The sequence below is a fragment of the Lonchura striata genome, chromosome 22 (genome assembly GCF_046129695.1).
Source record: "Lonchura striata isolate bLonStr1 chromosome 22, bLonStr1.mat, whole genome shotgun sequence".
Classification (NCBI taxonomy): domain Eukaryota; kingdom Metazoa; phylum Chordata; class Aves; order Passeriformes; family Estrildidae; genus Lonchura; species Lonchura striata.
The window spans coordinates 8,726,513-8,795,415 of record NC_134624.1 but is presented as its reverse complement, the minus strand read 5'-3'; the positions used below and the strand labels follow the sequence as shown (position 1 = coordinate 8,795,415).

At 55.6% G+C, this 68,903-nt stretch overlaps 2 protein-coding genes and 1 long non-coding RNA gene across 3 annotated transcripts; 1 reads left to right on the top strand and 2 right to left on the bottom strand.

Annotated features, from left to right (window-relative positions):
* Window positions 1–41,159: 41,159 nt before the first annotated feature.
* LOC116184213 (uncharacterized) lies at window positions 41,160–47,208 on the bottom strand. Its single transcript, XR_004148970.2, has 3 exons — window positions 47,180–47,208; window positions 43,040–43,177; window positions 41,160–41,393 (listed from the first exon to the last, which is right to left on the bottom strand). It is a non-coding gene; the product is annotated as an uncharacterized LOC116184213 (long non-coding RNA).
* On the top strand, window positions 41,291–57,016 carry EGFL7 (EGF like domain multiple 7). Its single transcript, XM_031506302.2, has 10 exons — window positions 41,291–41,399; window positions 44,361–44,429; window positions 49,731–49,896; window positions 51,399–51,524; window positions 51,657–51,769; window positions 52,341–52,436; window positions 53,655–53,813; window positions 54,615–54,679; window positions 54,933–55,089; window positions 56,738–57,016. The coding sequence occupies exons 3-10, from the start codon at window positions 49,817–49,819 to the stop codon at window positions 56,758–56,760; spliced, it is 819 nt and encodes a 272-aa protein (XP_031362162.2). The 5' UTR covers window positions 41,291–41,399; window positions 44,361–44,429; window positions 49,731–49,816; the 3' UTR covers window positions 56,761–57,016.
* Window positions 57,017–57,564: 548 nt separating this feature from the next.
* On the bottom strand, window positions 57,565–65,822 carry AGPAT2 (1-acylglycerol-3-phosphate O-acyltransferase 2). Its single transcript, XM_021543795.3, has 6 exons — window positions 65,595–65,822; window positions 62,047–62,180; window positions 61,476–61,651; window positions 61,261–61,356; window positions 59,687–59,759; window positions 57,565–59,241 (listed from the first exon to the last, which is right to left on the bottom strand). Exons 1-6 carry the CDS (start codon window positions 65,780–65,782, stop codon window positions 59,090–59,092), a joined length of 819 nt encoding a protein of 272 aa, XP_021399470.1. The 5' UTR covers window positions 65,783–65,822; the 3' UTR covers window positions 57,565–59,089.
* Window positions 65,823–68,903: the final 3,081 nt, after the last annotated feature.

Below are 68,903 nucleotides of genomic sequence, written 5' to 3'. Positions count from 1 at the left end.
TCCTTTTTGGGGGTAACACCAGCCTGGGAAGAAGCATCCCCTCATCCATGCACAGGTCAGGCGTTGCTCCAGCAGGCTGGGGCTCTCCCTCTAATCACTGCACAAGTTCTGGTGTTAATCAGGCTAATTGATGCCAGGGTGGATGAGCTGCAGGCCGGAGGAGCTGTGGGGTGGGTGGAGGGCTGAGTGTGCTGCAGGAAGTGTGGCTGATATCTGCCCTTGGGCTCTATCTTTGTCACACTCACAGTTTCCCATGCTGGTTTGGGGTGATAGGGCTGGAGCAAAGCAGAGGGGAAACACCCCAAATCCCAGCCTGGGGCTTTGGTGTGCGTGGTGGTCCCCCCTGGACCAGGCACCTCCTGGATCCTGCACGGCCTCTGCTTCTTTGGAGCAGCCCTCTGGCTTGGCTCTACCCCACACTGGTGCCCAGGGATGAATCCTTAGGATGTAAAACTGCTCCTGCCCCCTCCAGTTATGATTTTCCCCCCCCAGATCACCCCGGGGTGTGGTGATGCCCTGTGGGAGGGCTGTGCCTGGCGCTGGGGTTTCCCACTGGAGAGGATTCATCTCCTGGTGATTCATCTGCCCTTCTGTGGGAGCTGGAGCCTTTTTGGGAACGTGCATCCCAGCTGCCCACAGCTGCACTTGGTGCTTTCCAGGGATGCAGGGTCAGGATTGGCCTCCTCCTCCATTGTCTGCCGCCTCATTTGTCAGTAACCAAAATCAGTGTTCTGAATCTGCGCTCTGGGGTGGGGAGGGAAGGTTTTTCCCAGCCCCTGGGCCAGGGCTGGCTGCCAGAATGGGAGCAGGACTGGGAGCACGGCCACAGCCTGAGCCCTGAGGCGCTGGCTGCTCCCCCAGCTGACGGGGAAACTGAGGCACGAGCTGTCCTCACTGCTGGTGGGGAGGGGAAGTCCGAGGCAGACCCCTTCAGTGTGGTTTTTCTTTACCATTTCTTTCCTCGCGTGCTCCCGAGGCCCTGCTCTTTTGCAAGCCGAGGGGTCTTTCGTAAGAGGAGGGACAGGGAAGTTTTGCAAGCGCAGGGAACCTGCACGTGCCTTCAGAAACCGAGCCTGGCCTCGGGGCCTGCTGGCTGTGCCTGTCACCACCACCTTCCCCTTTCTGCCTGGAAGGAGAGGCTGAGATGTCACTTGGGCTGGCCTGGAGGCAGGAAGGGACAACCCTGCCCATGTTGGCTTGGGCGTGGGCAAGGAGGTGAATCACTCCCACGGGGAGCAGAGCTGGGACGTGCTGGGGTGGAGGATTCAAAACCATCTTTGAGGAGCCCTGAGGGAGCCTTGGTGCTGCTGGGCTGGGCACCACTGGTGATGGACACCACGGAATCTCCCTGTCCCCCATGCCTACAGAACCACTGAGCCCGCTGGGGCTGTGTCTGGAGCTGTGGTTGGATGTAATCCCAATTTCAGAGCAGCAGGATCTGGCCGTGTCCACCACCTGCAGCAAACCTGCACCTTGTGGGTGCTGCTGTGCTGGTTCCTGCACAGAATTCCCTGTCCCACATCCCATCCTGCTCCCCCCGGCGTGTGGCACCGGGGAGCTGAGCGCTCTGGAAGGACTCAGTTGCCTAATAGGAAGGGGTGGGGGTGGGTGTGGGTGTGATAAATGCACGCAGATAATTTTACTTCATGGTAAGTCAATAAATTACTAAATAGCCTTTGATTGTGCTCTCAGTGGTGCATGTTGATTCAAAAACCTAAGACATTTAGCCTCAATTATGCCTATTTGTGTGTCTTTCCTGCCTGGCTTCTCCTCAGAGCAGGGGAAATAACCCTGCCTTGTCTGCATTCCCACACCTCTCCTGCCTCGGCCGTGCTCCAGATTTCACTCCTGTCCTGATAACCCTTCCAGGGGCGAGTGGGAGAGGAGCAGCTCTTGGCACGAACCCTCTCCATCTACCTGTGCTTGACCAAAAGGACCTGCAGCAAATTCTCCCCGGCTGTGGACAGCCCCACAGGTGCCAGCTGAGGCAGTGGGATGCTTTGAGACCAGCCAGGATTGTGGTTCCCCCCATTCCCCCTCTGGCACGGTGCTGGGATGATGCAAAACCATCCTCAGGAGAGCAAACCATGCAGTGTGGGGACACCCCGGCCCTAAAAGTGGTTCCTTTCAGTATTTCCAGCCCAAGCAGCCCCGCTCCCTGCAGGCCCTGGTGTTGGAATCTGTGGGATTGATGATTCCCAGATTGTAGAAAGTCTCTGTCTTTCTGCACCCTGCCAAAGCAGAAGCCATAATTGGTCTGTGCTGGTTTCCAGGTTGTTTATTCTGTTTATCTCTCACATGTTCTGCTGCCCTGCCCAGCTCTGTCCTGCAGGGCAGCGTGTGGGGCTCTGCCCTCAGTGGGATGTGACAAACATTAAATACCAGAAACTCCCTGGGCTGGATTTACAATAACGTGCCAATATCTGTCACCTACGTTGGACAGTGTGTCCCCAGCCTGAACCAACAGAAAAATGCCAACACCACAGTGAGACATGGAGGGCATGAAGAAGGAGAAAAAGGACAAGGCACACCCAATTTCCTCCATCTTGTCCCCTTTGGACCCCTCATCTAGAATCCTAAAATTTTACTTTTGCACCTGTGCCACACTTAATTATTACTGATATCAAACCCTCAGAGCTGGTAATTCATGCTGTAAGATTGAAAACTCTTTTCCATTTGCAGAGATCACAGCCAGTGTCTCTGGGGGCTCTGTCCAGGGGGGTTCCTGACCCTTGCCAGGGTCCCAGGGCAGCCAGAGGGAAGCTCTGGATTCCCACACCCTGGCACAGCAGCAGCCTCGTGTGCCGGGAGCGAACCCCGTGGTGATGCTCAGACCACACAGCTCCCTTAATCTGCCGAGAATTCATCTTCAAAGAGGAGCTGGCACCGGCGCTGCCACCGCTGCTGCCCGCGCTGGGTGGCTCGGCTGGGGACGTGTCGCCACGCGAGGGAACAGCTCCCTGTCAAAGGAGAGAGGGGCTGAGCCAGGGATCAGCTCTGCCCCGCTCCAGGGCGATGTGCACGGATTCCTGAGTGCCCAGGGCACTGCAGGGCTGCTGCACTTCCCAAGGTGGGTATTGTGAATGCAGAAGAACCCAATGGGAAGAAATGACAATGTCCGACTCAATTCAGAAGGCTGAATTAGTTATTATAACTATGCTAAAATGCATCAATATACTATGTAAAAGGAAGACACTAAAACTACATACTACTTTCTCTAACTCTATATCTATAACTATATATCTATAGTTATAGATATAGAGTTATATCTAACTCTATATCTTTATCTATAACTCTAACACAACTCGTGACCCTCTCTGAGGGTCCAGCCCCAGGCGGGTTGGATTGGCCACCAGGCTCAAACAATCCTCACCAGAATCCAACCCAGCAATCACCCCAGGTAAACAATTCTCCAAACACATTCCACGTGGGAGAAACAAGGAGCAGAATTAGAAATTGTTTTCTCTTTCATTTCCCTCTGTGCACCTCTATGAAAAATCCTGAGAGGGAGAGAAATGTGCTTGCCACAGCTGGGAATGCAAACTCAGCCTGCGGGGTGGGAGTTCATGGTCAAAGCCCCTTTTGCGACGGATGGCGGGAGCTGTCAGGGCTGTGGCGTTCAAAACGAGCTCCTTCCAATGGGAAGACGCTTGTTTCCTTCTGGGAAATCTCAGCAGAGGGTCATTAATCAGTGGGCAGACAGCTCTGTCTGCCCGTGGTGGGATGGGTGTGGGTTCAGCGCTGCTGGATGTGCCGTGGAGCCTCTGCTGACCACCCCGGGCCAGCCTGGTGCTGCTCCGTGGCTGTGCAACAGGCCCTGGGATGGCTCTGCAAAGCAGCGGGCACCATTCCTGTTTCTGGCCTGGCTACATGTTTGTGCATGCAAATTTGACAGTGGCTTTTCAAGTGCAAATCTCCCGTGAAAACAAAAAGGAGTCCCGAAACTGGAGCGTAGGGGGGGCGTTGAATTGAGCTGTTCTTGCAACATCTCCCCACATCCCGCTTCCCGTGCCCTGCACTGCACCCAGCACCTTGTTCTTTGAGCTCTGCCACGTATTTTTTGCTTGCAGGGAGGAAGCACAATTACCCCACGGGAACACCCACCCTCACCAGACGCTTCTGCTCGGCTGAGCTGACACACGGCCGAGCGTGCCCGGCTGCTCGGGGCTCCAAGTTGGTGCCTGATGGGATCAGACAGGGAAAGGGAACAGCACGGGGATGTGGCAGGGACATGCAGTGCTCACACCAAGGCTCTGGTCCCCCTCCAGTCCCTCCTGCAGGGAGCGACAGAGCTGCTGGGGCGAAGGTGTTGGCATCAGGAGGTGAAGTGTAACCCCCAAACCTTCCCAAGGTCCAGCCCGGCTTCTTCCAGATCCTTGCTGCCACGGTGCTTTCCCAGGCAGGGTGTGAAGCTCCTGGGAAGGCAGCCCCCATCCATGGGCACCTGCTCTGCCAGGACGTGGGCATCAGCTCCAGGAGCTGGGTCACGCCTGGAGCCCCCACCATGCAAACTGTCCCCACCCCGCACACCTGGGTGCCTCGGGAAGCTCCCATCCAGCTCACCAGTGTGGGAGAAACATCAGGGGGTCAGGAGGAGGGCACAGAGGGTGACACAGGGCTGTGGCAGCGTGTCCACAGCCGGGAGAGTGCCCACAGCCCGGGGCTCTGTGCACCGCAGCCACTGAGTCACCGGCCAGGGCTGTTTTCACCCCCCGGGGCAGCCTCGCTGGGTCATTCCCAGTTCCTAATTGCTGTGATCAGACCTTCATAAATCTCACCCGAAAGAGGAAGTCTGGGACATGGAAATGTGCCGCTGCGAGCGCTGGGCTGGGCTGGGCTGGGCTGGCAGGGCTCAGGGGGAGCTGTGGCCAGAGGAGGCTGAGGACAGAGCCCCGAGCTGTGACCTGCTGCCCTTCACACCTTGCATGGCAGAGCTCCCCACTGGGATGTTCTGGCTGACATTTCACCGCCGGAACAGACCTTTTCCACCTCCTCTTCTGTTCCCAGCCTCTCCCTGCTTCCCTTAGTGCTCCCAAACTCCTGGAGCAGCCAAGCCAAGCCAAGCCAAGCCAGCGCAGGACAGCAATGCTGGATGGGAAAAGCCAACCCCTGATCTCTTGCCCAAAAGCCACACCACACCCAAGCGTCTGAAAAAGCTTCATTGAACAGTTTGTTGGCTATTTTTATCAGTGCCTCTGCCCTTCCTGACCGGGGCTGAGACCAGAAACAGCAACACCACGATGGAGAGGATGAGATGACCACGTCCAGGGCATGAGCAGAGGAGAAGGGCTGGGCGATCCTGCTTGGAGATGTTTGCACCATTGGGCCTCACTGCTCTGGATTTCCTGGGTTGGGCGATGGTCGGAGCCCTCGGGAGGGTCCTGCTGGGGTTTGGTAGCGGGCTGTAGTTGAACAGCAGCCAGCAGCAGAGAGAAGCAGAGCACAGAAACATTGCCATCTGCTGACACCGGCGCGCTCGCCGGCCCCGGCCGTGCCGCTGGGCAGCGTCTGCGGCGGCAGCATCAGCTCTGTGTGAGCTGGTGTGCCCACCTGGCACAGGGCAGGAGCACGGCAGGATGGCCCTGCCAGGCACAGCTGTGGCAGGAGCAGCTGCTGGGCACATCAGCCCCATCGTGGCGATGGAGGCCGAGCTGCGAGCTCGGTGCTGCGGGCGCTGTCTCTGCTGACCATGCAGGACGTGCTGGAGGTGTCTCTGCTCACCCCCAAAGATTTAATGAACCTTCACCCTGCTGTCAGGAGCCGCTTCAGAGTGTGGGGCAGCACCCAGCACTGGTGCAGACAGAGAGGGCAAGTCTGGGTAATTGCAGCCTCTGATGCAAGCGCTGTGAAGGATTTGGGAAAACCAGCACTTGGCTGCAAAAAGGAGGTTTGATTCCCCTCAGCCTCTTCCCCCTGAGCTTCCCTCGGTGCCCTCCAGCTACAGAGCTTGGAGATGCGTGTCTTGGACTGGATTTGCTTTGTTTCAAGTTCCCTGGGAATCTGGCACTGGTGTTTCCCAGAGGAAGGGTGCCTCCAGCTTCCCGAGCGCCGGGGCTTTGCCACGGTGGGCAGAGAGCTGGGAGCTGCCCCTGCTCCAGCCTGGATCTGCAAACACCGTCCCCAAGAGTGGAATGCAAACCCACAGTCCCACAGGCCCAGCCATCAGCCCTGCACCCACGGATTTCTCCCTGCATGGCTCTGGGATCTGCACACCCAGCACTGGCAGGAGCAGGGGAAGCTGCTGGCCAGAGGGATTCGCTTCCCCATCGCAGGGGATGCAAACACCCAGCACAGGCAGGAGATGGGGAGGCTGCTGCACCTCCCAATTCTTGCAGAAGGAGACACAGACACAGGCAGATGTGCAGGGAGGTGTCTGGCCAGCCCATGGGACACCTGTCCCACAGCTGGACTCAGCCTTGGTGAGGGGACAGTGTCAGATGAGCTTCCCGTGGCTCATCCCCCCACCGAGCTCTGGCCCAGGGGCCAAGAGATGAATTCTGGTACAGTGGGGCCGGAGCAGCTGCTCTGAGCTCACAGCAACCTTGGTTGGGTGGAGCATCCCAGGGCCATGGCCTGCACTCTCCTCTGGCCAAGCTCATTTCCCTTTCTCAGCCTGGCAGCACAGGCAGTGTTTCACTCTTGTGTCAACATTTGGAAGAAAAAAGGGGGGAAATAATCATTTCTGTCAAACCCTGGGAATGTGGATGCCCCGAAAACAAACAGAAGCTCTGTTTCTTCAGTGAAAGGCTGTTGTAAATCTGGTTGGCTGCCAAAAAGTGATAAAAATGATTGCTGTGCCGGCACTAGAGAAGAGTTTTGTTGGAAATGTCACCCCCCACGCACCCTCCCCCCAAATCTCAGTTTTATGAAAACACCATTTTTTATCAGTAGCCTGGCAGGCAGATGCTTGGCCTGGGCCCCCACCGGAGGCCAGATGCACCCAAATTGCCATTCCTGCTTTGTGTCATGTGTTGATTGACAGCTGTCAGTCACCACTCAGTCACCTCTGCTTCCCAGGGGTTAACCATGCTCTGGAGAACAGATTTCCTCCTGTCCTGCCTTCCCTGGTGCTGTTAGGGCAGGTAAGGATCACCATTCCCAGGTACCACTCCCCAGCTGACAGCATCCAGCATGGGGAATGTGGCATGGGCAAAGGGGCAGTGCCAAGGGAATGGGCCACAGGAGTGGTGACGTTGCCAGGATGAGCCATGGTCAGTGACTGGGAAAAAGCCACTGTCCCTGGCCAGTGCAGCCGTGCCCGCCTGGCACAATCCCTGACTGCAGCGGGCAGGGGGAGGATGCTCCCTGTCCACACTCCTGCTTTTCAAAGGGCACAGGGAAGAAGGGTTGTGCCATCAGAGCTGAGAGCTGGAGACCTGTCAGGGCTGGCCCTGGTTTATTTAGGAACGGTGGCAGCTTTCCAGCCAGTTGTTTTCCTGGTGTAATATTAAACTGCCAACTTTTTGTTCCAAGGCATTGGCACCTCAGCCCCAGCCCCATTTCGGCTGGGGCAGCATCGAGCTCTGTTCAGGGACAATGCAGAGGGCAGCTCTCAGTGCCCCCTCTGCTTGTCCTGGCACAGCTGGCTGGCAATTTCCAGATGTGCCCAGATCAGGTGTGCCCCCCAGCTGGGCCAGTGCAGCAGTGACAGGGACAGGGGGGACATTCCAAGCCCTCCAGTCCCAACAGCATCAGTGACACAGGGATGTGGACAGGCTGGTCCATGCAGATCAGTTCTCTGAAAATCACTGGTTTGGAGGTTGGATATAAACACCTCCTGTGCTGCAGCCCCACTGCAGGTCTTTGCAGGATCATAATCCTCACAGAAACATTTTGGACCTGCAAGGGAACTGGAGAGGGACAGAGTGGTGTTCAAGCGTGGCCATGCAGATGTTTGAGGGCAGCGTGAAGGACTGGGCTTTGAACCCCCTAATTTAAACTCCTCACCACGCCTGCACAGAGGGGATCCCTTGTGGAAAACGAGGAGAGGAGCGAGCTGGGCTGCGTGGCTGGGGTAGCTGATGGGCGCGGAGCAGCGCATCCCTGCCTGCACAGAGAGGATTCCTTAAGGAAAACAAGGAGAGGAGCGAGCTGGGCTGCGTGGCTGGGGTAGCTGATGGGCGCGGAGCAGCGCATCCCTGCCTGCACAGAGGGGATTCCTTAAGGAAAACGAGGAGAGGAGCGAGCTGGGCTGCGTGGCTGGGGTAGCTGATGGGCGCGGAGCAGCGCATCCCTGCCGCGGGACCTGCCCGGGCACGGCCGCTGCCCCGGCTGCAGCTCCGGAGGATGAGGATCCCACGGTGCGGAGCCTCCTCCTCCGCGGGGAGCGGCCGGGGGAGCCGGCAGGTGGAGCGCCCGGGGCCGCAATTCCGCATCCAAAAACCACACGCGTCCCGGCTCCGATCTGGAGGCGAGAGCGAAGCCCCGGGTGCCGTCGGAAACGCGGCGTTTGCTGCGAGCGCCCGAGGCAAAAATCCCCGTGCCCGGCTTCCAAGGCGCGCGGTGGTTGTTTTTGCACACTCAGACATAAATTAATGGATGGAACATCCAGTTACCCAGGTAGATTTGTCTCGCTCTTTTCTGTGGCGTCCACAGGTGGTGCGGGAGGATTGCCGGGGGCACTGCCGGGTGGGGAGTGCTTTTGCAAAGGTTTTCCTTGCCAGGGTGAGCCGCTCTGGACACTCGTTTTGAAGCAGATTGTGTATTTTAAGTTCAATTTTGTGGCTAAGACTCATCTTTATTCAGGAAAAAACTCCCTTTTAGCACTTGCAGCCTCACCTAGGGAAGGCACGTAGGTCTGGGAAGGAGCAGGCTCCCTCCAGTCAGCTTCACCTGCTCCTGACCCTGTCCTAGGGGAAGCACTGAGAGATGCTGCAGGAGGGTCAGGAGTGCACCCTTTTAACATCTCCCCCTTCCTGCATTTCATCTGCAGATGATCAGGCAGGTAACAGAGAGCAGGAGCGGGGCTGATTTTGGAGGGCCTGGGAGCCGATCAGATGGGATTGCTGGAAGCGTGGCCCATCTCCTGCTGTTTCACACCAGCCCTGCCTGCCCCACAGCAGGCTCCTGCGCAAGGCAGGACTCCCAGCTGCATCCCAGAGCAGGTCCCTGAGCTGGATCCATGGTGGGAAGCTGAGAGCAGGGAGCCAGGGGGAGCTGAGCTCCTTTGGCCTTTATTCTAATGATAATCAGGCTGAATTCCTCTGCTCGACCCCGAGGGATGCAGGCAGGGAGTTTTCCCAGAGAGCTGAGCTTGCTGTCTGTGGTTTCCCCTCTCCAGCGGGATCCAGATGGGCACAGGGCTCTCCTGGGGACGTGTCCTGAAGCTCCTGCCCACCTCGGACCCTGCGTGGAGGCAGCATCCCTGGAGCAGGCAGTGGCTCCACGTCTGCAGCGGGAGATGGTTTATGCCCAGACATGTCCCACAACCTGCTAGGAGAGAGCTGTGCTCCCTGCACTGCTTTCCTTCTTCCCAGAGCTATTTGGAGCACTGCTGGAAGGAGAGGGAGGCCATGTCCTAGGACATCTTGAGAAGAGTCTGGTCCTTCTCAGCTGCTGAGGAGAATTCACTCCCCCAGTCAGTGCTGGAGCTGCTGTAAATACAAACAGCCAAAACAAGGGGGGGAGTGAGACCCTGCGATCCTCACAGCTCTGGGAGCTGAGGGGAGAAGGTTTTTCACTGACTACTTGAGAAGCAACAAATTCTTTCTGTGCTTCTCTAACCAGAGCCCTCTCCTACAGCCAGTCCCTGGAGCTGGAGGCACCATGGGCAGGGAGGTGGCAACTCCTGGGGTTCCTTGTCCTTGGAGATGGTTGGACACTCATGACAGGCACCCAGGGAATCCCTGTCCTTGGGGATGGATAGACATTCATGACAGGCACCCAGAGAATCCCTGTCCTTGGGGATGGATGAACACTCATGACAGGGACCCAGGGAATCCTGTCCTTGGAGATGGATGGACACTCATGGGGGATTTGTGCCTTTAGTGTTTTGCTTGATTTACTTTCAAACTCACTGGTTTTGAAGGTCCACCCCAACCAGTCTGGGGGATGCTGGTGTGAAGTGGGGACAGGGCTGCTGTGCAGGGCCTCAGTGGGTGCCTGCACCCTGCCGTGGGTGCCAGGTGAGGAGCTGGGGTGCAGCCCAGCCCTTGGCGTGTCCCTGGGTGCCCGTGGGCAGCACGGTGCCCAACACGTGCGTGCAAGCCCGAGCCCAGGAACCTGCCACGTGGAGGGGATGGAGGAACCCAAAAATCCCAACTTCACCATAAAAATATCAATCATCTCCAAACATCCGTGCGATGCTGATCCTTCCCTCCCTGCCTGGTATTTTCTCACGCTCTGAAGCTGGCAGCAGCCACTGGGAAGCGGTGTTGGAACTTGTCCTGCCGTCCCATCAAGGCCGTTTATCTCCAGCATCGAGCCCTAGAGCTGGAGGAGCTGCAAGTAGGGGCAAGGCAGCTCCTGCTTGCTGCTTTCCATTGCGTCACTCCACACGGGCTGAGCCAGCGCCCCGGGGCCAGATCCCACACACACCAGCCTGCCTGCTCCTGCAGAGCACAGTCCTGGGGCTGGCAGCAGTCAGGGACCCCGGTGACAGCCCTGAGCATCACCCCTGAGATCCCTGCCCTGCAAGGGAGCAGCGCGTGTGCCTCCCACGGCTCGCCCTAAAGTCATCCTGCAGGCTCAGGGTGGCCCCAGATGTGACCCTGGGCGTGTGACAGGGATGAGGAGCCACCTTTGGAGCAGAGCACGGTCCAGGCCTGCCTGCCTGCTCTGCTGGGATGGTGGGGATGAGGGTGATGGTTAGAGGATGATGAGGCACCTGCCTCAGTGTGGGATCCTGCTGGGAGCCAGCCTGGGTAATTAACACAATTGCAATTACGAGGCAGGCTGCTCCTTGCCCCTCCCTTGCTGGCTCCTCCATGAACCAATGGATTTGAAAGCCCAGCCACCCTTCTCCACAACCCCAGCCCCAAGTGCCCACGGCTTCAACTCCTGAGATCCCTCCTCTGAGCCCTGGCAAGTGCTGTGTGCCAGCAGCTGTCCCCCGTCTGGGCCACGTGTCACCAACATTTTGGGGATGACAGCACGGTGGTCAGTGTCACCAGGGCCACAGGACCTGAGAATCTGACCCTGCCCACCTCTGGTTATGCCCAGGCCAAGGACATGTCCCATCCCTCCGTTTCCAAGGAAGTTTGTGACTCCACCCTGGGAGCTTCAGGTCAGGCCGAGTGCCAGCCAGATGGATCCCCCTTTTCACACGCCCTGGGCATGGCCAGAAACATTCTTTATCTGAGAAAAAAGAGCTCAGCAAAGCTTCGTGTCACACTGCAGCAATTCCTGACAGAGCTGCAGAGCCACGGGCACCGTGCTGGGATGGCAGAGCTGCCCTGAGCCCGTGGGGCTGGCACAGGGGCTCCGAGCAGGCTCAGGGCATCGGGTGGCACCAGGAACAGCCGTGCCCAGGCAGGAAACCCGCCTGGCTTCCCCTGCACCCATCGCTGGGACGGTTTCTCGTGCCTGGGTGCTCTGCTGTCCGACAAGGCTGAGCTCCCCACGCGCTGTCGCGGAGGTGACACCAGCAGTGACACCCCGAGTGCCTCTCTGACCTCTCATTCCACCCCTGCGTGCAGGAAGGTGGCAGCAAACAGCTCTGAGATGTCCCCGCGGGGCACAGGAGCCCGGATTTGGCCCCGCACTGCACAGACTGAGCGGTTTGGGCATGGCGAGGGGGCTTGGAGGGCAGCTGGAGTGGCACAGGGGGCCCTGAGGGCAGGAGGAAGCTACTTTGTCTTCTGCAGAACCCACACGGCCAGAGGAAGCTTCTCCTCACAAAGCCAAACATCAAAACGTGTTATTTTATTAATCAAAAACCCCCCTTCAGGGAGTGCTGCAAGGTGAGGAGATGCTGTAAAATGAGAAGGCCCAGCAGGCTGGCACTGAAAGCGTTAAAAGCAAACACAATATTTGTCTTTGGCCAGCCTAGGACTTGTTTTTCTGACAGAAAAAGATAGTTTTATTTCAAAATTACCAGAACTCTCTTGCTCCCCTGGGCTTGGCTATCACAGTGGGTTGGCTCTGGGGCAGGTTTTCCCACCCTTGGGAAAAACAAAAACTGAGCCTTTAAAAACAAAACTCTCTAAGCAGTAAAAAAAAAAAAAAAAAAAAAAAAAAAAAAAAAAAAAAAAAAAAGAAAAATAGGCAAAGCTGCAAATGCTTGTGGATCCCATTGATTTCCCAGTTTGGGGTTTGGTCATTTCCCAGCTCTCCCCAGTGAGATTCCAGCAGAGCTAGCTCAGGGTTGCCCCATCCCAACATCCTCACACCACCTCAGCCCTATGGCTATGGGGAGCTGGGCTTTGATGGGCAGGAAGAAGGAAAAAAAAGAAAACCAAACCAAGCAGAACCGGGCTGTTTTGATGGCAAGAACCCAAAATGTCCCTCTGCACCCTGACCTTCATTGTGTGGGGAAGGAGGGAGCGACTGGGAAAGCGTGATAAGGATTGCCCGGGGGTGACAGTGTGTCCATGCAGCAGGGGAAGGTGGAGTTCTGGTGGTTTGGGATGGCAGCAGGGCCTGGAGGAGAGGGGCTCTGGCTGGCCAGGAGCCAGGAGGAATCACGGTGCCCAAGGAAAACAGAAAAATCAGCACTGGGAGAAGTGAGGGGGAAGAGGCTGCTCTGGGGCGCTGCTCCAGGGAGAGTCTGCAGGGGCTCCTCTTTGTCCCCAAAATGAGGGTGCAGGGTGGGAAATCACTCCCTGGGGGCTTCTCTCACCTGGGATCCTGCCTCAGCCCTCACCCACCGGAGGCAGTGCTGCTTTGGGGGGGCAGGGAGAGGGGGGATGGAGCCCTTGTCCCCCCAGTTTGTCCCCCCAGGGCTGGGGGATGATGTGCTGTGCCACCCCTGCTCCGGGAGCAATTAGGGCCAACCTTTAACCGCGTTAATTTGATGGGGCTGGAGAAGCTGTTTACATTCACCTTCCCCCGTGTTTGGTTTGTGATAGCAGCAGAGCAGGAGGCGATGCTGTGGGTGCCCCGTTCTCAGCAGGTTTAGGGGGGTTTCCTATGGGAAAAGCAGTGATACAGCCCTGGCAGGCACCCATCCAGCTCCTTCCCCTGATTTTTGAAAATTTATGTTTAGCTTTTACCTCATCTCAAATAAAAAGAGTGATTTAAAACCCTTTGCAATAAAACAATTCAAACAGAAGCCGGTCTGCAGCGCTGTTTAATGGGGAAGAAGGTTCTCGTTATTTGCTTAATTACAGGTTTTTGTTTGTCGAGTACTTGTGGGTGAATTGTTTGCAAACAACAGCTGAGTTTATTCATGCTCAGAGTCCTGAGCCCTGAGATTAGAGCTGGGAGACAGGAGCTGGAGGGTGCTCAGGGCTGTGGGTGACCCCTGGGAAGTCCCAGGAGGGGCTTGAGGGACCTGGGATCTGCTGGATCCTCAGAGGAGCTGCAGGGCTGTGATGCCATTCTGTTGGAGCTGCCTGCCTTACACAATATGGTTTTAATCAAGTGCAGTTTATCCTTTTACAAATTGCAGATAAGGATTAACTGCTTTATGGAGTCCCTGTAAAACACAGTCCATTAGTGGGAGTGAACAGAGGTTGCCTGGGCTTTGGAATCCTGGATTCAGCCTGTCAGGCCAGGCCATGCACTGCCAGGTGTTTCCTGACCTCCTCCTGCGTGTCTGCAGGAGATAACAACTCCCCTTAGGGCTTCTTCCCCAGTTTGTGGGGCAGATAAGGGAATTTTGGGGTGCTGGAAGGAGGAACTGGCTGCCAGGTGCTCTGCTGATGCTGTACTGAGAGTGGGTGATTCAGACTTGGGGTGCACACGGGATCTGTGTGAGCACAGCTGGTCTCAGCCAGTTTTGGGGGCCATCCTGCTGCTGTGATGTCCCAGCACTGGAGCTTGGGGGTCTCCTGAGAGCCTCCAGACTGATGGAAATGGCAGCTGCACTCCCTGAGCACGGGGAGCAGGGAATGACACCGGGCAGGGAGATGCAGCCCCAGCCAGGAAAAACAACGAGCAGGACACAAAAATATCCCTGCAGCCCCCCACTGCCTCTCCAAGGGCTGCACAGAGCAAAGCCCAGATGGGAAACTGCTCCCACAGTGAAGAAATCCAAAAGTTTGCAGCCAGCATAGCGGGGAAGAGGCACAAAATAATTGTGACAGTGCTGAAATGGTGATGGAGGCTGCAGGAACCATCCCATGAGGAGCCCAGCAAAGTGCAGCAGCCACTTCTCTCCACCTCCCAACCTGAGTGAGCCCTGCAGATGTGGGGGTAGGAGGCTGCTGCCCACTGAGCTCACAGGGCTGCACAGAGCAAAGCCCAGATGGGAAACTGCTCCCAGAGTGAAGAAATCCCAAAGTTTGCAGCCAGCGTAGCAGGGAAGAGGTCCAAAAAAAAAAGTGACCATGCTGAAACAGGGATGGAGGCTGCAGGAACCATCCCATGAGGAACCCACCAAAGGGCAGCAGCCACTTCTCTCCACCTCCCAAACAGAGTGAACCCTGCAGATGGGGAGGTAGGAGCCTGCTGCCTGTGCAAACAGAGCTGCAGGTGCTGAGCTTGAATGGCTGCACAGAGCAAAGCCCAGATGGGAAACTGCTCCCAGAGTGAAGAAATCCCAAAGTTTGCAGCCAGCAAACTGGGGAAGAGGCACAAAATAATTGTGACTGTGCTGAAACGGGGATGGCTGCTGCAGGAACCATCCCATGAGGAGCCCAGCAAAGGGCAGCAGGCACTTCTCTCCACCTCCCAACTTGAGTGAGCCCTGCAGATGTGGGGGTAGGAAGCTGCTGCCCACTGAGCTCACAGGGCTGCACAGAGCAAAGCCCAGATGGGAAACTGCTCCCAGAGTGAAGAAATCCCAAAGTTTGCAGTCAGCGTAGCAGGGAAGAGGTGCAAAAAAAAAAAAATGTGACCATGCTGAAACAGGGATGGAGGCTGCAGGAACCATCCCATGAGGAACCCACCAAAGGGCAGCAGCCACTTCTCTCCACCTCCCAACCTGAGTGAGCCCCACAGATGGGGAGGTAGGAGCCTGCTGCCTGTGCAAACAGAGCTGCAGGTGCTGAGCATAAATGGCTGCACAGAGCAAAGCCCAGATGGGAAACTGCTCCCAGAATGAAGAAATCCCAAAGTTTGCAGCCAGCAAACTGGGGAAGAGGCACAAAATAATTGTGACTGTGCTGAAATGGTGATGGGTGCCGCAGGAACCATCCCATGAGGAGCCCAGCAAAGGGCAGCAGGCACTTCTCTCCACCTCCCAAGCCCGGTGAGCCCCGCAGATGCTGCGGGTGCCGAAGGGCTCGGAGGTGACTCAGTGTGACTCAGGGCAGAGTCAGCGCGCCCGGCGGCTCCCGGAGCCGCGCTTCGCCCCGGCCTGCGCTGCGCATTGCGCTGCGGGTGATGCGCAGCCGGCGCGGAGCCACGGCGATGCCGAGCCACCATCCGAGTGTGGGAAAGGCGCAATCGCTGCGAACAATCAGAGGCGAAGCCGGCAGCAGCACGCAGCGAGCCAGCGAGGAATTTGGAGGCACATTCCAGCGGGAATGACAGAGGAGGGGCTGGGAGCTGGGCCGGGAGTGCAAAAAAAAAAAAAAAAACCAACAAAAAAAAAACATGCTCCGATTTGTTTTGGTTTTTTTTTTTCTTTTTTTTTTTTTTTTTTTCTCCCTCTCTGCAGAGCTGTCGAGTAAAGCGCTGGGTGCTGCACGGGTGGCACCGGGGACAAGGACAGCTCTGCTGTCCCCTCTCAAGCTCAGCCATGCTCCCTGGGACACGGGGCTCCACCGGCCACATGTGGCCAGAGCCTTCTGCAGCCTGGCAATGAATGGCCCGTGTGCCAGGAGCCACCCACCCGGCCCAGCACCCACCCGCTGGCTGGCACTGCCAGGGCCGCTGGCTCTGGGCAAGCTGCTTGCCATTCCGTGACTCAGTTTCCCCTGAAATAGTGACAACATGTCTCTGCACCTTGGAGACCAGCAAGGCTTTGCCTCGGAGGGGACCAGCTTTGGGGAGCTCACGCCCAGGAGTGGTGGCACTCGGGAGCAGTGGTGGCCACCAGGCTGGTGCCACTGGTCAGCAGAGGGGTGGCAGCACAGCCTTGCAGCTCCATCGCTGCCTCCCCTCCCAGCAGCTCCTCCCGGCTCTTCCTGACTCCCTTTCTGCCTCTGCAGTGCACAATAAAAACAAAAAGGAGCAGGGGCAGTGGGTGCTGGCAGGGCCAGGGGCACAGGGTGATGGGCAGCACAGCCCTGGCACCGCTGTGTGGCACAGAACGGGGCACAGGGAGGTTCTGGAAGCTGCTCAGGTTCCGAGACAAGACCAGGGCTAGCAAGGACGGTTTTCTGTCGCCCACTGCCCTGCAGGGACACATTCAGGGCTGTGGCTGTCCCAGAGAGCCGCGGCGGTCCCCAGCAGCGCTGCCAGTGTCTGGGTAGGGAAGGTGTGAGGCAGACCCAGAGGGCCGAGAGGAGGCAGGAATTTGGATTTCCCAGGAATTTGGATTTCCACAGACTGACACCCTCGGTGCCCATTGCAGCCCCCCCAGCAGCAGCACCTTGCAGAGGCTCCTCCGGGGCACAGGAGGGATGATTTGCAGGGTGTGCGGCTGCCCTGGGCCTGTCTCCCTCCTTGCTCCAGGCAGAGCAGCCGTCCGGGAGCTAAAAGCACTCAATTGTTCACTGATGCTTCTCTTTGAAGCCCTCATTCATCCTGCGAGGTCTCTATCGATTGGGGACTCCAGGAAAGCATCTGCCCTTCTCTGCCTTCATCAATGACTTTCCCACATTAATCCACCTCTTCCCTTGATAACCACACTAATTACTCTCAGCTAAGTTGACTCTGGCAGGGCACTGGAGGCTGGGAGGAGGAACCTGCTCCGGGCTGGCCGTGCCTTAAAGCTGCAGCTCTGTCCAGGGCCGGCTCCCGGGGCTGGAGGGAACTGGCCATACTGGGAGTGTGAGCACCACGGTGTGGGGCTGGCTGAGGGCAGCACACGAGCTGGGGGATGTGGGAGAGGGCTTTGCTTGCCCTCTCTGAGCCTTTTGTACCTGCCAGGGAATCCCTGATGATTTTGCAGGGATGGTGATCCCGACTGTGCCTCGGTGGGATGCACCTCCACCCTGTGTCTGCCCAGCCTGGGGCTCCGGGGGCTTTCTTCCTTGTGCTGCAGGGGGTTTTAGACCATCACGGGGTGGTCTAGGCACGAGATGAGATCTTTTCCATGTATCCAGATGGATTTCCTTGAGGGGGAACAAGAGGGACACAGTTCTTCAGCCTCAGCCACAGTCAGGCTGAGCTGTGGCTCAGGAGCAGCCCCGTGGGAAGGAGCTGGACAGGGGGAATCCCACATCCAGTGAAAAAATGATTCCTAATATCCAACCTAAACCTTCTCTGGTGCAACTCGAGGCCCTCCCAGCAGGAATGGTGCTGCAAGGGGAGGCTGCAGTTAGCAGAGAGAGAAAACCCTCCTGCATGGCCGTGGTGGCTTCCACTGGTGCCTGTGGGGACGCGGGTGGCAGGGGGACATGGGGGTTTCTGCTGGGGGGACAGGGCACCCCGGGCTGGCCCCCAGAGTGCCCCTGCAGCCATTCCTGAGGTGGAGCCACCGTCTAGTGACACATGGATGGGCTTCCCAATGTCCCCAGGGCAGTGGTGGCCCTGGCCCCGTGCTTGTCCCTGTCCCCACCATCCCCAGCTCCTCAGGGCTGGGGGGACAAAGCCAGCAGGTGAAGGAGCAGGATTGGGGTTCCTTCTCCTCGGCCTTTCAGGGTGAGACAGTGCATGAGCCCCGAAGTGCAAACAGTGTTGGGTTATTAATTGATTTAATAATAGAGCCCTTAAGTTTGGAAAGCCCTGGAGGATCATGTTCACCGTGTCCCCAACATCCCACACACCTTTTGGAGCCTTCCCAAGCAGCCTGTTCCCCCCTGGACACCCCCCTAGTGCAGCAGGGAGATCCCAAGCCTTTGGATGCCCACCACATGGGGCTCACCCCTGTCCCAGGAGCAGTGACAACCCAACTTTGCCTGCCCCCTGCCTGGCAGTCTGAAGCCTCCCCACCTCAGGCTGTTCCTTCAGCACATTCAGGCCCATCATCATATCTTTAAACCCCCCACACCGTCCTCCTTCTGCCTCAAAAACCAAACAAAGGCGGTGGCCGTCCCGTCTCTTGTCCCTCTTCCATTTTCCTCCTGCCGGCTGCCGAGAAAAGAGATTCAGCCGTGCCCACTGCTTGTGAAAAGCCCCCGCCTGCCTTGTGTTTTATGAAGGAAAATCTCCTTGGGAGAGCAGCCAAACGTTCCCAGCCTCCTGCTGGGTGTTTCAGACAGGAGTGCTGAGGATGTGAGGGCACGGCGGCCCCCGGGGCTGGGGGAGCCTGGGGGGACAGGGATGGGGTGCAAAGAAAGACACAGGGATGGGGTGCAGAGACACAGGGATGGGGTGCAGAGACACAGGGATGGGGTGCAAAGAAAGACACAGGGATGGGCTCTGCAAAGCCACAGGGATGGGCTCTGCAATGCCACAGGGATGGACTCTGCAATGCCACAGGGATGGGGTTTAAAGCCACCCCCAGGCCTCAGAGGGACACCAGAGCAGGAGGTCACGGCGGGTTTGGCTGGCCGGAGGTGGCTCTGCTGTCTCAGGGGAGGGGGTTTTGCTGTCGGGCTGGGGATGCTGAGATCCCAGCACATCCCTCGGGACGGGATGTGGGAAGATGGGGCTGTGAGAGCTGTGCCCCGGGCACTGCCTGGGTGCTGGGTGCCATCCCTCTCCTCTCTGCAACTCCTCCATTATCCCCATCCTTCCCATCTCCTTTTCCTTTCTCCTTCCTCCCGCTCTTCTTCCCACACTCCCCCTCTCAGCAGCTCTCCTGGACCACACATCCCCACGCACTGGAGACCTTTCAGACCCAGCAACTCTTTCAAAGGCATCCAAGGAGCCCCCGGGGCTCCAGCCCACCAAATCAAACTCCAATTTGCAGCTTGTATGCAAACACGCCGTGTGTGGACGCCGAGGCTCTGCTGGCACACGCAGCGAGTAAACACAACCACATGGCTGAGCCTGGAAGAGCAGCAGCTTGGGCTGCGAGCCTGGGGAGGGGTTTTAGCCAGATTTGGGGAGGGATTGTACCCCAAAGCACACCCCAAGGGGCACTGCCAGGCGTGGGTCCCCACCAGTGTCCGTGGCAAGGCTGGCCCTGAGAGAAACGGGGGATGCTGAGGTTCCTCCTCTGCAGCCGAACCCAAAACCACAAGGGCAAAGTCAGGCAGGCTCAGACCCAAAAAATCTCTGCCATCTTTCCTTTTCTGGTTCATTGTGCAAATGCTGTGTTCTACGTGAAATTAAAACCTTCCTTTCTTTCTTGGGGGTTGTTCAATACCCTCTAAAGGCTTTTTCTCTTTCTTTTGAGGCTGGGAGCAATTTCTCAGAAGCACGTTTCATATCTGACAGCGATGAGACAAAAACCATGCAGCAGCTCAAGAATTAAACTTGTTGCTTGGCAAGCCTTGGTGCAAAATATTTCAATGCTTTTATTGCATCCATCCTTCCTCCTCTTTCCCTGTGAAGCTGCTGCCTCAATTTGACCCACGCCAGCAGAGAGCTTCACGCGTTTTCCACCTCTGAACGTCTTATTTGTGAACCAAAGAAGCCTCTGCTCTAGCGCAGCTCAGCTCCTGCCTGCGCGGCTCTCCCACTCCACCTTCCTGTCGCCTGGAGCTGCTGCTACTCCTTGCTTTTGATATTTGCTCATCTAAAGCTTGCCTGAAATGTGTTTTTTGAGGCTTAAAAGCATGTAAATAGTAAAAATAAAATTAAAATAAAATAAATAAAAATAAAAATAAAAATAAAAATAAAAATAAAAATAAAAATAAAAATAAAAATAAAAATAAAAATAAAAATAAAAATAAAAATAAAAATAAAAATAAAAATAAAAATAAAAATAAAAATAAAAATAACACTAAAGCTAAAAATATAATTATAACTATAACTATAACTAACTATAACTATAACTATAACTATAACTATAACTAACTATACATATACATATACATATACATAGCATAAAATAAAACTAAAATTAAAACTAAAATAAAAATAAAAATAAAAATATAAATAGCATAAAACTAAAACTAAAACTAAAACTAAAACTAAGCCTCTGCCATCCAGCAGAGGGATATACGGATTTTTGAATTTTTTTGCACAAGAGCACTGCCCCTTTCCAGAATTTTGACCTCTCTGAAGCAGACAGGGCTGAAGGAGGGAAGCCCTCCCAGCAGCTCCTCCCACGGAGCCACTCGGGTGCTTCTCCCTTTCCCCACTCTTGGCTTTGCTTCCTCCTCCTCCTCCTCCTCCTCCTCCTCCTCCTCTTCTCTTCGCGGTCTATATTAACCCCAAAATCTTTAATCCCAACCCCTCGTGAGGAGCGCCAGCCCTGGCAGGCTCCGAGCTGCCTTGTCTTTGGGGCAATTAATAACCGATAATTACCATTCTCCCTGCCACGCTGGAGGTTCCCTTGCAGCTCTGCCTCCCGACGGGATTTAGGCGGAGCAGGGGATGAGGAGGACGCCAGGAAACCGTCCCAGGGCCGCCAGAGGAGGGCAGGAGGAGGCAGAGGGACCGACACATCCTCACACCCTCGCAGCCCCTCCGCTCCGGGATGTTTGGGGAAGGCTTTCCCACACCTCTGGCCCGCAGCAGGCACGGAAGGGAAGGGAGATAAGGGCTGGCGTGGGATGCTCCTTTCTCCCGGCCCCTCCACATCAAAGCCCCGGGTTTATCTCCAGCTCCTGCCAGGCTCGGGGGCTCCCTCCAGCCGGGCTAGGAGGGGACGGGGTCAGCTTTGGCCAAAATCTGGGCACTGAGCGGTGTTGTTGTTGAGGCAGGACGGGAATGAGAGGACTGACTCAGAAGGCTGTTGAGGGTAAAACTCCAATTTATTTAAAATACACAGCTCTTTTATACAGAGCTTCACAAGGATTAAATCTATTGGTTTTGACGTGAAAACAACCCACAGCATTGGTGCAGAGTGCTTGACGCACAGTGATAGAACTTAACTATAAATAATGTGAAAAACAAGAGAGAGGAAGAATTATTTATATTTTTTCCCAGGCTTTCGCCTGGCTAGAAACTCTCAGTTTCTTTCTTTGACTGACTGAGCCCCACAGAGCATCCCTGCCAAAATTTCTCTGTCCCTCAGGTGTCCCTGAGGCTGGCCTGGGGTGCAGCTGCCCCGGGTGAGGGGTGAGGGACAGCAGGGAGCTGTGGCTCCAGCTGGGTCTGAGGCTGGAAGAGAAGCTCTTCCTGCCGTGGGAAGACCTGGAGGGCTGTGGCAGCAGGGAGATGGATGGGCTCAGCATGGACGCTGAGCTCAGCCCCTTTAGGAGAGGATGAAGCACAGCAGGAGGTTAAAAGTCAACATCTTTCCCTTTCCCAGCTCCTCCAGGTCCGAGGGAGCTTCCCAAGGTTATCACCTGGGGTCAGGCACGGGGGGAAGGCCCTGAGAGGCTGGGGGGGCTGGGCTGGCAGGACAGGGGGCTCAGCCCCACCCAGGGACAGCCACCCTGAGCCCAGAGGGGCCGTGGGGACATTTCCCATGGCAGACATCCTCATCCTGGCCTGGGAAAGGGCACACACCCCCCCACGGACACAGAAACACTGAGAGGGAGCAAAGCTCCCAGCTGGAGGGTGCAGGGGAGCAGAGAACACCCGGGGGGCTCAGGCTGTGCTCTGAGCACAGCTCCTGGGGACCTGGCCCTGCTGTCCCCAGTGCTGCACCACAGCTTGTGCCCTGAGCCCTGGGGAAGCTCTGCAGAGCCCTGGGTGTGACACGAGACCCCAGACTCTGCTGCAGTTGCTGTGGGTTGATGTCTTTAATGTGACAAGTTGGATTAATGAAGTGCTTTTGGAGGCATTCCTGCCTTTCTCAGGGCTTTCACTTCAAAGGGAGAGAATCCCCCTGCCTGAAACGCCTCCGTGTGCCACGCCAAGGGTTTCTGGGAGCAACAAAACTCTTCCTACGACCAAATCTGAGGTCTAGCCCACACCAGCCATGGGAGCAGGACTGGAGCTTGCCTGTCTCCCATGTGGGTGCTCCCCCTTGCCCACTGGGCTTTCTGTGCCCCCAGCTCTGCCCCAACACCCCAGGGAGCAGCTTCTGTCTGGCACTTTCTCCCCTGGCTGTGACCTCTGAGTCTGGAAACTCCAGAAGAACAAAGTGGCATTTTTTTTTTAAAGTCCCCAAGAGGCAGAGGAGAAGTTTCACACTCCTGCTGGGTTTGTCCTCACGAGGTTTTGGAGTGTTTGGTAGCAAAGTGAGGCTGCCACAGAGCTCCCCTTGCATCTGTTTCCTTTGCCTGTGTGTCTGGCAGAGTCTTTTGCCCCAGTTTGCTGATTTTGGCCTTCAAACTCCCTCTGTAGAGGACGGCAGCTGCGAGAGGAGCCCTCACCTGCATGTAAGGAAGGAAAAGTGCTTTAAAGCTGGGGGAAATGCTGCTTTTTACATCAAAATAGCACCTGGGAGCATTGCCCCGTGGCCATGGAGACAGCCCTGCCCCGAGGAGCCTCCAGCCTCACCTGGCAAGAGCAAAGAGAGAGGTGACAGTGGGGACAAGTGTCCGTGCTGCCCCTCCAGCACACCAGGGCTGGTTTATTCCCAATTCGATGCTGTCCCCAACGCCCCAGCATGGACAGGGAGTGGGGACAGGTGCCAGCAGCCGGCTGGTCCGTGCTGGCAGCTCACTGCTGGCTGCAGCAGGGCAGAGCTGGCTGTCCCTGCAGGCTGTGATGCCATGTCCCTGTCCCCTCTCCAGGCCCTGCCTGCTGGCAGCATCATGGGCAAGATTTGATATTAAAGGTGCAGCAAAGAGCAAAAGTTGGGACAGGGAGTGCACAGCTCCCTTCCCCAGGGAGATCACTCCTTATCTAGCCCCACTCCCGTTTCCTTTTGGGATAAACCAGGAATGGGTGGATTGGGTTTTGTGGGAATCCAGAGCTTCCCTCTGGCAGGTCTGGGACCCTGGCAGGGGTCAGGAACCCCCCTGGACAGAGCCCCCAGAGACACTGGCTGTGATCTCTGGCCATGGAAAAGAGTTTTCAATCTTACAGCATGAATTACCAGCTCTGAGTGTTTGATATCAGTAATAATTAAGTGTGGCATGGGTGAAAAAGTAAAATTTTAGGATTCTAGATGAGGGGTCCAAAGGGGACAAGATGGAGGAAACTGGGTGTGCCTTGTCCTTTCTCTCCTTCTTCATGCCCTCCATGTCTCACTGTGGTGTTGGCATTTTTCTGTTGGTTCAGGCTGGGGACACACTGTCCAACGTAGGTGACAGATATTGGCACGTTCTTGTAAATGCAGCCCAGGGAGTTTCTGGTATTTAATGTTTGTCACATCCCACTGAGGGCAGAGTCCCACACGCTGCCCTGCAGGACAGAGCTGGGCAGGGCAGCAGAACATGTGAGAGATAAACAGAATAAACAACCTGGAAACCAGCACAGACCAATTATGGCTTCTTCTTTGGCAGCGGGGCTGAGAGACAGAGACTTTCTACAATCTGGGAATTATCAATCCCACAGATTCTGACAGGTTTCCTTCACTTTGCCATTGATGTGGCCAGCCCAGGGCACCCCACAGATGGGGAAGATCCCAACGTGTCCCTGCTGGGCTGGGAATCAGCTGCTCTGCGGGAACGCTGTGGAAAATTCACGGAGCAGGGCCCCTCCATCGGCAGGAAGGTGGAGGCACCGGGGGTCCAATTTCAGTGTATTTTACATTTCTGAGCTCAGGGGGCCTCGCTGTCTCCTCACAAGTGGGTCACGCAGCCAGCCCGGAGCTGCTGTGTGAAACTGGCTCCAGGATTAAGTGTGTTGTAACTGGAGCCCTGAGCTGGGAGGGGGAGATTGACCTGGCTGTGGTTGCACGGGGCTGGGATGAGCTCCCCGAGCTGTCCCAGGCGTGGGCAGGGGGACGAGCACGTGTGTGGCACCGTGTCCTCACACCTGTTTGCTGGGAGCTGAGCCCTTCTGCAGAGCTTTTCTTGGTGTCCCCGAGGTGCTGCTGGGTGGTCTGGCCTAGCACTGTTAGATGAGAAGATCTCCACTAGCAAAGCCTCAAAATAAATGGATATCACAGCTCCTTTGTGCAAGAAAGATGGCAAATGTTGGATCTGCCTGATGCTGGCCGAACTGGTGCCCACTGCCCTTGTCCTTCCCCCCTCCCCAAAGCCCTGCTCATGTTTCTTGTCCCCACTGCAATGATGTCTGTGCCTGGAGTTTCACAGAATCACAGAACCACAGAATCACAGAATAATGAGGTTGGAAGAGGCCTCTGAGATCATCAAGTCCAACCCATGCCCTAACACCTCAACTAAATTATAGCACCACGTGCCAAGTCCAGTCTTTTTTTAAACACATCCAGAGATGGTGATTCCACCACCTCCCTGGGAAGACAATTCCAGTATTTTATTATTATTTCAGTGAAATATTTTTTCCTAATATCCAACCTGCACCTTCCCTGATATAGCTGAGGCTGTGTCCTCTTGTTCTGTCAGTGCTGCCTGGTGGGAGAGACCGACCCCACCTGTCTGCAACCTCCCTTCAGGAGCTGTAGAGAGCAATAAGGCCTCCTCTGAGCCTCCTCTTCTCCAGGCTAAACAACCCCAAATTCCTTCAAATGTTCCTCACAGGGCTTGTGCTCCAAGCCCCTCACCAGCCTCGTTGCCCTCCTCAAAGGGCAACAAGTTTCCTGTGGTGGGGCTACTGGGGGAGGCCTGGGTTTGTTTGTGGAGGCAAACACTCCCACAGCAGAAAAACAACTCCAAACCAGAGCTGAAGTATCATGCCACCCCAAGAAAAGCAGAGTGAAACACCCATCATCCTGGCTTGATCAACATTTACTTTATGCTTTGAACTCCTGAAGCATTGCAGCAGCATCATTTCCCAGCAGGGGTGAGAGGAGGTGACTCCCCAAAAGGCAACAATGGCCCTGGCTGGGCCATTTCCTTGCCTGTGTGTCCATGGTGGTCTGCACAGCTTCTGCTCTCACAGACACCCCACCTTCCCCTGCTGGACATTTTGGATAGCCCAGCCTGTGGTGTGCCAGGAAGGCATTTTGAGAATTTCTTTCCATCTGTGCAAGGAAAGCAAAACCCTTGAGCTTTGATCAACCTGAAATCTGGGGGAAGTGCCATTGAGAAAACAACTGCATTCTGTATTTCCTTGCTGAGAGAGGGGGGAAAAGGGCTGTAATCAAAGCCTCAGCTTTGGTGGGCTTTGCTTTGTGCTGGGGCTCTGCTTTCCCCCCAAGCTACCAGATCCTGTCCCCAGAGGCTGCTGGCAGCTGGGGAGGCACTGTGAACATTGTGTGTGCACAGATGGGCACACGGACACACAGACACACAGACACACAGACACACAGACACACAGACACACAGACACACAGACAGACACACAGAGCAGCCGGGGCTCAGGGCTCCAGGGCCGGTCCCCAGCCCAGCCTCGGGCAGCAGGAGAGGTTTTTCACTTTTTTTCACTTTTTTTCACATTTTTTCACATCCTTCCTCGCACAGTCCCGGGGTCAGGGGCTGCGGGAAGCTGAGAGGAAAACAGGAAGAGCTGCTGGCGGGGTTTGTGGCACTCAGCAGTCCCAGGGAGGTGCTGCATCCCCACACGCTGGCTGTCCCTGTCCCTCCTGCTTCAGCCACGGTGTCTTAGCCAGGACAGGGTGGCACGAGCTGTGCCATCCCCCCTGGCATCCCTGCATCCATCCCACCAGGGTGCCACCAGGGAATGGGTTAGGACGCTGCCGTGGCTGGATGCAGCAGGACAGCCTGTGTTTACCTGTGCTCAAACATCTGCCAAAATCTGCTCAAAATCATCCCCCCAAAATGCCAAGTCTAAACCATGATTGTGTTCCCGGGGAAACAATGCTGCTTGTGTGGTTTGGGGCTGAACGAGCGTCCTGGAGAGCCTGGGAGCCCTTGGAAAACTTGGGATTTCTACAAATACATAGAGGCAGCTGGGTGCTGTTGGAACGGCCCCTGGCTGGGTAATAATTAGCATTGTCTCCATGATTCACAGAAGGTTGATCAATAATAATCTTTATGAAGAAACCCATTGCTCTTTAATAGCCAGTTACAATCCAGGTGGACCTAACTGGTCCTCCAGTCCAAACACCATCACCGCTGGCTGATTAAGAAGCCACCCTTTGATAAACAAATCTGCATGACACATTCCACGTGTTCACAACACCAGGTGCAGCAAGTGAAGATAAGAATTGTTTCTCATTCTTTTCTCTGATTCTCACAGCCCTTCCCAGAACGCTGCCTGGGGAACTTCCCTGTTGCTCCCTGTGGCCAGAGAGCTGGGAAGGGAGAACGGATGGAAGGAAATGTTCTGGAGAGGACAGCAGCAGGCTGTGCTGGGCCACGAGCACTGCAGCTTCTTTTGCCAGATGCAGGTGAGCCGAAAAGGGACCTGCAGGAACCTCCTGGCTGTGAGCCGCCCCCTCCCCAATTCCCCAGTGCCCACACGGGGGGCACCCGCGCCCCGCTGCCGGCCCCGGCTGGCGTTTCCTCCCCGGGATGGGTTTGGATTGATTCATGAGGCAGGGACGGCGCTGCTGGGGCGTGCCAGGGGAAATGTCTGCTCCGAGAGATTGGATAACCCTCTGGCCTGCTTCCCTTCGCAGCCTTCAAACGGCCGCGCCTCCCAGAAGCACCATATCCTTTTCCTCCCCGTGCCAGCTCCCTCCCTCCCTGGGGCTGCAGTTTGCTGGCTGATCTTTTATTTTATTTTATTTTTGTTGTTACGTGACGGTTTCTTGGTTGTTTGGTTGCTGCACGATCAGTGATGGGTTTGTTGTAACCGATGGAGATGATGGATATCGCGTTCCAGTTGTCCTGGAAATAAAGCTGTGTTTAACTCAGAGGAACTCCAAAAGTAAACAGCCAGGGAAGAGCTGGCTCAGGGAGGAATCGCTCGTGGACTGAAGTCTTTCCTGGGAGCAAATGTTTATGGTTGATCCACAAACAGCCGAGCAGGAGGTTTTATAGCAGGAGCCATGGGCCACCCATGTCCTGCTGAACCCACGAGGGTCTGGGCTGGGAGCACCAGGACCTCTCTGCAAGGTGCTTACAGAATCATGGGCTGGTTTGGCTTGGAAGGATCTTCAAGATCATCCATCCCACCCCTGCCGTGGGCAGGACACCTTCCACTACCCCTGGTATCTCCAAGCCCCATCCAGCCTGGCCTTGGACACTCCTGGAGATCCAGGGGTAGCTCCAGCTTCTCTCAGCACCCTGTGCAGGGCCTCCCCACCCTCCCAGGGAAGAATTTCTTCCTAATACTGAATTTTTCAGCTGAACACCATTCCCCTTGCCCTGTGTTTGCAGGCAGGGAAGGCTGGTGGCAGTGGCATTGCAGCGTGCCCAGGGGTAACCCTGGCGTGGCAGGGATGTGTGAGCTCCCTCACTCACTCCTGCAGCACCAACTGCTTCCAGGAAACGGCTGGGGGAGGAAACGAGCACTAATGAAGAATCCCGTGGTGAAAAATGTGTTTCTGCGACCGTTAAGATTGTTTTGCCCTTGAGAGGCAGGGGAGGAGATAACGAAACAGCCTCGCTGCATTCCAGCCTTGGCTTTTTGGGGACGCTGGTGCTGTGCTGGCCACGGGCCCTCTCTGGGGGTGCCACGTCTCCCCCTTGCTCCCGTCAAGCCCCCCGTTGTCCCACGGTGCTGTGGGAGTGCAAACACCTCCCGTGGGGCTGATTCTCTGCAGCTGTGGGCACTGAAGGGTCTGTGCCGGGCAGAGACTCTGCAGGGTGAGGGCACGTCGAAAGCCAAACCCAGAGCCTTCTTTTGGGGAGGAATCTGGGGAAAATCCAGCCTAATTTAAGGTCTGGAAGTGCTCCCTGCTTTCAGATCAGAAGGGTTCTTGTGGGGTTTGTGCCTGGGTGTTACCCCAGGCTGGCACAGTGGGCACCACACAGGGACAGGCAAGGAGCAGGGACTGTCAGAGCCATGAAATGTCCTGTGAGCACCTCCCTGGAGCATCCGGTGGGGCTGGAGGGGAACTGTGCCATGCCAGGAGCCTGGGGAACGTGTGGCACACCGCTCTGCTGGCTCTGAGAGCATCGTTTTCCATCAGCCCCGTCACCTCCTGCACTGGGAGTGACTCAGGCCAGCAAAACCGGGGCATGTGGCCGGTTCAGCTCCATGCCAGGATGCCTCCCATGCCCTCCCATGGCAGCTCCCAGCCTCGGGCTGCCCGCTGCCCACACCCCGGGGTGCCGCAGCGCCCGCATCCCCCCGGAGCTGCAGGCTGCTCGGCATCCCGGGGGCGGCCAGCAGCAGGGACATTCCTTTGGAGATGGGACGTTTGTGCTCAGGAAGGCCTGAAAAAAGCCAGGGACAAAGGGGGGAAGTGATGGTGGCTGCGTCTGGAGTTATCTTGCTGCCGCACTTGCGGGCGCCGCTGAGTGACAGCGCGGCCGTGCGCGGCTGTGGAAGGGCAGGAAACACTCATCTCCTCATCTCCGCTGCTCCCTTCCTGCCCTGCCCTGCTCTGCCGCGGGCCACACAGCGGGGACACAGCCCCCAGCCCTCCCCGGGGGTGCCCAGCATCGGGGGGCACTGCTGGGGAACCCAGCACATCCTGAATCTCCTCAGCCAAAGCCCCCAAGAATCCCGCTGGGATTCTGCCCTGCGGTGCCATCGGAGCATCAGCGCCTTCTCCCCAAAACAGTTTGTTCCAGCAGGTGGGAAAGTGGATAAACAGCTCCAAACAGCTTGGAGAGCCCCCAAACAGCCTCTTTCCACAGTTTCCTCACGGTTAGCTTGTTTGAATTGGGTAGTTTCTCTGATTTGGCTCCTCAGCAAGTGAGGGAAGCTGTGGGAGGCTGGCCATGCAGGAAACCGGTGTGAACTCTGCAGGGTGAAGCCACCCAAAAAGCCAAACCCAGAGCCCCAGCTCTAGAAAATGCAGAAAATGCATTCTAGAGCCCTAGCTCTAGAAAATGCAACAAATGCATTCTAGAGTCCCAGCTCTAAAAAATGCAGCTCCACTCCTTCATGCCAGGGAGGGGATCCCCCAGCACAGCCCTAGCTCAGGGTGCATTGTGTGTTCTCCTCTCCAATGGGAAGTGAAAGAGGAGCAGTAAAAGGATGTTTGGCTTAACCCTGTCTGCTTTGGAGTATCCTGTGATGAAATGTTGCTTTACAGCTCCTTCCAGAGCCTGCCCCGCTCTGGATGCCAGCATTGCACCTGGGACTGCAGCAGGAGCAAAGGAATCTGTTTGCCTTCCCTTTAGGAGTGGAAGAATCTCACTAATATTTTGGGTTGGAAATACTAGTTTTCCCACTGTGGAAAAAAAATAAAATTAAAGTGATTTTTCTTTTTGTTAATAATATTTAGCACTTCTCAAGCCAAAACCAGCCCCAGAGGTGTTGGCTGGACCGAGCTCTGGCTTCTCCTGCTCAGGGATGCACAGTCTGGTGTAACAGGGCTCTCAGTGGGATGGGAATGAGGATTTCTGCTGCCTGTGAGCTGTGTACAAACCCCAGGTCCTGCCCTGGAGACCCAAAGGAAGGAGTTTATAGAGCACAACAAGCACGACAGGAATCTGGTTTATCAGCAGGGCTGCCTGAGCTCTGCCAGGCTGTCCTGGTGCTTGAGGTGCATTGCAGCTTCTCTCAAACGTGGGTGTTTTACAGCTGACAGGGATTTCAGGGAGCTCCTTTTTGGGGGAGCTGTAGCCAGGCCCTGTTCTCAGGCAGTGAAAACCCCATTGCTGGAGAATCCACTTTTCATTTCAGATTCTTTAATCGTTTGCAGCCACAGAGGCTCCCACAGTGAGTCACGGATTGGAAAATGTGGGTGGTGTGTTTTCAGTGTCTCTTAGATGTCAGAAAGGTGCCACAATTCCAACCAGAAATGGAGATATTCCAGGAGCACAAACACCCCTAATCCTGCTGTGGCCAGAGAGGGGCTCTGATTTCCTTCACTGCCCCCACATCCTGCATGGAAACACCTCTCCCCGAGCTGGTGGCAGCTCCCAGGGATGGAAATGTCACAGCAGCTGGCTGCAAACCTGCTCCAGCCTCTGTGCTGAACAGTCCTACACTAATAACAGCCTTTTCTAGGGCCAAGTTCCTAAAGTCCAGCAAAAACAGGGCTTTGTCATGGAAATGCTGAGATGACATTAATGGCAGTGTCCTGAACACAACTCTAATTAAAGAGAGGAAGGAGAACTGAGGCAGGATGTCCTGTTTGGCTGCCCAGGATGGAAAGCTTGTCACAAATAAAGTGCATTCTCGTGCTTTGTCTCCCTCCCTCTGCACAAGGCTTTCCCAGATTCTGCAAACTCTCATTTTCTTATCTCTCCTGGGTTCTTGTTTCTTTGCTTTTGAAAGAGATCCTGACGAGGGTGGTTCTTCTCTCTGCCCACCGAGCTCTCCAACTCACCCACCAGATAAATGTCATCTCAAACACCGAGTGAATGTGCTTTTTTATGCCTTGAACAAAATCACTCGGGCACAATTGGCTCTGTGCAAAGAAACTTCCCTGCTAACGTTGCAGAACAAGCTCTGGCAAGTGAGCAGGGACAGGCAAATCAAAGCTGGGAGTGAGATGGCAAATGTTTCCTTTGGAAAACAGGCTTTTATGACCTGGGCTATGTCACAACCAATCTCTGAGCTGTTTCCTACGAGAGAAAAAAAAAAAAAAATCAACATCAAAACAGAGCAAAAACAGAAAAGGAAAGGAATTCAGAATAACAGGCCAGTGATTTTGCTCACTGTGTGCCACAGGAATCCTGATCCAAACAATTTTTGTGCTCATCTAGAACCTGCTGAGTGCTGCTGGCTTTGTAGCTGGGACTAATCTCAGCAAAGCCCAGGTTTGAGGCTGACACTTGAGCTCAGAGCAGCATCCCAGCAGCGCTGTCCTGCAAATCCAGGATTAAAAACCCGGTGTGTTTATGGAAAATGAGGTGATCCAACCTGAACTGCTGGTGTGTGCAGCAGGAGGGACTGGGCACGTGATGGGTCCTGCTCCGGGGGCTCCGCTTGTGGCTGATCCAGATGTTCTCTCTCCTGCTGGGACACTGGCCTGGCTCCACTTGTGGCTGATCCAGATGTTCTCTCTCCTGCTGGGACACTGGTCCTGGGCTGCCCTGCCCATTTCCTCGGAGCTCAGACCCTCTCTGGGCTGCTGCCAGGGAAGCAGCAGCTCCAGGGCTGCCCTGGATTTCTATGAATAAAACAGCTGAAGGCTCCCCACTGGGCTGGCACAGCCTCCAGCAGCATCCCTGAGCCCTGGCTCCTCCAGGAAAATGCTCTTTTGCTGTAAATTAAAGTTAGGTTATTCCCAGTGTTTCTTCTGGACAAGTTTATCCTCTTCGTTGGGGCATTCATGTGACATTTGGGGCAGCAATCCCAGTGTCTGCTCAGCCCTTTTTGGAACTGGTTCTGCTGCTTCTGGTGGGCAAATCAAGGGCTGGGGAGGCAATGAGCTTATTTCAGCCCCACAGGGCACTTGGCAGCCCTGCAGGCGCTGTGGGGTCACAGCTCCAGCTCTGTCCCTGGCCTTGCACAAGCACTCAGAACCCTGTCACAATCTGCCTGGTCCTCCAGTCTGGCCTGGAATCCCAAAATCAGTGCAGTGACCCTGCTAAACCTGACCTTGCCAGGAGGGGAACAAACCCCTCTGGGCTCTCCTGGACTTGGTGCCTTCCCTCTGCAGCTCCTGCTGAGAGGATGCACCCCTGAGGAGCTGGGCACACATGTCCTGCCTGGCTGGCATGGCCCAGGAGCTGTCCCCACCCCAGGGACTGTCCTCACCGTGGCAGCACCACGGGGAGCTGCTGCTGTCACAGGGACTGGGGGAAAGTTGAGGCTCCTCATTCCTGCAGGTTAATGAATTATTTTATGCACCAAGGTAGGAGGTGCAGGCCATGCACGCTCCATGCTGGGAGCTCAAGAGGAGCAGGAATAAGATCAGAAATCCACGGGGCTGGCAAATTCCCACGTGTTCAGTGGGAATCCTTCCTTTCAGTGGGAGGAATAAGATCAGAAATCCACGGGGCTGGCAAATTCCCACGTGTTCAGTGGGAATCCTTCCTTTCAGTGGGAGCAATAAGATCAGGAATCCACGGGGCTGGCAAATTCCCACGTGTTCAGTGGGAATCCTTCCTTTCTCTCACTGCTGTTCTGTTCCCATCCTGGGCTGGATATGGGGATGGGCTCCCAGCTGGGCTCCCTCGATGGAGCAGACCCACAAGTAGGAGCTGAAACCTCACTCAGGCTTCAGCTGGGGGGTGGGGGGGGGTTTGGTCAGGAAGTTTTGGTAGTAAAGGGTAAAACCATGTGTGGAGCTGGAAACAGAGTAAGGGAGCGGAGCTGCTGCACAGGGCTGGAGGTGACAGCATTTCCTCATGGCCTGAGTCATCCCAGCATCCCCAGATGCACCTTTGCCTCGTGCCAGGCTCTGCAGACATCTGACCTTAGCAGAGGTGATGCCTGGCTGCTTTGGGACCGGCTGTGTTTGTCCCTCGGGGTCTCTGCTGGCTCTGCTTTGTCCCCCCGAGTGCTGCTGGGGGCATCCCTGCAGCTGCACTCGCTGAGCATGGCCAGCCCCGGAGAAGAAAAGTGGAAAGCTGCCAGAAGAGATTTGGAGACCCACAGCTTTAGCAGTGAGAGGTGATTTCAGCCCAGCTCAGCTGGGAGGTGTCCGTGATGTGCTGTCAGGAGGGTCACCAGCTCCCCGAGCCCTCGGGCTGAGATAAAACCAGGAAAGAGGCAACGAGAGAGCACAAAATGATCCATTTAAGGATTAGGGCAGGTCCATCCTTCCTGCAGGGGTCACGGAGCAGCTCCTGCCAGGAGAAGTGGGGCCATTTTGCCTAAGGAGCTTCTCGCTGACATTTGCTGCTGACGCTGCCCAGCCACAGCTCCACTCTCCCAGCAAATATTTTCCTTGGATGGGAGGAAAATGCTCCGAGGAGGTTTTGTGAGTGTGTGGGAACTCAGAGTGCAGCTGGATCCCCCGTGCTCCCTCGGGGCCCTGCTCAGTACCTGCAGGGGAGGTGATGCTCTGCAGGATGCAGGATGGGAGCTGCTGGCCTGGCTCTGCTTTGAGAACCCCTCAGGCAGCTTTGTTCCTGAAGAATTAATACATTCCACATCTAATATTCATTTTAACATTTGCGAAAAGCCAATCATAAAATATGCATTTTTCACAGAAGGCATACTTTTGCAAACCTTTAAAGCAACAAGGCGGTATTTACAAGTTGTTGTATATGCCCAATTTGCTAAAAGCACGGATTGTGGCAGTCAGTCAGGGACGTCCTAAATGGGACAGGGACATCCCAAAAGGGTCAGGGATATCCTGACACCACAAAATGGACAGGGAGACCCCAAAAGGGTCAGGGAAGGGATTTGGAACAGGTCTGGCTGACGTGTGGAGAGGAGGGAAGGGTGATGAGTCCCCTCTTTTCCCAGGATTGCTCTGGCAAGAGCTGGGAACCACAGGGCACCCCAGGCTGGGGCACTCGCCTTCATCCTGAAGTCCTTAATGCCCTTGGAGATGCTCAGACATCCTCACAAAGTTCAACCTCTGTTCTCCATCTCTGGGGCTTCCTTGGAAGCTTGTTTTGGAAATCTGGTTTGCGTGGGGGTGGAAATGCAGAGAAAAATACTCTGTGGGTATTTAAGGCCCACTAAATGGAGAGTAGCACTGAGGACTGAAATGGTTTGGGTGAGACCACGGAGGCGAGGCACACAGATCATGGTTTGACACTTGGCCAAGCCCCTGAGAGCTCAGTGCACATCCCCTGCCCAGAGAAGCTGTGGCGTACAGTAAAAGGACCCAAATGGGACCAGTGTGAGGTGCTGGCCACACAACAGGTTGAATCAATCATCTATAAATAAGATTTTGGGGGAGCGAGGCGAGGGGATCCTCTAAATCCCACCCACCAAGTCTCATCCACCTCACCAGCATGGGCAGCAGCGGGGAGGGACGGGGAGAAAAAGGGCAGATATTTGTCAGAAAGACCCAGGGCCTGTCCCTGGTGGGCAGGAGCTGCTGACAGGTCTGGGTGCCGCCCTGCACCTGGGATAAGAGGAGAGGAGCAGCCGGAGCCGCGGCGCAGTCGGGAAAAAGCCTTCGTGGCTATATTTGTGCAGCTCTGAAGGATCAGACCTTTATTCTTTCAGGCTTTTCAACTAAAGGTCATTTTTCTCTTCCCTTACAGAGTAAAGGGGGGGGGGGGGGGAGGGGAAAAATAAAAAAAAAGAGAGAAAAAAAAAGTGAATTCCTCTTGACGCAGATCCCCTTCCCCTCTGGATGGGAGTTCAATTGTTCTTGCAAGCAAACTCCAAATCTGCCCCTCGCATTCACTTCCTCTTTCCTGCCCGAAAGGAAACAGAGATTTCTGACTGTGTGAACTGGTCCTTTATTTAAGGATACAAGAAAATAGCTAAATGCTAATTCAGTGTGGATCTATGCACTTTAGCATGCGGCCAGGCAGAACAAAAGAAAGAGAAACATGTCCCCGCCCTTCCCAGCTGAATTGTAAACTGCCCACTGGTTTGAGCATAATGGGTATTTATGAAATTTATCCTAAAACATTTACTGGAGTCCAACGCAAACCCAGACCCCTCAGCCAGGAAGTTTTTAGCTACCAAAAATAATCAGCAGGCCCTGGCTAATATTTTTAACGACCGTGCGTTCTTGGGAATTTCCTCTTCCCTCCATGGAGATAAGTGATTAAACAAAATAAAGGCAGTGGCCATTTTGACAGACTGCGACGTGTCAGAGAGGAGAAATATCAACAGTTCTTTTTTTTTTAAATCTTTTTCCTAAGTCCTGACTTCTGCATTCACTGTCTGACTTTTAGGCTGAATTCTACTTCTCTCTTATGCTGCTGAAATCCAGCAAAGTCAGCAGAAGAGCCATGGAAGTTTCCCGGGTAGGACTTTTCTGCCGAGGTATTAAATCCATTAATGGGAGACACTTCTCTCTCACATGCATTATTAATTTTATCAAAATTAATAATGCTCTGTTCAACGGGGGTTATTTGGCCGGATCATTTCTGTGCAGCACCATTAATGTAATGTCCTGTCCATTCTTCAGCTCTTCTCCATGGAGACCTGCTCTGGGTTTTGTCCCACACAGCCACATCAGAACCACCCTTGGAGTGCAGCTTTCCTGTGCACAGAGTTTTTTCAGGGTAGAAAACTTTGTAATCGGTTGCAGGTGTTTTGTTCTGCGACTGGGAAGATTGAAAATGTCAATTTTTGTTGTTGACAGTGACCAGTAAGAGTTGCTGGGAAAGAGAGGGCTGGCTGCAGGCAGGGAAGAGGAAGAGGAGGGCTCAGCCTTCAGGACTCTGCTGAGGATGGAATTGCCCAGAAATCACCTTTCCAAGGACACAGAGGGATAGGATAAGGAGGAATTGCTTTAAACTCAAGGAATGTAGATTTTTATTAGATATTAGGGAGAAATTCTTCCCTGTGAGGTTGGGCACACCCTGGCACAGGTGCCCAGAGCAGCTGTGGCTGCCCTGGATCCCTGGCAGTGCCCAAGGCCAGGCTGGATCAGCCTGGGCCAGTGGGACGTGTCCCTGTCCATGGCAGGGGTGGGATGGGGTGAGTTTTAATTTCCTTTCCAACCCAAATCAGTCTGAGATTCCATAAAATAAATGGCAGGTCTGCGGGAGACCTTGCTTGATTGATAATTTGGTGTTGCTTTTGGCAGAGGATTCAAAATGTGTGGTTTGGATCTTTGCTGCAAGCAAGGCTCCGCATTTAGCATTTGGAGCAAAAATCAATTAATGATTGTTAATGGATCCACAGGGGTGTTTGTGGTGCACGAAAGGAGCAGCTGGATTAATAGAGTGTAATTTCTGCTGTGGAAAAGGTTTTCCCATCTTTCTCTGGCGGTGGGAGCTGGCTGCAAGGCAGACCCCAGGGCTGTGCAAGGACCACATCACCTCCCAGCTCAGGGAATTTGGGGGGAATGGGCAGGATTCCCAGCCCAGCACTAAGCCCAGGTGCCTTTGTTTTTTTTTGGTTCTGTGATAATTTTCCCCCACAGGGATGAGCAGGAGGAGACTCCCTGCAGTTTCCTCAGGAGAGCAGCCCCTGCACCCCTGCAGAGCAGAGCTGATCCATGCTCTGTGTCTCCCCACTGCACACAGCTTCCTCCGAGACAGGGCCCTGCTCAAAGGTGTTCCGAGTGCCTGACTGCTCTCTGCAGTGAAATGTGGATGAAAAATTAAATTTTATAATTTGAATAAAGATTTGTAGGGAATGGGTATGTTTATTTATAGTGCTGTGGATGCATGTTGGGATTTATTGTCCTTTAATGTGTATTTTTGAGAACTCTTGATATTTTTTTATTACTTTTACTAAATTCTATATGCATAGAATTTTACAATAGGTTAATGTATATTTATTTTGTTGATTTTACATTACACTTATAGTTAGTTATGCTTGCACTCAGTTTTTGTTAGAAAGTACAGAAAGAACTTTCAGGTCACTCTGTTTTAAGGTCTGAGGAGTCTTTTTTATTTCTCATTTTTTAGTGTGGAAATCTGCATTTTTTTTCTTGAGCTGGGATAGTTTTCTTAGGGCTGCATATTAACTAGACTAAACAGCACGCTTAGCAAGCTTAAAGTGGCACATTTAACCTAGATCTAAATGGATTTTTCCCCTGTTAAATTGTCACTCTGGCTCAGCAGCCAGGGCAGTGTCTGGGAGCCATCCCAGCTGCTCCCCAGGACAGCCCTGGCTGCTTATCTCCCACCAGAGGCACAAAACTGATAACAGAGCCCTTCACCACTGCCCTGGCCAAGGGGGCTCTGGGCTTCTCCCCTGGGGAGAGGGGCCGTGTCCCCACCTGTCAGGGTCTGCTGGTGAGACCCCAGCAGTGTGAAAATCCCTTTTTTCCCCTCGCCCAGCAGCCGAAGAAAAGGTCTGGGATGTGTGAAGCTGAGTGTTCAATGTTGTTTATTTTTAAATGTTGTTTATTTTTTCTTCTCTGTAGTATTTTCTCTCTGACCTGCCGAGGTCCAGCTAGCACAGAAGCCGTGGCAACTTCTGCTGAGCCCTGGGTGTCTCCCACATTATATACTCAAAATTATGTGTACCATGCTTATGATTCCCTTACCAATACCTAAAATCTATGTTGGACAGTGTGCCTCTACCTTAAACCAATAGACAAGTGTCACCATCACACCAAGACATGGAGGGCAACAAGGAGCAAATAAGACACACCCAGATTCCTCCATCTTGTACCCTTGAATTACATCCTAAAAAACCCCAAAATTCTACTTTTTCACCCTGTGTCAATTCCCCTATTACACTACTCAAACCCTTGTGGTTTGTAATCCCTCATACAGAGTTGGAAGTTTTTTCCATGGGTAAAATTGAAGCCACAGGTGTCTTTGACTTTGTGCCAGGGTCTCTGAGCCCCCTGCCAGGGTCTGGAGATGCTCTGGACTCCAACACCCACCCTGGCTACCCTGAGCTCCCAGTGCTGCAGAGCAGGGGAATTTCTCCCCCAGCCTTTGCTGCCCGTGTTCAAGACCTGCCCAGTATTAAATCTCTTCTCCTTCTCCTTCTTTCTCCTTCTCCTTCTCCTTCTCCTTCTCCTTCTCCTTCTCCTCAGGCTTGCCTTGAGCTGTGTGCCAGGTCACTCTGCAATGTGTGGCTCACTCTGCCCACCTTGGTCCTGCAGGAATTGCCCCCTCTGGGTCTCACCAGAGCTGTCCCAAGATGCTGCTGAAACACCCACACCTGTACCCCCAGCTGGAAAATGGGATTAGGAGCAGCTCCTTGTGCAATGTGATGTCAAATTTCTAATTAACAACTGGCTGGCAATTAGCTTCTGGTGTTAATGGGCAGCTACTTGGAGAGGAGGCCTTATGGGTGGCAGAGACTTTGGAAAATGACTTTATTGCACAAGTGGAGACTTCCAGGAGGAACGAGAGAGCTGCACAAGGAGGGTGGCTGTTCTGCTCTGGGGGTCCCACTGCCCCCTGCCCCCGTGGGTACACAGGAGGTCACCTCGGGGTGGGCTGGGAGCTGCCAGGGCTCTGGAGATGCCAGCAGGAGGATTTGGGGACAGCAGGAGGTGCAGACAGAGGTGTGGGCACGGCTGGCATGGGCAGGTGCATGGCACCAACCCCCTCTGGCTCCCTCCTTCCCTGGGAGGATGAGGTGAAGCATCCCAATTCCAGATTTCAACCCCTCCGTCCCTGTGGCTCCTGCTGGCTGCAGCAGCCACTGCTCAGGGCTCCAAAGGCTGGGCAAACAGGAGGGGCTTTCCACACATCCCATTTCACCCCTGCACCCCGTGGGTGCCCAGGGGTGGGTGATGGTGCCCCCGTGACCTGCATTCATCCCAGCACAGATGGCACAGCCCCGGGCAGGGCTGCTTGCAGACCATAAAATTTGGGTTTTAGGGGAGAGTTCTAGAGGTGTTTAGCATGGCAGGGCTGAGGCTGTGTGTGCTGATGGTGGGGAGAGGTCTCAGCCCTGCATCTGAGACGCCACAGGTGGCACAAGCCATCCACATCACCCCTGAGCCTTTCCATGGGGAGCTGCTGCTTAAAACCCATCTCTGAGAGGAAAAGAGGGAGGCTGAGCCTCCCTGCAGTTAATTTGTGCACCCAGGCACTCATTTTTGCCTCGGGGACAGCAAAGATTCCCTCAGCTGGGAATGCTGCACACTGGGAGCACTCACACATGGGGCACACAATCACCTGGTGCTGGGGAGGGTGATGGGCAGCCTCTAAAACCCTTTCTGCCAAGGAAAACAAGAGGGGGCTTTCTTTAGCCATGCATTTATATAAATAAACACAGGAATATTTTGCAGCTCCCGGGGGGATTTGCCCAGAGCACTGTTCTGCTGAATCAGGGTGGGAGAAATTCCGTGCTCCCCGCGAGCCTGCGCAGGAGCTGCCGGCACGAGCTGGGGACACAGGGGACCCCAGGTGGAACGTGGCCCTAAATCCATGCCAGGCACTCTGCTGGGATAGGAGCAGAACCCACGGGTCTGGAGAGCTGAGGAATAATTGCCACTGCCACAGCCCTCATGCTCTAAAACACCTCTGGATTGAAATTCCAAAATCCCCTTACAAACTGTGTTGTTCCTCCTTTGGTTGCCCAGAACTGAGGTCACACACACACACACACAGATTAAATTTGGAATACAATCAGTTTTGCACCTGAATGAGCTTGAAAATGAGGGCATCAGGGCTGTTGTTTCCACACTTCTCTGCTGCCTGGCCTGAAGGGAACACCTTTGCCAGGTGATGTCCTGCAGGTTTAGTGGCCCAAACCATGCACCTCTCTCTTTCCCAACCCAGCACAGTGTGACAGGGTGACAATAACCTCAGCACAGCCTCGTGCCCCAAATTTCAAGGGGGTCACAATACCCCAGAAGATGCTCCAATGGTGCTCAACATTGACATGGCCCCTCTTGAGGAGGTGGCCACCAACCCTGCCATGCTTGCCACAGGTCCCTGGCGCCGTGGGGGTCCCCAGCGTCCCAAAAATAGGAGTGGGAGCTGCCAAAATGTTCCCCAAAGTGGGGCGGGGTGGGTCCCACCCATCTCAGGCCTGGTGTGAGGCTCGGGAGGGAGTTTGGGCCGGCAGCCCTGTCCGTGGGGACTCGTGGCTGCCTGCTCTGCGTGGTGGGCTCGGCGTGGGGGTCCCGCCCCGTGGCCCCCGTCCCCCTCGGGGCGGCCGTGTTTGTTCTCCTCGCGGCGCCCTTATCAGCTCACAACACACACAGGAAGTCCTGTCTGGGATTGTCCATCCCCGGCCTGATTTATACAGGAAGAAAAGCATAAAAAGCCGCCCTTCCACCTCAGCAGCCACCTCTGCCTGTGTGCAGCCGGCCATGCCGGGGACGCCGGGGACACCGGGGACACCGGGGACACCGGGACGGCACCCAGGGCCGCTGGGCACGGTGTGGCCGGGCAGGGATGGGCACCGAGAGCCAGCGGGGAGCACGGCAGGGGACAGGGGACACCCGAGGTACCACAGAGCCCAGCGGGGATGGACGGGATGGGGTGGGATGGATGAGGAGGTTTGGGATGAGATGAGGAGGTTTGGGATGGGATGGGATGGGATGGGATGGGATGGGATGGGATGGGATGGGATGGGATGGGGAAGGGGAGCTGGCACTGCGGGCCGCGGGAGCGCGTCCTTGTGAAGCTCTGAGTGGGTTTTGCCCCTGCTCGTGGTGCTGGGAGCCTTGGGGATGGTTGAACACCTAGCACGGAGCACCCAGGTGTGCAAAGCATCCCCTGGAACACCCAGGTGTGTGAGGCAGTCTCCACAGGCTCCCGGCGAGGCTGGAGCTGCTGTCAGCCACGTGCTGAGCACGGCTTTGCTCTGAGCACAGCCCAGCCTCCAGCACTGTTATTTTTAAGTCACCCCACTGGCATTCAGGCTGTTTTGAGGGGCAGGAGAAGCCAGTGGGTAAATTTTACCTCCTGTGCATGTAGAGGCTGCAAACACTCGCACAAATTCCTGTGAGATAGCTGGAAATCCTTAGCTAATCTCTTTTCTTTCTGTATCTCCCCCCCTTTTCCCTCTGCCTGCTGTCTGCATACCTCTGGTGCATCACCAGGCTGTCCATCCTCCCCGCTCTGCCCCTGCCCTCTGCTCTCCTCTGAGTGCTGCTGAATCCACCCCAGACCCGGCTGGGATGTGGGGCAGGACAGGGATGTGGGCAGGCATTGTCCTGCCTCTGCCACCGAGGCTTGTCCTGACCCACAGCCGAGCCTGGATCATGCTGGCTGTGCACACCAGGAGCTCAGCAAAGCCTCCCACATTTATAACCATGGAGCTGGGTGGTTTTCATGCTGTCTGCAGCTACCTGTGGGTCCTGCTGTCCTCATCTGTGGCATTGCACAGTGCAGGCAGGAGGCTTCCAGGGTATTTTGGGATAAAGGAACAGCTGGGATACCCAGGCACTGTCTGGCTGTGCAGGAATACGGAGCAGAACCACACCAGTGAAGGGCTCTTGGTAGAAATAACCCAGCATCTTTTTTCCCAGGGTCCAGCATTCATGGAACCAAACCCCTGAGCAAAGAATCAAACACAGAAATGAACAACAAGGCTTTGCCAGTGATCGAATGAATTTCAAGCTGGATTGGGAAGGTCTGGCAGTGCTTGGGAGGCTGTGGAAGGCCGCTGTGGCTGGAGCTGGAGCATCCTCAAAAATCCACCTCACCTCTGGGCAGCAGTGGGAAACGCGGATCTGCCCCGGCAGATTCTCCCTGTTCTTGCCTGGGATCTGCCGAAGGAGCGACTCCCCCTCTCTGCTGTTCCACCACCAGCTCTCCCAGGCTTCCCTGGAGGTAAGGACGAGAAATTGGATCCGGTCCGGAGGCTCATTCCAGCCTTTTCCCAGGCTCTGCTGCTGCAGGTGGGGCTGGCCGCGGGGAGGCAGATTTACAGACTGCAACAAATTGGGGTAAAGGAGCCCTCCCCTCTGTCCCAGCAGCAGCAGCAGGGCTGGGAGAAACACCGGGGAAAGGTCCCAGACCGGGCAGGGAAACAAAAGTGTCTCAGCAAAGAAAAGTGGGGATCAGAACTGTTCTTTCCTCTCTCCCAAAGTGAGCGCCGGGATCCCCGTCCTGCCCATACCCAGGGCAGGTTCCTGCAGCTGGAAACTTTCCCCTGGAAGAGAAAGATAATCAGAGCGAGGATTTCTTGGGTGAAAGGCTCTCTGCTGAGCTGTTCCCTGGGCTGGTGCAGGGGCTGAGCCATCCTGCAGCTCCCAGCTATCCCACCACACCTCCCATGTGCTGATTCACTGGGAAAGTGGGGCAAGAGACCACTGCCAGGTTTTTTTGCCAGGGAAATTTTACAGAAATCCACAAAATTCAGTTTCTTCTTGGGTGGGATGAATCATTTCCCACCTTTTACACTGCAGCCATTGCTGCATCCTCTAAATGTAAATAGAAATTCAATAGGGGAAAATAAAGCTGGCTATGGGATGGTGCCCTGTTCCTGCATTTGTTTTTGCACAGCTCCAGCTCAGCTGCTGGTTGTCCCCATGGGCACCTTAAGTCAGAACACAGTAGCCCTGAGACAACTAATGCTTGTGAATCCTTACTCAGGCCAAAAAAAAAAAAAAAAAAATCACTTTGTGAGGCTCAGGTCTCAGTTTTAATATGCAGAGTCCTGAGCCACTGGTGGCAACAAGAGCGAGAGTTATGATGGGTCAAGTTCTTTTCTTGGTTTGACCTGGTTTTATCCCACTGCCATCAGTGGACTCCTCTAGATTTCCACTGAGATAGCTGGAGTGCAGCTGAGCAGCTGAGAACAATATGAGCCAGAATAGAACAGTGGGAGGTCATTTCCCTCCCAGAGCCCTGCAGAACAGGGGCTGCTCCAAAGCTTGAACTGAAGTGTAAAGTTTACAAACAGCCTCACGAAGTCCCGAGCAGAAGAGTTTGTCCTAGAACAGCAAAAAAAGCGCCATTCCTCCTTTCTTCTATTTCTGAGAAGCACCAAAAATTCCCTTTTGCTTTAGCAAGTGCCTCTGGTTGTGTGCCAGACCCCCGTGGAGACCAGTGAGAGCCCATTGTGCACTGCAGGGTGGGGTCAGGCACGCCTGGGGGGGCTGGAAGGTTTTGCATCTGTATGTGTGTCACTCTCTGCCCTGTCCCCATCCATCTGTCCCTCCAGCACTCCTGTTTGGGGCGAGCTCGTGTGCCTGGGCACGTCCCGTTTTCTGCGAGGGGCTGCAAGTGCTCCTCTCTAAAGAGCAGCTTCCTGATCTGGGATTTAATTCTCCACTGTTAATCCTTCCATCTTCATGCCCCAGATGCCTCCCACCCTCCAAGCTCTGCTACCAAACAGGGAAAGCACTTCCAGCCCTCAGCTCCAGCCCTCAATGCCCCACGGATGCTCCAGGGGGATGATGGATGCCCAGGCAGGAGCTGTGGGCTTGGCAGGCTCTAGGAAATCGGGAGGTGGGTGAAAATCTCACCTGCACAGCCAGCCTGGTGCTCAGCCTGGGATCTGGGATCTCCCAGCTCATGCTGCTGGTGAAACCAGTGGGAGACAAGGAGGTTTTGACATGGTTGAATCCAAGAGGGAGGCTGGGCAGAAACATTTCTTTGCTGGCCTGGAGACAAGCATTAATGTTAGATGTCGTGGGAGTGCAGTTCTGGTGTGCAAGGGAGAAAGCTGTGGGGGAAAAATGTAAAATATCGGGCAAGGGAGGACTTTGAATTCAGGCAGGAGCCAAAATCCCCTGCTGCCTTTGTCAGGAGCTCATCACACTGACATTAACAGTGCCAACAGATCTGATCTTCCCCCACTCTGACCTGGCATAACTCCTCTGCTTCCAAGGGAGCTTTGCCAGGCCTTGTCCTGGGGGATTTCCCTCCCAGCATAATGAATATTAGCACAGAAGACACAGAACCCTCCCTGAGAGCAGAGGATTAAATGCTCTTTTAATGGGCTGCGTGTAGTTCTTTAGCAGCTGACTCAGGCACTTGCTCGAGCAAAGATTTGACCCAATAAATGGAACTGGAAACTTTTTGCAGTTAAAATACTGGCAGAATTTAAAATACTCAGTGCACTTAGGGAGGGGCTGCCTGTGGCTGAGAAAGCTCCAGTGGGGTCCCTGGAAGGAGCGTGCTTGGTCCTGTGCTGTGGTGGTGTCCTGAAGGACGAGTCCATCCTCTTCCTCACCATCAAATTTGCACTTGGAATCCCAGGGATTCATGCAAAGCTTTCCTGGGCAGTGAGGGATGCTTGTCCTTAAATGAGGGTAAATGGTAGAGTGTCATGGTAAAGGAGAATGCTGGGGAGCAGCAGGTGGGATCACAAATCAGGGAGGTGAGCTGGGATACACCTGGGAGAGTGTGCCAGGTGCACTCCTGTTCTCCTGGGTTCTTGGAAAATGCCAGCCTCGAGCACTGGCAAAGCTGCTGGAGGGGATAGATCCTGCTCAGCAAATCCCTTCTGCTCATCAGCCCCGCTTGTGCCCCGGCCTGCTCAGCCCTAAAAGGTGCAAGGGCACCGTGGCTCTGCCTGCATTCCCACTGGGATCACAGCAAGCAGGATCAGGGCCATGGGCTGCTCCTGAAACACCCTCTGTGGGGTGGGGATGGGTTTCCTCATGCCCTGCCAGGGTGTCACAGTGTCTGTGCCTCTCTGGTGGTGGCTCTGTGGCCACCACCCTGCAGGGATCTTTGGGAGTGTCCAGGGAACGCCAGGTCCATCGTGGGTGAGGGCTGGGTCGCTGCTCTCTGCCTGCCTGACAAGGGGAGTGTAACACTGGCCTTTTTCTGTCCTCACAGAAAGAAACCAAGATGCTCCTTAAGCAAAGGATCCCTGCTCAGGACACCTGATGGAGCAGCGTGGATGAGGTGAGTCGTCTCCGCTGCAAAATGAGATCCTGTGTTTTCAGTATGGCCACACAGAGAAGCTCTGGCTTCCACACGCATTTTGCAATTATTAGACAATAATTCAGGCTCTGTTCATCTTCCCCATACACCAGAAAAAAAACCAATAATGCTCTCTGCGTAACAAGATAATTAGTGTGCTTCCAAGGCTCTTGGGAGACGTTGCCTGTGCTGATGAAATTAAGGGAGCTGAAATCACTCCCCAGAGGTAGGATGGCTCCAGAGGGTGAACAAACCCGTGTGAGATGCTTCACAACACAGAGCTGCACTTCCAGCAGCACCAGCAAACCTTTCCCTGCTGCTGGGAGGGATCTCCATCTCCACCAGCACTTCCAGAGAGGATTCCCCTCTGTTCCCTTCTCAGGGAGGATCCCACCAAAGCTCCTTTTACACGGAGAGCCCCAAGCACCCATCAGCTTCCCCGGAGGGTGCAGCACGGCCCGAGGCAGTTCCAGTCCCATCAGCAGCCCCAGCATATCCCTGAGGAAACAGAGGGGATGGGCCAGTGATCTCAGTTGTTCTCTTGGAGCCATTATTGTTGAACTGGTAAATATTTCCTTTAAATGCTTACATGCTTTCAAAAAATTTACAGGGCTTAATGGGAACAAATATTCCCAGGGGGCTGTATCCTGCCATTCATTTGCACATCAGATCCCTGCTATCTTTAAGAATGGTTCTGTGCATGGGCAGGCGCCTAAGTCATTTGAGAAACAATAACCCTCTGTGCTCTAATTTTCCAGACAAAAATGTAGACAAAACAAGTGGCAATTTGGCACAAACCGAGCCGCTTTGATAAATAACTGGGCATTTAAGAGGAGAAGCCTGTAGGCAGCTGGGCCGCCCGAGCTGTCCCGGGGCAGGTGTTGGGCAGCCGGGGCTGAGCCCTGGGTGTCACCCCGGAGGGTCCCTCTGCAGATGGGGGACTTCCAAGGAATTCTCTAAGCATCCTTTAGGATTTGCTGGAAACATCACCGGCTCCTGCAGGACTTTGGAAGGAGCTCAGGGGGATAAACGGGCACGGCGGGAGGGTCTGGAGCAGGTCTCTAACCCAGGGAGAGATGAGTCTCCTCCTCACATCCTCTGTGCTCGTGGTGGGCAGTGCAGACCAGGACAGAGATTTTTAGTCAAGAGAATTCAATTTGCCCCGTGCTGCGATGGATCATCCCCCCGGGGAGTCCGCACAGCCCTGGGCGAGGGCCGGGGCCGAGCCGCGATGTCTCTCGCTGCTAATCCCCTGCACACCCAGCCGGGCTGGCCCTTGGGGGCCGCGCGTGTCCCCGCAGCGTGGGGCTCGTGGGGCTGGTGGGGCTGGTGGGGCTGGTGGGGCTGGTGGGGCCCGTGGGGCTGGTGGGGCCGGTGGGGCTGGTGGGGCTGGTGGGGCTGGTGGGGCCCGTGGGGCTGGTGGGGCTGGTGGGGCTCGTGGGGCCCGTGGGGCTGGTGGGGCTCGTGGGGCTGGTGGGGCTCGTGGGGCCCGTGGGGCTCGTGGGGCTGGTGGGGCTCGTGGGGCTGGTGGGGCTGGTGGGGCCCGTGGGGCTGGTGGGGCCGGGGCTGCTGCTGCCCTGGGCTCACAGGTAAGGCTGCACACCCACCGGAGCGCCCCGCAGCCCCGTCCCCATCAGCGACAGCATCAGCGCCGCTCCAGCAGCGCGTCCCCTCAGCCGGGGCGCCCCGGGGCTCCTGCCCGGTCCCCGCCGGTGCTGCCCGGTCCCCGCACGAGTCCCGGGGAGCCGGGGGCAGGTGGCGGCCGGCGGGGCCCGGCGGGGCGGGGGCAGGCGGAGATCCCCGGCGTTTCCCCCGGCCGGGAGGCTCCGCTTTCCTCCCCGCCGGGAGCTCATTGGGCCGGGGCGGAGGGACCGGCCGGGGCCGGGGGAGGAAATGCGCGGGGGGCCGCGGCGCGGCGGCGACTCCGCGGCTCCGCCACCGGCACCGGTGAGTCCCGGCGGGCGCCGCCCGGGGCTCGGCACGGCCGGGGCGGGGGGCCCGGCGGGGACGGGCGGGGGACGGGGGTGCCGGCGGAGCGGGGCTCGGTACCGCAGCGCGGGGGGCTGGGAGGGCTCAGGGCTCGGGCTGCTGCGGCCGCGGGAGCATCCCCGGGACATCCGCGTCCCCGCCTCCCCGCGGGTGTCCCTGCATCCCCCCGGGACACCCGTGTCCCTACAGACCCCCGGGACATCCGCGTCCCCGCCTCCCCGCGGGTGTCCCTGCATCCCCCCGGGACACCCGTGTCCCTACAGACCCCCGGGACATCCGCGTCCCCGCCTCCCCGCGGGTGTCCCTGCATCCCCCCGGGACACCCGTGTCCCTACGGCTCTCCGGGACACCCGTGTCCCTACGGCTCCCCGGGACATCGTGTCCCTTTAGCTCTCCGGGTCACCCGTGTCCCTACAGCCCCCGGGACATCCGCGTCCCCGCCTCCCCGAGGGTGACCCTACAGCCCCCCGGGACACGGGTGTCCCTACAGCCCCCCGGGACACCCGTGTCCCTACAGACCCCCGGGATACCCGTGTCCCCGCAGCTCCCCGGGACACCCGTGTCTCTGCAGCCCCCCGGGATATCGTGTCCCTGTGTCACCACGGGACATCCGTGTCCCCGTCTCCTCAAGGGACACCCGTGTCCCTACACCCCCCGGGACACCCGTGTCCCTGTCTCCCCACCGCACCCCCGTGTCCCTGCAGTCCCCCGGGACACCCACATCCCCGCAGCCCCGGCGGTACCGGCTCCCTGCACGGTGTCGCTGTCGCCGTGTCCCCGTGTCCCGCGGGCAGTGCCACAGCTCCCTCCGCGGTGTCCCCACGCTCCATCCATCCCGCGGCAGCGCATCCCAGCCCAATCCCGCGCGGGGAGCAGCCGGAGCTGGCTGCGAGGGCGAATCCATCCCCTCCCGGGCCGGGTTTGGCTCTGCGGGCACAGCCAGGCTTGGAGCAGCGGATTTACCTGCAGAACAGGCCGGGCTGTCCGGAGAGCGCAGCCTGGTGCTCCCGGGAGAGCCATGGCATCCTCGCCGGGGGCTGGCTTCTCTCATCCTCGCGGCGTGATGATTCCTCCTGCTGCCGGCTCCTGGGCAGGGCTGCACGAAATGCTGCTCACCTGTGCCCTGCGTTGGGAGTCCTCTCGGTTGTCGTTGAGGCAAGAGCAGAATTTGGAGAATTTAGGAGAATTTTGGGAATGGTTCTGGCTGGTGGAACAGGGAGCCCCAGACTTGCAGGAGCACGTGGTCAGGCAAGGAGGATTTGCTGACCCCTAAGACATAATTTCACTTGTCAGACCAAGAGGCTTCACCTCTTCATCTGAGAGGCTTAAAAGGCCTTTTTTAATTTTTTCTTGAGCATAATTTTTTTCTTCCTTAAGTTCTATTCTTTAAAAAAGCATGGGATAGACGGTGGCAACAGGTTGGATGATCTTCAGCAGCTTTTAAGGGGTTGATTTTTGTAAACCCATAAAAAAGACAAGTCTAGACTATCGTATTTTCTATTTTTACAGCTTTTTCTGTTACGAAGCAACCATAATTTTATAGTCCAGAGGGATCCTCGAGGTAGGGAAGTGCTGCTCCAGTTCAAAGTGAAAAAACAAACTCTGTATTTTAGGCTTGTGCCCTGTGTTTCTTGCCTTCCCCACAAGGAAAGCTCCCGTTGCAGCCACGGGAATCCTGTGGGAGGATGGAGATGGTTGGCAGAGTTTGGCTTCCAGACGTGAGGAGCAGCACTGAGAACCTGGGATCTGGGATTGTAGGGAAGTTTTGTGTCCCAGTTTAGCCCTGGGAAAAGCTGGCTGACGGAGCAAAGGGGAGTTGGTGTGTGTCCGTGCACCAGTGGCCTTGGAATGTCTCTAGGAGGACTGGGGAGAGGGAAAACTCCTTCAATATTTTTAAAAATCCTGCAGGACAAGCAAGATTTGCTTTCCTGATGGTGGAGGTACCATACCTTCTTCATTAGGAAATTAAATTAATTTCTGTGTTTGAAGAAGAATGGAGTACTACAGGCTTTAAAGCACCAAAATCCTCCTTCCATCCTCAGGGCTGGGCTTGCATGGAAATCTGCTGGGATATTTGATATTTGACATTTGATATTAAGGGGCAGGAAGGCACCAGGCTGGTCTCTCTCCAGATGTGAATCTCCATTTCTCCCTGCCTCAGATTCTTCTCCTGCACCGAGGAAAGGACGATCCCGAGTGCCTTGGAGACCTGCAGGCTCTGCAAATTTGCCATGGGTATTTGTAACAACCTGTCTCAGAGTTGGGATTTCCCAATGGAATTTGGGGATCAAACTGCAATTTTCCAGTCCAGTCCTGCCCTACAGCATGTGGGGATTTTAGAAAGTCGATTTGCAGATCACGGTATCTGCAGCCTTAGAAGGTTTCTTGTGTAGCCTCCCCTTTCAGAAAGTTTAGTCAGAAGGTTCTTTCTTTAACTGGTGAATATTTTAGGTGGGTTTCTTTATTTCTTCCTCCTTCAGCTGCTGCCATCCGGAGGCCAAGTGGTTTGTTTAAATGAGATATTGTTTCAATTGGATATTGTTACTGACCCTCTTCAGCCTTGTTTCGTATTTGTCCTCTGCGAGAAAATCAAAACCTCTCGGTTTGTGCCTCAGAGCCGACTCTGCAGATGGTACATGTGGCCCTTACAGCACTTTTCTCTGTCACGAATTTGTGTTTTAAAGAGAAGAAGATCAGATTTCAGTGTTTAATGTGGTGGGAAAACGCAGCTTTACAATGCTGTGTGCATTAAGAAATGACAGGCCATTGTTTTGCCCTCGCTGCCTGGAACTGGCAGCGAGTTGGAGGCAAAACACATCCCTTCCCTGCCCCCAACACAACTGCACAGCTCCTGCTGCCCTGAGAGCATCTCCAGGCATCCCCCGAGCTAAATCAAGGATAATTCCTGAATTAACATTGTGCCACACTGGTGAGACCAGCGGGGCAAGGGGGGTTTGTGCCTGGAGCAGCTCCCACCTTGCCAGGGGTTTGTCCCCACGGCTCTGTCAGGTGTCACCAGCTGGGCAGGGACACCTCACAGAACCACAGAATGACCTAGGTTGGAAAAGACCTTTGAGATCAAGTCCTTTGATAAGGATAACATCTCCTTATCAACTAAACCATGGCGCTGAGTGCCACATCCAGTCCAGTCCACGTCCAGTCTTTTTTTAAACACGGGGACGGTGACTCTGCTGCTCCCTGGGCAGAACATTCCAGTGCCCAATCACTCTTTCAGTGAATAATTTTCTCCTGAAATGTCCTCCCTCCCTCACAGTGCTGCTCTCCTGCTTGCAGGGATCCCCACTGAAGGACGAGCCATGCAGTAGGAGCCAGCACAACCCACGGAAGAGCAGGAGCCAGTGCTGCAGGAGGGACGGGACATGTGGAGCCTCAGCTGCCTCCTCTGGGGACTCCTCCTCATCCTCAGCACCACCAGCATGGAGGGCTTTGCCCACACAGGGTAAGGCTCTGTTTTGCCTGCACCTCTCAGGTGTGTTCCCCACCCATCAGGGTGAGGCACGTCCTCTCTTGGTGGGAGCAGCCCTGTGTGGCTCTCTGGGCTGGTGAGGAGGTGGAAAAAACTCTCCCAAGGCTCAGCAGCCTGTTGCTGGTTGTTTGCTTTCTCACTAAAGCTAAAACATCTCTCAGAGGAAACGTCCCAGCTCTGTTTAACTCCGTGCAGGGACACAAAGACACTCTGGGCATTTTGTCCAGGAGAGTCAAAAGCTCATCAGGCCCTGAGCTGTTCAGGAATTATTACAGCCTCTTTCAAGCACATCCTTCATGAAAATAATGTGTGAAATCCTGCTAGCACACAAATCAAGCCTTGTGAACACGCTGTCACTGAAGGATGCAGCTCCCATCAGAGGAGGACAGAGCTGCCAGCTCTGATGGGCACCCAGGGAAAGCCTGGGCTGTGCTTTGTGCCCCCCAGGACTCTGCTGGGGCAGTGGCAGCTCCAGCAATTCCCCTTCCCTTTCTGGGAAATGGGTCTGGGAGCTCTCCCTGGATCCCAGCACAGCCTGGCCAGGCACAGCTCAGCTCCTGCTGGGTCTGAGGAAGCCCAGAGCTCAGTGCCCCAGTTTCTTCCCCAGCTGAGAGGAGCTGCAGCTCAAAACCCTCCCCCAGACACAGCTCACATTTTCTAGGAAGTTTGTTTTTACACTGAAACGCTCCTCCAGCGTCAAACCTTTCACATTCTGTCCAGGACTGAAACCACAGCTGAATTCCTCGCTCACACGCACAGGCTGCAGCTAAAACTTTGTTCTGAATTTTACAAAGCAAACAATTGCCATTTAAAAATTGCATCTTCTATAACATTAATCATGAGGCTGAGAGGAGTTTTCTGGAGTTAATGGAAACCATCTGATGTCCATGCTAATTCCCAGGCTTTTTATTTTAGTTTCTAATTGAACTGGGAGGCTGAGATGAGTAGATGGGTTCCTCAGTGGGACTGACCTGTTTGGGCTGGAAATTGTTGAAAAAAAGGATGTTTAAGCAAGACCACTTTGGCTGTTAACCTTGGGAAAGTTTTTTACTGGATAGCACTTATCTTAGGAAGGCTGGGGAGTGCTTTTTATCCAACCTCTAACTTTTTTTTGCGGTGAGCCTGACCCTTCCTGTGAAATCATTAATTTCTTGGTGACCACAGGGGCATCCGTTTCAGGAATGCAAAAGTCTCAGAAAGGAAAAATCCACCCAGAAAGTGAGTGATTTTAGGGGAAAGAAGACAATGTAATGAGTAAATCATCCCTAAATCTGGGTCCCAACTGCTCCCACGGGACGGGGGGAGGAAGCGCCCACGCCGCTCAGTGCTCCAGGGCTGTGTCACTGACCCGAAACAGCTTCAAGTGGTTCTGATGTCACTGGGGCAAGCGGGCACTGCTGTCCACTAGCCCGGTGCAGAGAGGGGAGCTGGGGCCGTGCCCTGGCTGCGGGACTGACCCAGCCCTGTGTGCCCAGGCGCAGGGTGTGCTCAGCCACGGCGCCGCCGCGCCGCCCCGGTGCCCACGCCGAGTCCCATGTGCAGCCCGTGTACCAGCCCTACCTCACCACCTGCCAGGGCCACCGCCTCTGCAGCACCTACAGGTGAGCCACGGGCAGCAGGGATCCTGCTCCCCCCCCGGGGATGGGGATCCCAGCTCCCGGGAGCGCCCCGAGCTGCCGTGGGAGCAGGACACGGCTCCGGGCCACACGGCTCAGCCCAGCCTTGCCTTGCAGGACCATCTACAGGGTTGTCTACAGGCAGAGCTACAGGCAGCTGGCCCAGCCCATGGCCTCGTGCTGTCCTGGCTGGAGCAGAGCAAACGGCCACACGCTGGGCTGTAACAGAGGTAAGGAGCTGCTGGGTCACCCCTGTGCCACTGCCCGTCCCCAGACGTGTCCCTGGAGGGGGGCCCCAGGACCACTTCTCTCATTTACCCACCCTCTGTCTGTCAGATTCATTCTCCCTGAATTAAATTTTCAGCATCACAGCCAAATGTGGTTCAATATTTGATTAATTCCCAGCTTTTCTCTGCTGCCTCTTGGGCCTTATTCCTTTGGGATCGCTTATTACCTTTTTAGTTAGCAGAGGATAAATAAAACAAGTCCTTCCCATCGAAATCAGCAGAAATGGATGAGAAACCCTTTCAGGAGACAACAAAAATAAACCACAGCAGCAGCCAGTCTGTTCCCAGTGAGCTCAGAGTGTGGCACAGGGGGCTGCTGCCTGTTGCCCTCCTCCTTCCCATCTCAGCTTCTTTCCAGCTCCTCTTCCTTCCACCCACCCTAAGTCCTGCTCCCTCTGGGCAGCTCAGCCCTGCTGTGTGGTGCTGGTGTGTTTTGGGGTGTGCACACATGCAGGGTGGGAGGGAGGGAGCTGGGGAGCCCCTGGGTGATGCTGTGCTGGTGTTCCTCTCACAGCTCTGTGCTGGGAGCCGTGCCAGAACGGCGGGAGCTGCGCCTTCCCCGGGAGATGCTCCTGCCCCCCCGGCTGGACGGGGCAAGCCTGCCAGACAGGTACTGGCCATGTCCCCTCTGTCCCTGCTCCCTGTGTCACACCTGCCCTGCTGCTGGAGAGCTTCTCCTGGGAGCATGCCAGCTGCCGTGGGGCTCTGGGTGTCCTTTGCCCCACACCAACCCCTCAGAGGGGACAGGGACCTTGTCAGACCTTACCCCTTATCAGACCTTGGGCCACGTCTCATTGTGTCCCTGTGCACACACCTGAACAACACCTGCTCCAGGAAATGATGGGAAGTGTGGCTCCCAGGGGAGGTCTGACCTCCCTTTGGCTGCCTCAGCGCTCCCTCCTGTGCACCCCCATTTTCTGTGCCTGCTGCTCCGTGCTGGGTCGGTGTGAGCAGAGCTGTGAGCCTCCCTGTAGCACAGAGCCCTTGTGGGGCCAGCCTGGGATCGTGTGTTTGTGATCATCCCTCCCAGGCTTTGTAAACTCTTGCTGTAAACTAAAATGCCCTTTTACTGCAGAGACTAAAAATCCATAAACCAAAAATATCTGGGGGTGGAGGAGAAGCCTGGTGATGTCCAGGCTCCTCTGCAGCACAGGAAGAGCCCAGTGCTCCTCACAGCGTGGAGAAATCAGGCAGTGTGGTGCACACCAGTGCTGCAAACCCCTACCACAACATTTCCCAGCTTTTCCCAGCTTTCCAGCCTCCTGTAAGGCAGAGGAGGAGCGTGTGGCATTGACCCATGCTGGGCCAGGCAGGGCTGAGCCCATTGCTGACAGCTCCAGCTCCAGGGGAAAGGATTTTCCCACTGCCTAAAACAGATTTGCCCGGGCGTGGGAAGAGCTTCAGCTCTTTCTGCTTTGTGGGAACAGCTTTAATAACTCCCCCGTGTGAGGAGAGGTTACTGGGTTTTGTACACACTTGAAAGGCTGATAGCTCCTCGCCACAGCTGGCTGGAACCAAAACCCCGGCCGTAAATCCGGGATGAGAGCCGAGCACTGCCTGCGCCCGCCTGGCCAGAGCTGGGACATTTCTGACCACAGCTTCTCCTTCTGGCAGTGTTGTGGGGGCAGCAGGCGGAGGGGAGGAGGCCAGACCCCTTCCAGCTTAGCCCAGGTTTATCCAGGGCTGTCCCAGGCACCCAGAGCTGTGCCCGGCCCAAACACCAGCTCATTGTGGGGCACTCACTGGGGTTCCACTGCATCCCCCCTGTGCCTAAGCCACCCGTGCCCCTCAGCCTGTCCCCTCCTCACTAGCTGTTCCTGTGTTGCAGACGTGGATGAATGTGCCAGCCAGAGCCACGGGTGCAGCCAGCTCTGCATCAACACGGCCGGGAGCTTCCACTGCGCCTGCCGGGACGGCTTCAGCCTTGCTGCCGATGACAAGGGCTGCCAGCCCCTGGTGCCAGCGCCAGACACCTCCAGCCAAGCAGGTACCCTGTCCCCACACTGAGCCCAGCTGCTGGGGGCCTGCAGGGAGAGCTGAGAGGACACAGCATCGCAGGAGTGGCAGGAGAGGGGACAACAGCCAGAGCCCCTCAGCTTTATTCTGGCTGACCCAGCAGTGCTTCTCCCACTCAACTTCCCCCGAGCACAAATCCATCTGTGAGGGTGACGGGGCCTGGCTGCGGCTGGAGGTGTCTGGGATGTGTCTGTTCTCTCCCTCATCATCCTCGTTCCTGCAGGGCGGGTCCGGAGCCACGAGGAGCGGCGGGCGCCGCTGGTGACGGCCCATTATTACTTTTGGTACGCGCTGTGACACTTCAAACTCGTACCGTGAGTAATAATGCGCTGTGGCCAGCACGGGCATCACGCAGCAAACACCTGGGACGGCCTGCACGTGCCCCACCTGCCTCCACCCCTGTGCAGGAACCTCAGCAGGGACAATCCCTTGTGCCCACCACAGCACAGGGCAGAGCTGGGTGTTTTTTGGCAACACGGGCACAAAAGGCCAGGATCCACCAGATCTTTTGTCCTTTAAGCATCGCCCCACTGCTTGAAACCCTCCCCGCTTCGTTGCAGGTGCTGCAGCAGCAGGAGCAGCCTGTGCCTTTAGCAGCTGGACTAGATGCCAGCAGGTCCAGCTGATGCTCTGGGGAATGATCCCCACCCTGGGTGGGGAAAGCAGCAGAGCTTGGCCAGAGACCTGCAGCCACGTCTTTCTCCCCAGCAGCTTCCACCTCACCTCGGCAGTGGGCTTTTACTCACTGACATTCCCTCGGTCACTTTTTCAGGTCCCTCCAGTGAAATGAAGGAAGAAATGAAGGACCTGAGGAGCAGAGTGGAAGCGCTGGAGCAGGCGAGTTGCAGCACATGCCCCTGCCCTGTTCCTGCTCAGCCAGCTCCCACCCGGGGCTGTTTGCAGCCAGGGTTTCCCTCCTCCCCGGCTCTATTTTTAACATCCCAGCAGCAATCCCAGCTGTGCTGCCCGCAGCGCCCACGCCACAGCTTTTCCAGCCCTTTGAACGCACCCACAGCCCCTTGAGCCCTCCCTGGTGGGTGCTGTGTCCCCCCGGGTGGTCCTGCACTCACTGCTCCCCTTCTCCCTGCAGAAGCTCCAGCTGGTGCTGGCCCCCTTCCACAACCTGATGCCACCAGAGGATGTCGGTGCAGACCCCATCAGCCGCCTGTCCCACTCCCTCCAGCAGCTGGACAGGATTGACTCCCTGAGCGAGCAGATCTCGTTCCTGGAGGAGCGGCTGGAGACGTGTAAGTGCCTGGAAAAAGCAGTGGGGAAGGATCTCCCTCCAGCCATCCCGGCCACGGGGAGCAGATGCAGGCCAGCGAGATCAGTAACACATATGCCACTGCTAATCTGGATCTGCCTCAAGCTCAGCAGCCTGTAATTAATAAAGGATGAACACAAACAGCCCATTAGCTTCGTTTCAAAGCTGTTTCCATGGCTGCAACATCTGACTGCCCTTGTAGCAGCCAAAAATTGTAGGGTTGGCACATGGAAACGTGGCTGTGGGGCAGAGCTGAGGAGGCACTGGGAGCAGTGGGGCACCTGTGGCAGGCAGCACCTCACAGCTGCTGTCCCTTCCCGATAACTCGGTCCTTAGGAAAGAACCCCCAGCTCTTAGGAAATTAACAGTCCAAAAAGTCAATCAGGGAAGTTTAGGGAGCGTGCAGAGGCTGGCAGATTTATGACCTTGGGAAGTTTCAGGTATTTATTTTGGAAGTTTACAGGCCAGTAAGGGCACCAGAGAGGGTCTCCGAAGAAGCAAACTGAGGAAGGGACCCCAGTGAGAGCTGTCATGTGTGAAATGGCTGAAGGCTGGGGGTCCTGCCTGGCGTCCCCACCACGCAGAGGGACAGCGTCCCCTCGGGTCCCTGTGGTGCTCACCTGGGCTCCAAGCAGAACACAACCAGCTGAACTCTTTTATTTTGATATGCAGCTCTTTGCAGCTCATTTTCCCAATAAAGAATTCCAGAAACTAGGCATGGCTGGGGTGTGCAACAGCAGCTTGCTGAGTCTTGGAAAGACTCAGGAGAAACTGGTTCAGGGCATATTCAGTCCCAGTTCAGCGCTTGCAGTAATGGCTGAGAAGGAAAAGGAATTCAAAGAACTTGTCTGAAAGCAAAGTAGCTGCAAATAGACACTTAAAAACCATCTCAGAAAGGGGTAATTACCAGAACCACTGAGGGTTCCAGCAGGCTGAGTTTTCTAGTAGTGCCCTGCACATATTGTTAGTGACAGCACAGAGGAATGTGAGCAGTATCACAAGGTAACATGGATTCATTCCAAGGGATGACTCCAAAGTCCTGAAATTAATTTCTGCCAAGTCTGTCTCAGCAAGCAAAACCTGTTTTTGTCTCTTTTCATGGTCCCTGTAGGACACAAAGCTGTCCTGTCATACCCCAGCAAGCTCTGGGGCTCGCAGGGCATCCCATAGAGTTACTCAGCCATCCCTATTCCATGCCTGGTGGAGCATTTCCCAACTGAATGCTATCCTATAACTGAGAATTGCTCAGTGGGGGATGTGTGCAATGACCAAAAAAATTATTTTCTCTTATTTAAACCACCAGCAGAGGCACCAGGTCAGAGCTCTGTAAGCCATAATGATTTTGGCCCCTGATCCAGCACAGGTGTTACTGTCACTGGATTTGGGGACATCCTGCACAGGGCCCAGGCAAGGACTGTGACATGCCAGGGAGGTGACAGTGACACTCCCGAGTGTGGGGGGGATGAAGCCAGCCTGGGGTTGTTTGCCAAAAGGAAAGCAGCAAGTGTGGGTGACATTCCCAGAAGTTCAGGTCAGTCTCATTCTGCCTGGCAAAGTCACAAACCAAAGCCAGGCTAATGACTGAATTTATCTGGCTGAATTTATGTTTTTTTTTTCTCTAATCTTCCCAGGTTCTTGCAAGAATGAACTCTAGCAGAGTGCCTGGGGACCTGGAGCAAGCTGAGTGCATCCACAGCTCTTATCTCCCTCTCCAGCCCCAGGCTGGGGATGAAGCCACACCATCACAGGAAGGCACAGGGTGGCAGGAGAAGGTTGGGCTCCCAACAGCATCTCCATTGTTCTCTCTTCCAGCTCACCTCACCAAAGGCCATGCAGTTCCTTCCAAACTGGACTCTGAGCCCTCTCCCTGCTGGAGAGGCAGCAAATAAATGCCTTACCTTGTGCCATGAGTGCCTGGCTGTGCCAGACTGGCTGTGTGTGACCTGGGGGGTGTTCAGCTTCCCCTGGCTTTTCCTCAGCGTTATCCTGGGATAGCAGCTCCCAGCACTATCCTGGGATAACAGCTCCCAGCACTATCCCAGGATAACAGTTCCCAGGGAGCAGTGGGCACAGGGCTGCCTGTGGAGCACAGACCTGCCCCAGGCAGGGCAGCTGCCTCCCCATGCTCCCTGTGCTTACTGTCCCAGGGACAAGGTGGGGACAAGTCCCTGCAGCCCCAAGCCAGGGGTCACAGCAGGGGACAGGTACCCCTGCAGAGCTGGGTACAGGAGTGGGTGCCCATCCCTGCAGCTCCTGTTCTGCTCTCCAGGAGCCCTGGAGTTGGGCTGGTGCCTCAGCAGTGAGGCTGGGTGAAGCACAGCCCTCCTGCCTGGGGGGCACAGGGTGAGGACAAGGATCCCCCCTGCCCCTCCATCACCAAACCCACCCTCTGCAAGAGCTCAGGGCTCAGCACCCCACATCCTCCCCCCTCAGCCCCCATACAACACAAGGAGGCTCCTTTATTTAAATAACCAAAGGTGTAATTTCTTTTTTTTTGTTGTTGTTGATTTTTTGTAAAGCACATAACATTCTCAGCCCAATTAAAAGTGAACAGCAGACAACTGCACATAGAGGCACTGCTCCCTCCTCCCAGGAGGAGTCAGACATGGTTCCCCTCCCCAGGAGGGCCCTCCTGGGTTGGCCCTCCATGGCAGCCCTTTATCTGCCACTCTCACAAAGTGCTGGTTTGGTTCCCATCCTCCCACCCCGACCCTTCCCATCCCCTGAGTCTGTACTGTAAGGCCCCTCCAATGAAGCCCCTGGCAGCACCAGCTCAGCCCAAGGGCTCCTTCCATGGAGCTCCTGGCTTTTCCCAGCTGAGCCTTTAGCCCCAAAATGCCAGATAAACACAACTCCACCAATGCAAGCTGCAGGAGCTGGGTGTGCTGCTCACCTGAGTAGCCTCAGCTGGCTTATCCCCAGGTCCCCTGTGCCATGAACAGGAGAGCTAAAGCTACAGGAACCATGGACCTGACCCAGCCTCCAAGGGCATCAACATTTTACAGCTCCCGGCAAGGGATCCAGGAGCTCTGTTGGTCCATCACCCCAAGCACAGAGAAACCCCTTTTATCTGACTGGGAAAAGGGTTTATGTCCCCCAAAGGGGGAGCTGAAGCCTTCCAAGCCTTCCCAGCCCCCTTCCAGCTGCAGCTCACCCACCCTGTGGCTCTGCAGGGGTTTTACAGGCCGTGGAGAGCAGCAGCTCCGCCCCGCAGATCAGCAGAGACGCGGGACAGGCACCATCTTTCGGCCAGCGCTGACCATGACAAGTGACAGAACGAGCACGACAGAGCCCTTTGCCTCCATAAGGGGCACTGCAGGCGGCGAGATGTCACCGGGCTGAGCCACCACCACGGCGGGGAGCTGGCAGCAGTTTCCAACGTGATGCTCTTGTGACACAAGGGCGTCTCAAGGGGACAGGCCTGTGTGTCCCACTGGTGGGTAGGAGTGCTCTGGGCTGTCCAGGGAGGACACCACACTCCTTGCACTGCTGAAAAGCCAGAATCTGGATTTTCACCCAGTTCTCAGCCCTGTTTGAGCATCGAGGTTGTGCTGATACAAACTGCTGCTTGGTGGTTTCCACCTGGGACATCACAGGGCCACCTCACGAGGTGAGCCTGCAGGAATGCAGGTGCAGGGACAGTCACACGAGGCAGAGCTCAGGCTCCAGGCAGGTTTTTGCTGTCACCCCAAGCTAGCTGCAAGAGCTGGGGGAACTCTAGTCATTTAGCCCTTTGGTAGCACAAGTTTGATGCCTGAGAAATTCAGAAAAAAAGGAGATATTTCAAAGTGAGAAAATGAACCCATAAGAGAAATCCACTCAGAGGGGAACTGTAGTGCTGGCTTGACACCCTGTGTGTGCCAGTCTGTGGTGTTCCCAAGAGTTAGAAATCACTGCAGAGGAGAAGAAGATCCTTCAGTATTTGGCAAGAACAGACAGGTCCCTTCAGCCACCACCACACGGTGACACCATTGGAGATGCCTCTAGGATGAGTCCTTTGCCTCTCCTGGATGGCCTGACAGCCTGAAGAGGGTCTCCCTCATGGTGCTGAAGCATCTGTCAGAGAGGTCTGTGACATCATCTGACGTCAGCCCTTTGGTCTCTATTGGAGGCAGAATCTCAACCTTGATTTTGCCTGGGGACAAGAGAGGAGCCTGTGAGAAACCCACACACCACAGGAGCTCTGCTCCTTACCCTGAACAGCCCCAGCACAGCCCTCAACCCCTCCCAGGGCTTCAGGTATCCACCCCTGGAGCACAGGCAGAGTCAGATCCCAGCTCCAACAGCGGTGCCACCCAGAATAATCCCCCTGTACCCCAGACTGCCATCCCAGCCAGAGCCTGCCCAGAGCAGGAGGTGGTAACCAACTGTTAATGAAAACATCCCTCAATGTATTTAATTACAGCCCTTCCTGAGTTAACCCAGCCCAGGCTCTGGTGCCAAGTGCTTTGAACTGCCTCCAAACATCTCCCAGCAGGGCTCCTCCTGTTCACCCCAGCTCTGCTTCCCTCCCACACCCTTCTGAGCCAGATCTCCACACAGGACAACAGCAACCCTGTCTCCAAGTGACTCTTTGTTACCTGATGTAAACAGCTTTGTCTTTGGGTTATAGAAGGTGGTGAAGGAGGAATACACCACAGGGATCACTGGGACCTTGGGAAGGGAAGGAAAAGAGGAGTTACTGGCACTTCAGCAGCTCAGGGCAGGCCAGAGACAGGCAGCAAATCCCACATGGCAAAGCTGACCTGGCCTGGCTCTCAGACACACAGGGCACACACAGCTCCACAAACAACACCCACTTCCAAAGGCTGGAACAATCAGCAGTCAAATGGAATCAAAACCACGCCCCAAAAACTCAAGGCACAGGGATATTCAAGAAACCAGGGCCAAGTCCCAGTCCGGCCTCTGCTCAGCACTGGCTTTTAGGGCTCCTTGACCCAAGTGAGTCTTCAAAGCCCAGGTATTTTCTGTCCTGCAATTGAACACTGCAGGCTACCTGTTCTGACAGGCCCTGTCTGCTGTACAGGCATGTGTCTGGGGCAGGGTGGCTGCTCTGCTTTCAGTTTCTAAGAAAGGGAGTCACCAGTTGTTATCAATTGCTCCTGGGGAAGCTTCAGACAGACACAGGGCCAGAAGGGCAGGCAGAGCTGTTGTTGCAGTGCTGGTAACACAGCCAGGATCTACAGTCGGTGACTCAGGGGGGTGTAGCAGAGGTGGGGACCAGTTCCATGTCATCCTTTCCTCCCAGCAGCTGCCAGGCTCTGCTTTGGCTGCATCACCCAGGCAAGAATGACATGGTATCACACAGGCTACACCCTGGGCTTGGCCAAATGAACCCAGTGAGAGAGCTGGCATCTCTTCTCTTTCCCAAAATCCCTGCTCTACCACCTCTCCTGGGGAAACGAGTTTTCCCTGAGGCTTCGAGTCATCCCAGACTCTGGCACACTGCCCCAGCGCTGTGCCCAGGCAAACACCCTGCTCCTGAGACAGCTCTGGCTGGCTGAAGCTGTTTGCCTGCTCCCCCACTAACTGCTCATGGATGCTGTCATTTTGGAGAGAAAAGACATATCAAGAACTGCCATATGGCTGCCAGGGAGGCAGCAGCTATTTTCACACAGAGCAAGGCCAGATGTTGCTCTAAAGCACGAGAATTAACAATCCTGAATCATCCCTACACTATTGCAACCTGGGGGATTGAGAACTGAATGGACAGCTTTGGGCTTCCCCAGGAAAGAACCCACTGGGCTCCCTGCCAGGAGCGAGCTCTGGGCTCCAGCCATGCCCCCAGGAACCCCTGGGCACAGGCACTGCCCTGCCATGCTGCCAGGAAAGCCTGGAGATAGGGATCAAGTGTGACTGCCCCTCACATTCCTCCCTCCAGAGGGGACACCAGGATTGAGGCAGGCAGGAGAGGACAGGGTGATTCTCCACTGTCTACAGCCACTCATGCCCAGGGTCAGCTCATTCCCAGAGGGGATGGAAAAGGCTCTTGGCTGCTGCAGTGCAGCACTTCTGACACCAGAGGTTTACCTGAGTAGGTGTTACCTGGGAACACAGCTCACCTGAGAGCAAATGAGCCACACACTGCAGGATCAGTGTGCAGTGCCACTGCAAAAGCACTCAGGGATCCCATGCAAGGGCAAAGCACTGTTACCTGTGCCTGGACAGCGAGGTGAAATGCTCCTTTCTTGAATGGCAGCAAATCCCCAGTGCAGTTCCTTGTGCCCTCTGGATAGACCCACACCTTTGTCTGCACATGGAGAGACAGAAATCCACTTGCAGTGGTGGGAGACACCAGCCAGCTCTGCCAAGCTGAGCCAGCACCAGGAGTGCCACAATGCCCCGATGCCACCCCACAGTGACACTCACATTCTCAGTCACCATAGTCTTGGCCACCTCTGACATCACCATCTTGGCACTGCTGGTGCTCTTCCTGTTGATGAAGATGACGCCACCAAGGTACATGATGAGCCCCACGCTGCCCATGTACATCAGCTCCTTCTTGCCCACCTGGACACAGTTGTCGGGCAGGACCTCCATCAGCCCTAATGGGATGGCAGAGGGCAAGACCCAGCAGTCACCCCTGGGACAAGGACAGGACAGGGGCACCAGGGACAGGCTGCTGCTTGGCTTCTGAGAGCAGGAGGCTTGGCACACAGCAGAGTTAGTAGGGCAGGGTGGCTGCAGGTGACAGCAGGACACCCCCAGAAGCAGCTGATTCCCCACCCCCAAGGAATCCAGCAGGGCTGCTGGCACATGGTCTGGGTCAGCACCTCAAGGACAGCAGAACCTGGGGTGCTGCACAGGTGTGGGATTGCTCAGAGTGACAGGAGACCCTTCCCACAACCAGCACTGGGGCTGCTTGTCCAGGAGGTACAAGCAGGACTTCTCCCAATGGTGAGCAGGAGAAATGTTCTCCTGCCTCCCATCAGCTCCTCACCCATCATGTCGAGGATGCTCTGATGGTTGGACACAATGAGAGCAGGGCCCTCCACCTTGAAGTTCTCCAGTCCCTTCACCTCAAACCTCAGGCCGAAGAAATACTTGAAGGTCTTGACAAAAGCTTTGATGATTCTGCAGAAGAAAAAAAGGAGTCAGCAGCAGAGCAGAGAGGGCAGGGGCTGCTATACCCAGTGGGGATGGAAGGAGACAAGAAGAGCTCTAAGACAGAGAACCTCCAGTCTTATTTGTGCTGTGGTCCACCCAGGTGTCTGCCCTGCATGGTCCCACATGCTCCAGGAGTGCTGTTCATTTGCTCTGTTCAGTGCCATGGTTCTGGGCTGCCCTGGTGCTACCAGGCTCTTCTTCCTGCAAGCAGCAGGGCCCCACAAGTTGTTCAAATGATTCTCCCAGAAGCTGCCACTCCCCAGCACACCCAACACCCGAGGAAGGCTCTGCCAGGTCTGCTCCTTGCAGTGCTGGAAGATGGTGCTCAGTGATACAAACAAACCCGGGGTGCCCCAGGAAGGAGGGGAATGAAGGTGAGAAACGCTTCCCTGCACAAGGCAAGGATGCAGGCAGCAAACAGGATGTTTCCCACGTGGCCTGGCAGAAGATGGGTGCCCCCAAGCAAGCCCATGCTCAAGCTTTTGCTCTTCCCCAGTGGATCTACAGGTCTGACAGAGCTCCCAGCTTTTCCCAGCTGGGATATTCAAGCAGCTGCACTCAGCCATACCAGCATTGGAGCACATTTCCATGCCCTTGTCAGCCCACGGAAGCAGGGCCCATCTATGCCACCCCCTGACCTGGGGACTTGGGGACTTTCCAGCTAGTCTAAAGGACACAGGCAGAAGTTGGCAGAACACAGGAGCTATTTTGGGCAAGGGAACAGCCATTTACCAGGACAGGTGGCAGAGGAGCCTGCACGTGAACAAAGCTCCCAGGAACAGCCACCAGCATGGCTCTGCTCTCCCCCAGAGCTGATTCAAGCTGACCTGACCTCCAGCAAGCACCTGGATGTCCTGCCTCAGGGCCAGGCAGCCAGGGGATGGAGCTTCCCTTCCTGCAGCAGGAGACTGAGGCACAGCCAGCTTTGTCCCCACCACAGAGTCCAGCTTGGGAACTGTGCAGCACCATCCTGCTGAGAAGCATCCTTGTCACTCAGGTGGGAGGTGAGCACCTGGACAGCATCTCATCCTGGCTTGGCAGCAGCTCCCAGCATCTGCTCTCCAAAAGTCTCCATAAACTCTTGAGCCACAGCACTTTCCTCAGCTTGCTCCTACCCACAGCAGGGTTCACATCTCTGTGGGGTGTCCCCCCATGCAGACTACCCGAGCTGGCTGTGACACTGGAGCTCAGGCCAGGCCAATGCCCCGAGGTGACACTGCTATCAGTCCTCATTTCAACTTGCTGCAAAGAGCCACACCCAGGGAAAGGACACAGGGAGGAATATGCAGAGCTCCCATGCTCCACAGCCCGCTTCAAGGTCACAGGAGTGCAGTCCAGGTGAAGAGATGGGGTTACAGGTGACAAGAGGCAGGGTGACACGAACCAGAGAGGTCATGGGGATGCCAGGCCACCAGGGTGACCTAAATCACACTTCTCCTCCCTTCTGACTGCCAACCAAAAAAGAGGTCACCGCTCTGGAAGTCACAGTGCTCAGTGGCTGCTGGGAGAGGCTGGTTACACATTACTCAAGAGCAACCATCCAGCTTCCTCCTGCCAGCCCGGGGACAGACTTTCCTTGCACAAGATGTGGCGTGAGCCGCTGAAAGAGGCAAAGGGGCAGAGCTCAGAGCAGACAAAGAGCAGGGGTGACCTGCTGGGCTGGCCACATCACGCACAGGGTTAAAGGATGGATCTCAGTCCCCTCCAACCACACAAGCTCTGCTGGAATCAACGACCCAGATGTGGTGCAGCCACAGCTGCAGAGAGCTGCAAAACCAGTGCACTTATTGCCAGACACAGGAGCACAAAAATGACAGGGAATGGGATTTTTCAGTGCATCCCTAACAGTCTGAGTATGAAAGCCAGCAGCCCCCAGATTCACGTGCTCTGCTCCACAGCCAGTCACGGAGGCTTGTTTAGGATACTCTGATTTTCAAGGACTACTGAAATCTGCTTACCAGATTGGAAGCTCGTGCAAGATGTTTTACCACAGATAAACAGTTCTATCTCTATCAGACAGCCTGGGCAACCTCTTCCAAGTCACACCAGCTTGACACTGGAGCCAGCAGCACAGCAAGAACGGGGTGTTCTGCACCAGGCAACAACACCATTATCACTGTCTGTCCACCAGCACATGCTCCACTCCAGCCCCCTTTCCCAAGCTGGAATAAGCAGCCTGGGATGTTGGAGAAATAAGGAACTCACTGGATCACCTCAGCCATGGACCTCCCAGAGGCTGGGATACATCACCAGGATCTTCAGCCAGTGCCACAACAAGAAACAACAGGCTTAAGTTACAGGAAAAGGGTGGTTCTGGCCAAAATTCAGCCCTGGGTTTCAAAATGAGGAGCTATCAATGCAAGTCCTTGTTCCCAAATAATTCCTTGAAGTTTACAGAAAATTTAGAGGGTTTATTTTTGGGGAAAATGAAAGGATAGCATCTCCATCACTGATATAATAAATTCTCCCAGCTGCAGAGCTGGCTGAGCGTTGGAAAGCTGCTCCTGAGTGAGCAACGCTGGAGAGAGAGCCAGGCTGGAGATGGCAGAGCAGACTGCCTGGGACCGTGGCACCAGCTGGGACCGGCAGGGCATAGCCCTCAAGGCAGCACATCAGTGCCCTGTGCCCGCTCCCTCTGCCCCGAGTCCTAGGTGTGAAAGCCACACCGCAAAGCAAAGTCCAGCTCCACCTGCTCAGATGCTGCCAACCTTTAATCCTAAAGGATGTTAAGGCTCTCCTTTCTCCTGCATCCATATGACATGCTCAGCAGAGGTAAAAAGCTGCCGAGGGGAGAGCAAAACCAGGAAACGAGCTGTCCTGTGCTGCCAGCAGAAGTACCAGCTCTGCCCTTAGAATGTACCTTGGCATGGAGAGGAGGTGCTGGATGACAGCAGCCCCGTGGCCCTTGCCACAGGTGTCCTGCCAGGGGACACAGGGCAGGACAGCAGCTGCAGGAGAGCCGTGCCCTGGCAGCACACGGCCTGGGGCAGGGAAACACCCCAGCCACAACCACCCAACTGTCAGGATCAAAAGTGACCTTCTAGAGATCAGCTCCATCTGCCGTGGCAGGGTCACCCAGCGACACAGGTGTGTTTGGAATGTCTCCAGACAGGCAGATTCCTCACACTCCCCGCACAGCCTGCTCAAGCGCTCTGCCACTCTCAACAAACCCTGCCCTCCTGCAGCTTCCCCTAGAAGAGCCACCACCGCCACCTTCCAGGCGCTTCATCCCCAAAGGCTCTGCCGGGACAGCACCTCTGAGCCACGAGGGGACCCGCGGGGCTGCGCTGCCACCGATGTGACAGAGGCCGCCGCCACCGCAGGGGCTCGGGGCAGCGGCCGGGGGTGCCACCGCTGTCCCCAGCGCCCGGTCCCCCTCACCTCATGTTCTTGACGGTGCGGCCGCCGTTGACCAGCAGGCAGGCTACGGCCGCCAGCGCCGAGACCACCAGGCACAGCGCGCAGTAGAAGCTGATGCGCAGCGCGAAGTTGACGGTGGGGCTGAGCTCCATGAGGACGTGGAGCAGCAGCAGCACGGCCGTGCCCCAGAGCAGCCACCCCATCTCCATGACGGCTCCAGCCGGACCCGCCGCCTCCTCGCCGGGCAGGCCGTGCTGAGCCCGCCTTATGTGGGCGGCCCGGCCCGCCCCGCCGCTCGCTCGGCGGGGCGGGACGGGAGAACGGGGAATGTTCCCTGTGGAACGGGCATTCCTCGGGCTGCTGGGCGGGCCGCGGTGGCCATGGAAAGGGGAGGGGGGTGGTGTGTTCTGTCGCGGAACCCTGTGGGGGTCTGGTCCTCTCATGGACCCTAATGGGGATTTGGTCCCCTCACAGAGCCCTGTGGGGGTTTGGTCCCCTCATGGAGCAGTGTGGGGGTTTGGTCCCCTCATCGACCCCTGTGAGGCTTTGGTCCCCTCACAGACCCCTATGGGACTTTGGTCCCCTCATGGAGCACTGTGGGGGTTTGGTCCCCTCATGAACCCCTATGGGGATTTGGTTCCCCTCACGGACCCCTACAGGGGTTTGGTCCCTTCACGGACCCTATGGGACTTCGGTCCCCTCATGGACCCCTGTGGGGGTTTGGTCCCCTCATGGACCCCTGTGAGGCTTTGGTTCCCCTCACGGACCCCTACAGGGGTTTGGTCCCTTTACAGACCCCGATGGGACTTTGGTCCCTCATGGACCCCTGTGCAGCTTTGGTCCCCTCACGGACCCCTATGGGGATTTGTTCCCCTCATGGAACAGTGTGGGGCTTTGGTCCCCTCATGGACCCCTCTGAGGCTTTGGTTCCCTCATGGACCCCTATGTGGATTTGGTCCCCTCATGAGCCCCTATGTGGATTTGGTCCCCTCATGAGCCCCTGTGGGGATTTGTTCCCCTCATGGAGCACTGTGGGGCTTTGGTCCCCGCATCGAGAGCAGTGGAAGTTTGGGACCTTTGTGGAACCATGTGGAGTTTTGAGAACCCTCCCTGCCATGGGTTCCTGGGGGCGTTTTGTCTCCTCATGAAGCCCTGTGAGGGGTTTGGTCCCCTCATGGAGCCCTGTGGGGATTTGGTTCTTGCATAGATGGTTGTGGAAGTTTGGGACCCTCATGGAACCATGTAGAGTTTAGAGACCACCATGGGTGCCTGGGGACATTTTGTCCCCTTATGAAGCCCTGTGAGGGGTTTGGTCCCCTCATGGTGTTATGTGGGGGTTTGGCCCCCTCATGAAGCCTTGTGGACGTTTGGTCCCCCCATGGAGCCCTGTGGGCCTTTGGGACCCTCATGGTGCCATGTGGGGGGATTTCCCTGCCTGTGTGGTGCCATGGAAAGGCTTTGAGGTCCTCCATGCTGTGAGAGAGTTTGTGTCCCTCAGGGCACTGTGTGAGGTTTGGGGACCCTCATGGACCCTCGCCCACCTTCTCTGCTGGTGCTTGATGCTGGTTTTCCAGCGACACAAATGTGCTGAGCAGGACGGAGCTTTCCTTGCTGGCACTGGGGTTAGGATAGGATCAGGCCCTGAAGCTCTGTGGGTACAAAGCTGATACAGGAGATGAAAGTGTCTGCTGGAACAGACACAAACCATTCATTGACCTCATCTGGTTTTGCAACACTTTTTATAGCAAAACCCAAGTCCTACAAGTCTCCGCGGAGATTCCACTGGGGTAAGATGTGACCCTGTGTTTCTCAGCATTCCTTTGGCATCCACAGCTTTGCAGCTCCTGGAAAAATCAAGGAAAATTGTTAGCCCTGTTAAAATAACCGTTGTTCCCTCAGCTGTCCTTGGATTCACCAACAGAGGTTGCGTGCTGTTCCCAAACAAGCTCCCACCAGAAAAGGGAGGGCTCACTGCGCTTTCCTACCCCACAGCAGCTTTAGGGCTGGGAGCAGGAGACAGGCGCCTTCTCTGCCGAGAGCTCCCAGCTGGCACTCCCTACGGCTGCCAGGCAATGACATCTCAGAGCTGGTCTCATGATTCCAGCTAATGCATCAAAGAACCCTTATTGTATTAGCATTTCCACACAGCAATAGCTTAATCCCTGCTGCCTGTGTCCTGTGGGCTGTTCAGGGAGCCTTGCTCCAGTTCCATGCCAGGCAACATATGCCTGGGAAGTCACTGAGACCTTTGCAGCTGAGCAGACGCTGGGCCCGGAGCAATTCTGTGTTATCCTCGTGACTTTTCACTTTTGATGACACGGGAAGAAAGTCCCTGGTGATCTGTCACCGGGGCGTCGCACGGGCCGATCCGCGGAGCTCATAAACGCTGGCTGATGTTGGGAATCTGAAATGTAAATTCCAGCAGGGCCGCGGTGCCGGCGGCAAGCGGAGCGAACGGATCCGGTGTGGCGGGGTTGGTGCAATGCTCCACGTGTGGGTTCCTGGAGGAGCTTGGCTGCCATCCCCTTCTCCCCACGCTCTCCAGCGCGTTATCTGGAGTAATGCAAATGAAACATTTAGTATTAGTCTGCAGCTCAAGGAAGGGGAGCGCTTTCTGATGCCAGATTAGAAGCCAGACATGGGCCTGCCTGCGAGCAAGCAGAGCTGTCACACTGAGTTATTTCATAAGGCAGGCGGTTGTGCTGCCAGATGACGACAGCCTGTGCATTAACATTTTCATAACAAACTGCCTGATAGAAGAGGCCCGAGAGCCTCTGCCCGCTGTGCAACACAAGGATCACCTCATCACCCTGAAATGTGGCCATTTTGGGGTAGAGGCAAAGGTGACCCCATCCCTGTCCTCCCAAGCTGCAGCAGCCAGGATGAAGCACTTCCAAATTCTCAAAAAATCATGGTTTTCTAGATTGTGTAGTGTGTTTTGCATATTTAAACTACTGACTGGATTATTTAAATGTGGTAGAAGGGTACCCTGCAGGTACTGTAGCTGAGCAGGGCTCAGAATCCTTGGCAGGAGCAAGAACACATCACATGCCAAGCAGAAGGGTCCACGCAGCATCACTGCTGGTGGGATTTCTGTGCCTGGGACCATGAAGAGCCATGAAGCTCAAAGCGTTACCCTTGTCTTACAATAATCTGGCTGTGTTCTTTTATCTTTTATTTGCCTAAATTTATTGCTTCCCTTGGCAAAAACATGTGACCTCCCTGTGGATGACTAGCTTCTGACTGGAAAAGAAACAGAGCCAGGGAGACTATCTCCCACATATGGAGAAGGGAAGAGAGGGAAAGCACTTGGAAGGGTAGGAGGGAAGG

Coding starts and splice junctions, on each gene's coding strand:
- AGPAT2 (XM_021543795.3), bottom strand. CDS start 65,782: ATGGAGATGGGGTGGCTGCTCTGGGGCACGGCCGTGCTGCTGCTGCTC. Junction 62,181..65,594: donor CGCACCGTCAAGAACATGAG/GTGAGGGGGACC, acceptor TTTCTTCTGCAG/AATCATCAAAGCTTTTGTCA. Junction 61,652..62,046: donor GAGCATCCTCGACATGATGG/GTGAGGAGCTGA, acceptor CCATCCCATTAG/GGCTGATGGAGGTCCTGCCC.
- EGFL7 (XM_031506302.2), top strand. CDS start 49,817: ATGTGGAGCCTCAGCTGCCTCCTCTGGGGACTCCTCCTCATCCTCAGC. Junction 49,897..51,398: donor GAGGGCTTTGCCCACACAGG/GTAAGGCTCTGT, acceptor CTGTGTGCCCAG/GCGCAGGGTGTGCTCAGCCA. Junction 52,437..53,654: donor GGGGCAAGCCTGCCAGACAG/GTACTGGCCATG, acceptor CCTGTGTTGCAG/ACGTGGATGAATGTGCCAGC.